Raw genomic sequence first — 66,995 nt, forward strand, 5'->3', positions numbered from 1 at the left:
AACACAGATATTATAGTATTTACCTACTCACTACTCTGTTTATTTGTTGTCGTGCCAGCTTGATACGTTATGAGCTCATGAGAGCTCTTTTAAAAGCGTCTTCAAAAAACCCTGAGAAATGCAAGTGCATGAGAGGACAGCATGCAACGAACTGTGAGAAGGAAATGGGTGCAGGGAGCAGGCAGTGAGCAAACAGCGAGCTAACACCACACGCAACACTCACTTCAACGGGCCTGATGGTGTGAGCGAGCTGCAGTAATATAAAAGCTAATTTAGTGATTGAGAACAGAAGCCGTGTTCACCCCCCCAGTCCTTGGCTACCAGAGAGCACAGCCGTCTGTTGGATGGAGCTCTAAGAGGTTGTTGTGCACATGCATGTTTTTGATGGCAGCATCGGCAAGCAAACCACACTACTTCTGCCGCTGCTGTGCAACAGTTTGTGATTTTTATATTAAAAATACACTTTAGACACTGGAGGGGACAGAAAGCCACTTCTAATATTTGGAAGGAATTTTTACTGGTCATTAGTTTCTTTTATGAAATATTGCAGCAGAACGCCTGGGGAGATGTGGGATCTAAAAAAAACTTCAAAAGAGCGGTTGCGTTTTAAAACAATTAAGCTCGTATCACAATACAAGGCAAACACTCAAAGGACTGCAAAGACCTAAAAATTAAGCGTTATATATTTACTGCCCTGTCCACCCAAAATAAGGACAGAGAAATTTCACAGCTACAGAGAGGATATTTCCACCCATAAGACTCATGTAATGTTCAATAAAGTAGACATCCATCCATCACTCCCACCTATGGGAAACATCTGTTGGAGTGTGTGGAGACAGGGTGAAGGTTAGGTCAATGGTGAGACACAACAGTTGGGATACATGGGTGTGGCAGACAACAGGGCCCACATGCACCCTCAAAACAGGAGCAACAACATAGCAGATATCCCTCCTCTATTTCCATCCATTCAGTGAAGCGATGAGAATCATGGGATCTTGAATGGTGACCAGAAAGGCCAGAATCGGACATAATTGCTGTCCCTGCTGAGGTGTGGGGGCGTAACCTCTCATTTCCCTTGAATAATGTCGCTGTTTTGGACAGCAAGCCAAAGAAAGTGGCAGTTTCTTTCCCACAGGCTTTGTGGCTCAACTAATACACTCTGCTGTGGCTTTATGACTGATGAGGCTGAGGGCCAGGCTCCTGAAACTACTGTGCTCCACAAGGTTCAACATCAAGGCCTTCATTCACAAACCAGCCAACCATCCATCTTCTTTGGCCTATCCAGTTCAAGGACATCAGGGGAAGCCTATTCTAGCTGCTATAGGATGAGTGGCAGGGTACACCCTGGACAGGTTGCCAGTATGTTGCAGGGCTAACACAGAGAGACAGGCAACTTAGGATTGCTAATTAACTGCATGTTTCTGGACTGTGGGAGTCCCCAAAGACATGCCACGGAGAACATGAAAAGTCCACACAAAAACAGGGAAGATGGTTGAATCGAACTCAGGACCTTATTGCCAGAAGGCAACTGGTCCAACCACCACACCACCATTCTGCCGAGCTGTTTGCAAATCTTCAGAGAATTCAGGAAAACTTTCACAGAAAAGAAAGTGTCTGTAACTTCTGTAGTTGGGTTGTGAGGTTCACCGTATTGCTACAGTAGAGAGATTGAATTCAGACAATCCCTGATGTCTGACATATGCCTGTGAGGTATCCTGTGGAATCACTGGTTAATACAGGGAGTGCAGAATTATTAGGCAAATGAGTATTTTGTCCACATCATCCTCTTCATGCATGTTGTCTTACTCCAAGCTGTATAGGCTCGAAAGCCTACTACCAATTAAGCATATTAGGTGATGTGCATCTCTGTAATGAGAAGGGGTGTGGTCTAATGACATCAACACCCTATATCAGGTGTGCATAATTATTAGGCAACTCCTTTCCTTTGGCAAAATGGGTCAAAAGAAGGACTTGACAGGCTCAGAAAAGTCAAAAATAGTGAGATATCTTGCAGAGGGATGCAGCAGTCTCAAAATTGCAAAGCTTCTGAAGCGTGATCATCGAACAATCAAGCGTTTCATTCAAAATAGTCAACAGGGTCGCAAGAAGCGTGTGGAAAAACCAAGGCGCAAAATAACTGCCCATGAACTGAGAAAAGTCAAGCGTGCAGCTGCCAAGATGCCACTTGCCACCAGTTTGGCCATATTTCAGAGCTGCAACATCACTGGAGTGCCCAAAAGCACAAGGTGTGCAATACTCAGAGACATGGCCAAGGTAAGAAAGGCTGAAAGACGACCACCACTGAACAAGACACACAAGCTGAAACGTCAAGACTGGGCCAAGAAATATCTCAAGACTGGTTTTTCTAAGGTTTTATGGACTGATGAAATGAGAGTGAGTCTTGATGGGCCAGATGGATGGGCCCGTGGCTGGATTGGTAAAGGGCAGAGAGCTCCAGTCCGACTCAGACGCCAGCAAGGTGGAGGTGGAGTACTGGTTTGGGCTGGTATCATCAAAGATGAGCTTGTGGGGCCTTTTCGGGTTGAGGATGGAGTCAAGCTCAACTCCCAGTCCTACTGCCAGTTTCTGGAAGACACCTTCTTCAAGCAGTGGTACAGGAAGAAGTCTGCATCCTTCAAGAAAAACATGATTTTCATGCAGGACAATGCTCCATCACACGCGTCCAAGTACTCCACAGCGTGGCTGGCAAGAAAGGGTATAAAAGAAGAAAAACTAATGACATGGCCTCCTTGTTCACCTGATCTGAACCCCATTGAGAACCTGTGGTCCATCATCAAATGTGAGATTTACAAGGAGGGAAAACAGTACACCTCTCTGAACAGTGTCTGGGAGGCTGTGGTTGCTGCTGCACGCAATGTTGATGGTGAACAGATCAAAACACTGACAGAATCCATGGATGGCAGGCTTTTGAGTGTCCTTGCAAAGAAAGGTGGCTATATTGGTCGCTGATTTGTTTTTGTTTTGTTTTTGAATGTCAGAAATGTATATTTGTGAATGTGGAGATGTTATATTGGTTTCACTGGTAAAAATAAATAATTGAAATGGGTATATATTTGTTTTTTGTTAAGTTGCCTAATAATTATGCACAGTAATAGTCACCTGCACACACAGATATCCCCCTAAAATAGCTAAAACTAAAAACAAACTAAAAACTACTTCCACAAACATTCAGCTTTGATATTAATGAGTTTTTTGGGTTCATTGAGAACATGGTTGTTGTTCAATAATAAAATTATTCCTCAAAAATACAACTTGCCTAATAATTCTGCACTCCCTGCAGTAGATTTATACAGCAATGTTTGTGCAAGTGGACCAACTTGTTTTTCTAAAAGAAAGAGCTGATGGAAACTTAATGAAATAAAACATCCATGTGAGCAGAGTTGCCACTAAGTTGCCGCAAAAGAAGAAAACAGATTTTCCTCTTTGCTTAAAAAATTAAATGAGATTCACTTAAACATTTCTTAAGAATGAGTTTTGACATTTGCTCATGTTGCTGAAGCCACATATCTCACTACATGGAATTAAAGATCCATTAATCACTTAGAATTTATTTGCTCTGACTGTTTTAGAGACAGTGGCTGCCTCCAGCTCCTACTTTTTGTGTTTTTGGGAGGAAGTCGCTTCTTCAGCGTAATAAACTCACTCATCCACTCCTCCTTCATCTGTGCTCTTCCAGTGACCCCCACAAACAGCTGGGAGTGCTTAATCTTTAAATGGCAATGACAATTTTCAACCACACATTTTCAGCGTTTTGCTAATTTTTAATTTTTGCACGTGGCTGATATTAATGATGGAAGCCCCGTGAGAACTTGTGGCAGCCCTTTGTGGTTGAGTGCTTTGCATTTAAGCTAACTGGGACCAGGACAGCGGGAGCAGAAGAAACTGAGAAACAAGTGAGAGGCAGCGAGAGGCAGAATAGAAGCCAGCAGTCTTTTACTGCAAGACTGTTGAGCCTGACATGGGCTGTTTATAAGAAACAGGAACAGAAAATAGGAGGATCAGACAAAGGAAGGATCTCACTACTACTGCATTGTGTAGGGGGGGGGCGAGTACTGGATTATTATTATGGAAATAACCTTTAAAATAAACTCAGCAACGAAGGCAGACAAAACAAACAAAAAACTACTTTTGGGAAAAAGCTCAGTGTTTTTCACAAAAATCCTTCATTAGATTGTTTTATAGCTGCTGCTGATTTCAGGCCAATGCAACTGCTTTGGTAAAGAGATGATCCTAACTAGCCAAAAATCTACAACATTCTAGTTTTTACTGAGAAAAATAATGAGCTTGTTTATAAAATGTATTTTACTATTTATAATAAAAGCCCTACAAAATCTGAAAATACTGTAAGTAAACAGTGGAAAATTATGATTTAAATTCTGGTACTCTGCTGGTTGCTGACGTGGAGAAAAAACACTCTATTGTGTTCCTAACTGTTATAAACATTTCTTATCCACTTGTGCTAACAGCACTTGAATTTATGTGTTCAGACTGTTTTAGGGTACTTATCCAGAACATTTCTCAAGATGTCCTGTATTCCACATTGACGCCATACGACCAACAGTGAGTTATTCTGTTTCAGTGCTCTGTTGCAGGTTTTGGTGGTTGGATGTGTTCAGAAGCAAGCAGATGTTGTTTTGACCTCGAGGTCTCTTTTAGTTACTTAGTGGAGAGAAGGTAACTCCAAAGAGCTTTACTCTTGCATACGTATGAATTTGGAGAAAGAACTAATGTGAGAAAGTCTGATTTATTTTTGTGGAGATGGTCAGAGAGCGAGGAGGGCTTCCAAAAATGGTTGCTCGAGCTCCAGATGAGGTGAATGGTGTAAGGTAGGAGTTCAGGATCAAAGTTCCCTGCGACAATAGAAACAAGAAGGCAAACAAATACACCCTGATCGATCGAGATAAAGCATTTTATTTGAAACCCTTCTCAGAAGAACATATTTAAAAAGACTTACGGTATTGATATTTGTAACAATGTATCTTAAGCACTTTAGTCAACAGTTTCAGTGAACCACAAGACAGAAGATTTCCATGAACATAAACAGTATTAGTACAAACGTTATAGCAGGGAACATGTGAAGTAACAGTAGACATTCGTACTTAATGAAAGGCAAACTTGCTTTTTTAAAATATATTCTCTTGTTACAAAACTGGCTGTAAAATAATCTGAACACTTGCAAAAATAGGGGATGTGCCATTTGAATGTGCTGTGGATGAAACTGCATACTGCCTTAAGCAGCTTTCAGAAGCAGTAGATGTGGATCATTAAAGTACCATTAGTAGAGACTGAACATAATGAGCACGTCAGTTCTGTATTATAACAGAACAACAGAACATTTACTTAGTGTTAAACCATAACACAACGTGCCAACAAAGCAGCTTTAATGTGTGTGAAGTGAAAATATTATGAAACAGTAGCAGCCCAAAGGATTTCTTCCTCTAATGATCAAAAACAAAGCTAAAATAGCTAAAAAGTTCACGCTATTTGTCATGTTTACCAATATTTCGCAAATGCTAATTTGACTACTGTCAAACTGTATTTTGGGCTTTTGCAGATATTTTCTTTTGTGGCAATTAAACAATTCAAGCTGAATTTAATAACCCTGCTGCTGTGATCAGTTTCTATAAGCGAATAATTCCTGTTGGCCATGCACAGTAGTCAGACGTTGTGCACACAGTCCTCGTCATCAGAACCAATCATGTTGCTCATGATGGTTGTGGAAGTGTTTGCTTGCTTTAATTGCTGGCCTATCACATAATCCTTCCAGAGGGAAGGAAAAACAAAGAAGATTAACTTTCACACATAATCCCACCATTATCAATTATTTGTCAGTAATGAAATACAAAGGAAACCTATCATATTCACACATACAGAATTTACAAGTAACTCCACACATCACTTAATTAGTTTGATTGGTTGACCATTTCTAGAAATTCAAACTCCTACTCTTACCAACTCACGTCCTATAAAAGATCTCCATTTGAGGCGGGCGTCCACTTTACCTGCAAGACAAGATGTTTGCCACAGAGGTTTGACCTGAGTGGCCTAAACTAAACATTTTGTTTATGCGGTGCTCCACAGAGGTGTGTTTAGCACTCATTTTACAATGTTTGAGAACCACTATAAGGGAGTTAGGGATGAACACAGTGATTCCTAACATTTGTGAAAGGCCAGTTTGAATTGAGAAGGCGGACTTTTGGATGAGGGAGAGATGGGGATGGATGGGTTGACATTTTGGAAGTTACTGCTTGTGTAATGATTAGAAGGCAATAAACTGACAGCATCTGCTGTTAAATCAAGTCAAAGTGATGTCTCCCATTTTCCCCACCACATCTTAATGTGTGATACCCATAAAATCCCATTTCCTAAGCAGAGTTTCTCCAAAGTGAATCAAAACAGTAGAAAAGCATTAAGTCAACCATATCCAGGTGACTATTACATCTTTGGAAAAAATTCCACTGGACTACTACACCTATTTAGTGAACTTATACACCATTGGGAAAACATCTTTGCATCTTTGGAAAAAAAAAACACTAAAACATCCAGTGCCTATATAAATAACTTCCTCCTAATGTTTCCGTGTCAGCAGGAATCACTGCACACCCCCACTGACCAGAGGGGCCTGCAGAGCGGTGGCTGTGCAACGACTGTCTCCAACTGCACTGGCACGTGTCCCCCTGTGTGCATTCAGTGTGCATGCGTGTATATCCCACTTCCAAACCGTGGCTCAGCAAAGGGGTTACAGCTGCATGCGCACATGCTTCTGCAAGTTTGTTCACATGAAAGTCGTGCAGGGTAGGCTCGACATTAAAAACCTGAGCATGAACCACAACACTCGACAGCCTTTCCGCCGCTCCAAAGGTCAGATTATATCCGACTATTAGTGGCTTGTATAATGGATCTCGTTAGGTCTTATTGCAGAACAAAGTTTTGAGCTCTCCAGAAATCTCTAAGTTTGGAAGTTTATTTTTTGCTAATATAAAATTGAACATTTAAAATGTTTTCGTATGTTCAAAGAGGTATTATTATGTGGAGCTAAGCAAAAAGGAACAAACTGGATATATGGAGTACCACAGAGTGGCATTTTTTTTCTTGTATCTGCAGTCAAATCACTACATTATGTTTGTGGGCAGCTGTGGGGCTGAATCAAAATAAAAGTAAATGGATGGATTCAATGGATGAATCTAAATTTGTACAATGTGTGCTGTGTGGTAAAATTACAATGGTGTACCACTGAGGTTTCCAGTGACACACTTCCAGTTCTTCCACATAGGCTTGTTTATATAGATAACGAATCAATGGCAACATTACATCCCTCGGCTAAGCACTTAAACACTGCCAGCTCCTGAACATAATGAAGCCCCAATGAATACATTGCTTAGAAGTCTGATGCACTTTTAAGGTCCACATATAAAAGCTGTGCTCTCTGGTGGACTTTGAAAAAAAATGACTTTAACAAACTGTGTAGCAGCAGGCTTAAGTGGTGTGTTTGTTCCCCTCATTTCGCTGCTGCAATGTCACATCCATGTTGACCGGGAGCAGCACAGGGGACAATATCTAGACTGTCACTGTCCAAAGGACATGATCCAAGAAGCAGTCAGGCTTACTCTACAAGCTTCTGGCTAATCTCCACCTGCTCATTGTCTGCCTCTTATTCAAAATTCAATTGAGCAAGCAAAGCTTCATTTTTACAGCACGTTTAATTCCAGATGGAAGCTCAACTTAAAATCAGTTTTTCTCCCAGGTCAAAGCATGCATTAGAAACACCTTCCAACCTTTCTATGTTTTACATGCAAATTTAAGACCGCTCTACACATCAGTGTGGTTTGCAAAGAAGCAGAGACAAGGCATTTCCAGGATTTTCAGGGCAAAGACAAACCATGAAAGGAAAACACGAAAGATAAAGTGAGTCAGCCTATGGGTATGAGCACGAAAAAGCTGTGAACTTACAGCACATGTCCAGTTAAAATCTGAGAAACTGCTGTTCTTCTTCTACTTATAATCACATTATTTTGTGGAAAAAGTCAAAGAGCAGTCTCATCAGTGTCGAGGAGTGTGTGCAAAACATTTGCCCTCCAGTTTTATGTGATTTTTAAATAGCATCCAAAAGACCTCTAAAAGCAAACATACATCCACATGACGCTCACTAAACAAGTCTGTCCTGTGAGAAGAGAGGATGCCTGAGAGGTGCCAGAGGCAGCGTTTTTGCCAACCTCACGTTATTCAGATTTCACCAAATAAAGTCTCCTGAAGTGCACAGCTAGGATAAGACATCATATCTCTCTTTACTGCCCTTTGTTCTTGCTCGCTCTCTCTCCCAGCTGGGATCTCGAGGAATATAATACTCCACTTGTTAGCTACTCCCTGACTGTGGCAACATGAACACTCGTTCCACATTTGAAAACTGAACCGCGAGCTTTTTGCACTTCAGAGAGCTCCAGTGAGTCCTGACTTCCAAGAAGGGACATGTGGACCATGCTCCCCCTCCTGAGGTGAGGTGTGGGAGGAGCAGGCATGCAGTCTGGGAGGGCTGCACATATTGTTGCACGTGTATGCACATTCTGTCACCAATGGAGGTGTCATGGTGTTAAGCGTGCTCTGCTGGAAGGTGCCTGGCTGTGGGATCTGAGGTTCAAATTCTCCTGTGCCAGGTCTAGCAGACCTTACAGCTTCACCAGCATCCCCCAACAGGCCATTCCTCCATTTCAGTGTTGCAGACTCCACTGAAGAAGCAAAAAGCACAAACAGGCAGCAATGTTTTGCCGAGGGGAAGCGGGTAAGGGAAGGCAAGGTAAATAACATTCCCTGTAGTCTCCAGTGAGCCAGAGACTGTTGAACTGCTTTTTCTGTGTCTCTAAAGAGGAAGAGGAAAAGCAGAGAACCATTCAAATTTTTAACTTTCAGGGCAGATATTTCGAATTCTTAATCTGAAGAACACAACAAGAAGCGTGACGGCTTAAGGCGACATTAGGTTCCGTGGATGCCGAAAACATGTTGAGCAACAGAGTGCCCATCTCATCTGCTCATTGCACCCACGAGAAGCATGTTTGACACAAACCCAGAAGAAACTGCAGAAGTAAACCTGTGATGTGCGACTTGGATTTATTTGAAACCCCCCCCCCCAAACACCCAAGCTGCACACTTCCACAACCACTGAGCAACATGATTTCACTCTGCCGGGTAAGAAGTGTACTCATGGCAACAAAAGTGCAAACGTTTTTCTCATTTAGATTAGTAAAAGCCTTAAAATACTACATACCAGGACCTGGCAAAGGCTGCGCTTTGGAATGCTTTCAGTTGAAAATTACCAATAATTACCAGTCGCATTTTGTAATTTTCATCAATTTACTTCACAAAGCTTTTCTTATGAAAGAGCCTCTTTAGTACAAATAGCTGGCTGAAGCTGTCTACAAGGATTTATGGTTTCAGCAAACAATCCCCAGTCCCAAGGAAGCGATGTAAAGCACAGGGTGAAAGCACACTGATTCTGCGTACAACACAAAATAAAGCACGTCCATATGAAACTGCAAGACACCAAGAGGGGTCGTCAAATACACTCATCTCAGTCTAACTTGCGTCTTATGTTAATTGTGAGAGCACCTGAAATACTTTTCTTAAACAAGATCTGATCTGATCAAGCACATTCACCAAAAATAAAAAAAGCTAAAATTTAAACTCATTTACTTACAATCTTAAATATTTGGAGAGCAAAGTAAATAAATTAGAGAACATTTTTTGTGTGGTTAAGACAGACTCACTAACAGACAAGGACGGGTCACTAATGTGTTTTCCAGTGTGAAATACATTCTTTTCAGTGCCTAATTTCCCTCATGAATCTTAAGGGACTGGGCCATAGCAGAAGAAACTTTTGCTTATTTGAAACTATACACTGCACATGTTTTTAGAGCTTCTCAAATGCACAGAAAAACTCTTTGAAATACAGTTGCAATAATACAAGAGGCAGACCAGAATTTTACACAGGGCTGTAAATTAAAAACAGAGCCCTGCACCAATAAATCGATAAACCCTCTCCAGCTCAGTCAGAACTATTAGAAATATTATTTTAACACATTCTTGCTAGCAGCTGTCTGTATATCATGAACCACAGCATTGCCGTGCACACTTAGTGCTGGAGATTGACAAGCTCCCTCACTGTAATGTTTCCTCGGGGTCACTCAGGTAAGTATCAGCCTTCCCCATCCAGACTGGTTAAGACCGTGGTCACACTGAACAATGAGGCTGCCTGTGTTGTGTTTCCATGTCTGAGATTAAGAACAAATGTAATACTGGTGCAGTTATGTGGCCTTTGGTAATTAAGCTCTTTAAAAGTCCAAAAATACATTATGGAGTAGTGTTGCAACTCTTAACTGGTACATTAATAAGGGCAAACATAGAGACAGATTAAAAAGGGTGGCATTTCTTGAATTTGCACATACATACACCCATTTTCTCACACTAGAATGTCAAATATAGACACACACGCACAGTGAGAGCAGAAAAAAAGAGGGCTTGTCCAGTTTTTGTCGCTGCTTTAACTACAAAAGGCATCCAGCTTAATGACTTTTGCAAATTGGACATAACGTGTTCAGAACACCCACTGCTGAGTCCAGCAAACCACTTTTGGCTAGTGTGGAACCACATACACTGTAACAGCAAATCAAGCAAAAGCAGACCTTTTAATGAACATGGGAAATAATATTTGGCTTGCAATAGCATTACCACTAAATAAATATATTATAATATATATATACTCTATAATAACAATATAATTTATATTTTATATATATATATATATATATAGTTGTTATTTAGGGATGCTCACTCATACTCACAGGGAGACTTCTCATGTGAAAGTTGTATATAAAGTTGTTCTGCGAAACATTATTGAATTAGAGAGGAAGCTAACAATGTTTCCCCAATATACTGAACTATGTGTGTATTATCATCTGTGACAAGACATCAGTTACAGTGTAATCTTAATACAGAATCTCTGCATCACTTGCAGAGACAAACATAAACAGTCTTTGGAGCTGAGCATGGAAACAGCCCGACAGGCTCGAATGTTAAACAAAACAATGCTTGTTCCTTTTTGGAAGAGTGCTACACAACTGCCACGATGAGGAAAGCTGGCGGATGTAGGCTGACAGAGGAGAAAAACTTGACCATAAAAAAAACATTGTTCTCTATTGGTCTTGAACAGCTCTGACCCCACTCTTTGGCCTGAACCGTATTGCTGCTGCATTTTACCCTCATGTCCAGGAACAGTCCTTAGCAACAGTTACCCCCAACTACAGCCCTTTGACTTGCACTGTAATGGCATCTAGGGTCTACCGTAGAAATGGCACTTGGCACACACTGAGCTGTTTGCTTTTCTGAATTCCCATGACGGCTAGAAAGTGGAGTCATGTTTCCGCCGTCGAATAAAAACCCACTTTGTTTCTGCTCCATCGGTCAAAGGCTCTGAAAATAGTCACAGCTTTTCAAAGTTTATTACTCAAGTGTTTTTCACACATCAGTAAAACAAGGGCGGTGGGAGAGCAAAGCACATTTTCCTTGGTGCAATCCTGCTAGATTTAAACTAAAAGACACCATATAAACTACAAGTAATCACTATTTTTGACTCTACCGAAAAAGCATTAATATGGAGGCAGAAATCCAGGTGCAACCGCACTGTAACTGTAACTACTCCTTTCTCATTGATGGTAATGCAGTTATTGGGGTACTTGGACAGTTGACACAGGGACGTGACATACATTAAATGTATGTGTTACATAGCAACGTGTTTACTGTATTTAAATTACATTTTTAGTAATGCAGTAATGTAGCAAGTTACTGTACTGAATTCAGTACTTACATTACAGTTATTACTTCCATCACAAAGGTTCTTCAGTTACCTGCATGGTGGGTGAATAGAAAGAAAGAAAATCATGAAACAAAGTTGTTTTTTATTCCTGCATACTTGCATTACAATTAGCTGATTTCAAGTTCAAATTTTATTTGTCATATACAGGTAACAATGGCATACTGCTACTGGCAATGAAATTCTTAAGCTCAGAGTCCTCTCAATATTGCATCTAAAAGAAAACAAAATTGCACATAATTAAAAATTAAAATAAACTTTATAAATAAAAAAAACTATTTAATTATGTAAAAAAAGAGTAGACTAAATAAATACAGATTACTAAGTGTGCCATAGGAGCAAAGTGGTGGAACAGTCTATAGCACACATGTGGACATTACTTTTATTTTTATTGAAGAAAAGGACAAATGTGCAATGGTAAAGTGCACACTCAGCATTATGCTGCTAATACAACTTCTCAAGCATCTGCACAGACAGCATTCTAACACTAAGCTAGCCAAGAACAGCAGCCAGAGCCTCATCTTAAACAAGCATTGAAGGCAGTGATGAGTATGTTTGTGTTTCACTGTGGCTTTAAAGTGTATTTGAGCCTCCACACAAGTTAATTCTGTTCATCTAAAATTAGGGTTTTCACTCATCCAAGGGACTCATCCAAGTGGCTTCTTCAGTCACAGGCCAAGGGATTTATCTTGATATGTGGGGCTGAAGCCTCAAGTTTATATTGTTGACTGGTAATTGTGAGACAACGCATTTCAGGTCATTTTATGGACGAAACAGCGGTTCATTACTTTTATGAAAAGTAACAAGTAATGTGAAATGGCTTTGCTATGCCACAGCTCCACCTCACCAAATGATGCTAAGTGACTCAAATTCAGGCAGAAACTTCCATCAATCGACTGTTTCTGGCACCTCTTGTGGTTTCTCTCTCCAAAAGTTTGCCGTGATTTGAGTAAAGACTTAAACATGCTCACAGCAGGTCATCGCTGTGAGCATGTTTCAGCAAGATGGTGACAGAACCTGTTATCAGTATCGAGAGAAATAACATTCTATTGAATCCCAGAGAGCAATTTTTACAATTTTGGTGCTGTATAAATGAAATGAAATTGAACTGAATTTCCCCAGCGGTGAGGTGTTCTTACTGTGTTAGTCAGCTTGGCCAGCAATGGGACGACCTTGAAATCATTGAGGATTGCCAGATTCTCCTCGTCTTTGGCTATTTTGCAGAAATAAATACTAATACTTGCACAAATACTTGCCAGCACCTCATTGTTTGTTGAAATCAGCAATTTAATAATCAGTTGGAATCCACCGATTACTGAGCGTGCCGTTTCTCCTGCATCCTAGAGTCAAAAAGTCTGTTATTAGCTGCAAACAAACACAGAAGATGATGAAGAGGGGAGCAGTCCAATGAATGAGGAAAGAAGAGATGAAAACGGCAGGATCCTTTTTAAAATTTAAATAAAAACAGAATGCAAGCATTTACAAATCATTTACACAAAGAGAAATGATCAAATGCTGAAACTTAATTCATGAGTTGAGAAATGGGTAACAAGAGAAAACTGGAAAGGTTGTGTAATGTTAAAAATATCACATCTCAGAAATGATTAGTTAATAAACAATGAGGCCATTGCATGATGATGATTCAGTGTAAAACAAGTATCCCAAAAGAGGCCGAGTCTTGAGTTAGCATGCAGAAGGACTGTCCTTTCTGTTTCAGACCACTTTGGAAAAACGGTTCAACAACAGAATAACATTTCTCAATATAAAACTAAATCAAGTACACGTATTACAACAGCATGGATCCACTGTAAAAGACTAATTTCATGCATTGTTATTATTTACATTTTGAACCATATTCCAGCCTTTTTGGAAGTAGAGCTATATTCAGTGTCATTAATCTCACTCGTGGATGCTATGCAGTGTATTCGTATTCCAGTTTCCTGTCCTGTGTATTGGATTTTGTTGAGCAAGCCAGATTCTCATAACCTTGTCCTTACTCCGGCCATAATTTGTCATAATGAAAAAGAAACATAGAATTAAAAGCTTAGAGGTGACATTTAAAACCTTTCCCTCAGTGTGAAACAATGTACACTTCATGGCTTCATGGTTTGAGTTCACGGTACTCTCTTCGACTTGTGGGGTGATGCCTACCAAACAACCAAAAGCTGGTGGGGAGCGCTGAGCGAACCACAGCGGAAGAGCTGGCAGAGACACCGGCTTCAGTTTGGTTTGGCACATCAGACCGCTGTTTAAAATCACAACTCACCATATCGTAAGCCACGGAAGAATACATCAAGGTGCCCGAGTCTGTAATGTTCAGTACTTTGAAAATAGAACCGAATTTTTCTCCAAAGCATACAATTATGGATCGCTGGATGCAAATCAGAAAGTACGCTTAATTTTGAGTCTGTCTTGACATCAATCTACATATCCAGAGCTGATGATGGGATTCTATCAAATTCAGCAATGAAAAATAGGCAGGAGCTGATTTACAGTTTTAGTGCACAGCTACTTTGGAAGAGCTTAATGTACTGTTGTGCTCTCCTCTCTTACAGAGAGCTCACAGCTGAGATCAAGCCAGGATGCGGTGTATGGGCCCTGTGATGCTGTGCCAGAGGATGAACCATGTGTGCAGTGCAGACCAGTGAGGGGGGTGCCAGAGCCAGGAGCTGACCCCCCGACGCACAGGAAGCTCTTCCTCAGGAATACTGATGATGGCTGGCCAGGAGTACTTGCGACAGAGGAAGCTCTCTCAAGCCACCAGCTGCGACAGACTAGCCAGAATCTCTTTCATGGCCTGGACGGGCCCCCAGATTTGAAACCACAGCATTATGAGGCTGCACACGGAAAGGCCTTTCTTGCTATCCTCTCTCTCCCCTCCTCTTACCCAGGATGAAATGAAATAGAAAACACATTATGTGCTGTGCGTGATCTCAAGCTGAGGGGAGTGAGCCAAGCCCAGAATGGCAGCAGCATGCCCTGACCCCATCTCTAGAGCAATCAGACTTCTGTAGCATACATGGCTACTATGTAAAGGAAAAATAAATCAAGCATCTAAATGTGCCTCAACATCCAAGGCAAATTAATGATACACCCCATTACGTGTGAGTGGGAAGGTTGTATTTCCTTGATTTAAGAACAAAGATAAATGAATGATTCACTTCTAAGTCTTTAGAGTACTTTTATGGTACTAAATCAACTTAAGTTGTAGACCTGTGGACACAGAGCATAGTGTCTGTCTATGTCTGTGTCCTTGGAGGGGCAAAAATACCGTATGGGGCATCCAGCAGATGCATTTATACCATGGCTCTTTCATAAATCTACTATGGAACTGCTAACTCAAACCACATGGAGTTTTTATCTAAATAACAAATGCACCAAAGCAGCAGTATCAGGTTTCCCATGTCAATGGGTAAAGAGCACTATTTAGCTCTTCTCATTGCTCCTGTCCCAGGAAAATCACCCAAAAAGCATGTTCATGAATTTCCCTAAAAACTGGCACACTGACATCCAGACAAACATTGTCAAACTTTGTTAGCACTCAACGGTGGGTCTGCAGTTCCCCCTCACCCTCCACATGGCTGCCATGCGTACACTTCTAGGCCAGAAAAATTCCCACTAGAAAAAGATTTCCCCCCCCCGAAGACACCTGCCTGGGTCCAGTATGTTTAAACTTAACCAGACGGTTCTACTGACAAGCTGTTTACTTTTAATCACTGCTATAATCTAATAAAACAACTTTAGGTGTGGCTGGAAACAATACAGCTGCTCAGGAGATCAAAGACCAGATGATATGTAACCCAAATTAAGGTTGATTGACGACACTGATTTGTAATAGTAAGCTAAAGACCTCAAACAACAGCATAAAGATGCTCATTATAACTTAAAAAAACTAGATTGAATTGGATGGCAGCAACACATCTCAGAAAACTTGGTAAACGGGGCAATGTTTACCGCTATGTAGCATCCTCTCTTTTTTTTTTCTTACGGGGGGGGGGGGCACCCATTACTGACCTTTTCCCATGTCCCATTCTTGTACAATACAGCAGCTCAACAGCCCTGGGTCTTCTTAGTGACACTAATGCACCAAATATTTTCAGTTCGTGAAAGCTCTGGAGAGCCCTGGAGAAGTTATGCTATTGTAATAGGTGCATCACGCAGTGGCTACAGCCATATATTCTATGAGAAACATGTCCTGTTTAAAAATTATTATGTATTCCTATTCTGTGCATGGTTCTATCTAAACATATATGAACAACATTCAAAACCATGTAGTGGATTGTGTGCCTCTGGAGCTAGTAGCATGTTAAGGGAAGATTTTCAGCTGGGAAATCAGAAGCCATGCCACAGGATATTACTCAGTCTTTCTCCCCGCCTGCTTCCTAATTCACCAATCCCTTTGTGCCAAGGAAGCTTCTCTGCTTCATATTAGTCCAAGGTTCATGTAAGCCTCTTCTGACACAGCTCTGCCCCTGCTAACCTCCCAGCAGCAGCAGGTTGAAGGAAGGGCTTAGGAGACAAGCTTGATGATATAAGATGGCTTCTGTTTTGTGAGAAGGATAACCCTTCTGAAATGACACGAACACTGCAGAACTCTTTGATTTACAGGATAAATATGTGCTGGTGATGTGCCTCACTTCGCAGGAACAGGACAGAGGCAGAAGGCCAATTAACTTTAAGTCACGGATAACTATAAGAAATATGCACTTCACTGTACTTCTGCATTCTCAATGCACAAAGAGCCCAAGCAGCACTAGACTGAATATCTGCACTGGGGTTTTATAGCAGCAACCACACCAGACGGATTCCATCAAGCTGGTCAATGATTCTGAAGAAAGAGAAAGACATGAAAGTGTTGTGAGAAAAGAGGGAATGAAAGAAAAGAATGAACAAGCAAATATAGAAAATCTTAAAAAGTGTTACATTGTGATTTCATTTAGATCTTTCACTAAAGCTAATTCTCTGCTTGAAAGATATATGATAATATCTTTTTAATCATGTTTATTTCTCAGAGCCCCTGCTGTATCAGCCCAGCCAGCACCAGGCTCAATCCAAATACAACCAAACAGGATCAAAGCGTCAATCGATTTCAGCAGTGGCTTTTCATCGCAACTTGCCTTCAGTTTATCTAGGTTTCTTTCCAGGGTCTGAAACCCTTCTACTGTGTGCTCACTCAAATCATTCTCCATGGAAAAAGATCAGTGATGCTAGGGCCAGAGGTTAACTCACATACATCTATGTGTAGTGTTTCATACATGGATTTATAAATAGAACCCAAGACAAATTTACACTTTACATTGGTGGCTTGTTTTTAAACCAGAACCAAAAAGAGGAGCACTTTCCAAATCAAACAGAGCCAGAGACAGGTCGTTCTATATTTCATTCAGTCTGAGTGAAGTTTACTTAAGCGTGAGCTGTATTTCATGTAGTATACATGCCTGTTTTCAAAACTGCAGTCAAGGTCTGAGAACTCAAAGAATTACGCCACAGTGCACCCGTTGTCTGGTATAAATAACATGTAACGTGTTCCCCATGTGTGCTTCCACCAACAAGGCCGACATTGAATGCTGTCATAATTACTTAAACACTCCCTAATCACAGTATCTCCGTGACTGGCAACGAGTGAACACTCATCAGGGACGTCCCTTGCGCCATCTGTCTTCCGTTTGCACATAAATCAGTCTAGAGGGATCATAACATCAGATTCGAGTCTGCTGGGCCTCTTAAATCCGGCCCCAAAACAAAAGTGAAGCGTCATATCGACCGCCAAAACTGCTCCGTCTTCCCATGAAGCAGGTATGAAATAGATTAGCAATGAAGTTGCAGCCGACAGTGATGGATTAGAGGAGAAGACCACAAACCTTGGAGGCATTAAAACAACGTGTGTTCGCTCTTGTAGCTACACAAGATTCAGGAAGTGTTATGTCATTAACCACACATTGCCTACTGGTTGAGAATGAAAACAAACATGTGAGTATTTCATGGAAAACTTGAAAGTAATCAATGTTTGTTCTGGGTCTTCTGTAGATATGGATGACCTAAACGACAATGATGATGAGAAAATGATTGTGATGATCAACCAAAGGGGGGTTTAGAGAAAAAGTTTCTTTAGTTATAATGAATTCATGTTAACTGACAGGATTGTTGTAGCTAACTGTGTGGTATCATTCATATATCATCGTAAGTAGCTAGCCAAACACTGTTTATCATTGGTAATCTGAAAAACAGTGCTAGCTGTGTTGGGTTGAAGCAAGAAATGGCCAAATGTGAGTTATGTTAATTGCTCAGCAAACTGCCGTACACATACACACATGTCTCAAAATAAACTATAGCTGCAGAACATAAAAAGGTGGCTGCTGAAATAAAGAAATGTCTGTTTACAGCTAAGTGTGAAGGCAGAAAGGTTCCACGCTTTGGCCTAAATATGATCATCGTGAGAAAACATGGAGAGCGTGATGAACAAATGTAACACATTTTTCCCCATTGTGTGAGACTTACCACAGTAACTGGCTATATTTTATCGTGCTGACAATTTTTTTATTGAGCTCCTTGGTTTTTGACTCCAAACAAATGTAATAGGTTCACACAACAGCATTAACAGCCAAGTAACAATGGGAATTCTGACATTAGGCTGCATTTGTGTCCACTGCTAATTAAGACGGGTATTGTAGTCCTTAACAGCCTCGTAAAAGCAATGAGGCACAGATGGAAGCTCTGCAAAGCTCGGCGGTATTGAGGGTGAGGTTAAATGAGCAGAGAATAAAGAGTGCTCTGGCCTCTGCTTCACTGTGTTTTCTCACTCATGTAGTCTTGGACAGGGCAGGGTTTAGGTATGTTAGTCTGACCAGCTCAGCTCCTAACAGTGACCGCAGGCCTATAGTAAAACACTAGGAATTAAACCACAACCATATTTAACACAGCAGGTACAATAAACAAAGCTTTTAAAATCTGTCATTAAGCCGGGGATAAAAGGGTAACCTACCTGCATAATTACAAATTTTAAAAACAGGAGATTTCTTGAAGCATCAATGCATGACCAGTTAATGATACCATGTTTAGATCCTAGACTTGATGTCATTCTTTTGTAAAACCGTATGACATCAATGCAAGGTTGGGAATATGTATGTTTGGACCTAATTTAGTAATAACAGTGAGTCAGACATATCACATTTTAAGAGACACCTCATATGAGGCTGTTTGTCTTGTCTGTAAATTATACTGCAAACTTTAAAGATCATGTTAGCTAATTGGATGTACAGAGAGAGACATAGCCTTACAACATATTATCCTAACCAATCACAAGCAGTGGCTGGTGAGATTGCCTAAAGTGGATGCATAAATCAGTATGTCATGTTTAAAACATGGCATCACCCTTAAGATAAAAAGGAAGACCAGTTCATGTGATGTTATCGAAGTCACGTATTGGGGACCTTGTTTTCTCTGCCAAGAGCCATGTCTTTTTCTCTTTTTCTCCTTTGTGGTTGACAAGCAGCAGCTGTGGTGAAACAGGTCTGAGTTGGCGCAGCAATGAGCAGATGGTCAGCTGCAGTGACAAAGAGAAACTGTGGTTCTGCAGTGACAGAGCAGCGCTTGACTGTAGGAGGACTTAAATCAGAGTTGCAGTATTGGGTAATGCCAGTAGCCAAGATTTGATGAAATGTAATCATGCAAAAAAGCAAACTTAAATATCTTTTAATATGGGTTTCAGGCTTCCTTCGGACCCAATGAGTATTTCTAAAGCTGGGGTACTCCTTCCTCAGACATCTCAAGAGTAACATTTTAATCTGTGCTTGTGCATGATCCAATTGTGCTTAAGCTTCGGGAATAAAATCATGGCCAGACATTTTCCTTAACGATTTTCTGATAGGGAGCAGAATTCATGGTTTCACTGAGTATAGCAAGTCGCCCAGGTCCTGAAGGAGCAAAGCAGGCCCTGACATTACACTATCATCTTCTCTGTTCTGTTGGTTGTTATGAGTTTCTTTGGATGGTGGCATGATGTGTTGTTGTTGTTTTTTTTTGGTTTTTTTTAGATTTTTTTAGACTACTTCACTTTATTTGACAGGCTTGATTCTTCAATCACCTTCTAATACATTTAATAGTTGCTGAGAAATTTCTAGACCACAGTGTGAAGTGGTTTAACCAACGGGGTGGCTGTAGCTCAGGTGGCAGAGCAGGTCAGCCACTAATCAGAAGATCGGTAGTTCGATCCCACGCTGCCTCCTGGCTGCATGCCAAATATCCTTGGGCAAGATACTAACCCCATGTTTGCCTACTGGTGGTGGTCAGAGGGCCCGGTGGCGCCAGTGCCCGGCAGCCTCGCCTCTGTCAGTGCGCCCCAGGGCAGCTGTGGCTACAACGTAGTTTGCCATTGCCAGTGCGTGAATGTGTGTATGAATGGGTGAATGACTGAATATAGTGTAAAGTGCTTTGGGGTCCTTAAGGACTGAGTAAAGTGCTACCCCACATAAGGCATGCATGCCTAGGCTTAATTGCATCTGCAACCCACCTCATCTTTGCTCCTTTGTAACTGCTGTTTTTGACTAAATCAACATAAAGAGCTCTTAGCCACACTACGTCCTATATCTTACTGTAACTCAGCAGTACAGACAGTTTTCCCACGGTTCCTCACAGTTGTCCCTTGTACATTATTTGCATAACCAAAGCTTTGCTGCGGCTTGGAAACACTTCCTCCCTCTTTTGCTGTGATTTTTCCTATTTGCCACTGCTATAGAGTGGTAAACTATAGTAAACATTTAAAAGGGATATAATGCGGTTGCAAAAACCTCAACAAACCTCTGATGTACAGTTAAGTTCTACGACTGTTTTTATTCACAGTTACGGTTGCTGGCATCGTGGCCTGTAAGCTATTGTAGATGGCCAAGGTCATTTGGTTTTGGTCAGGGTCCACTGACAGACAGCCTATTCTTGCAAGTGAAAACACAGCTAATGAACAGAAGAGCTGCCAAAGATAACTTCAGTGAAATTCACCATAACAAAAAACAATGGTTTTCCTGTGCCATTGCTGAAGTGTCTTCTGCACTTGACTACAGTAGAATTGTCTTGTAATCACAGACATAGCTTTTGATAAGTGAACAGTAGGCTGTGTCTGTTTCTGTTAACCCAATCCCAGCTGAAGTAATTACGTGATGGCAAGAGCAACATTACACAAAACTGCCCGAAGCGGCTTTTACTGCAAGGACTGGAAGTTTATCTGAAGACGCAGGAACCACAGTGGAGCTTCTGTGGAGCAGATTTTCTTTTTTTATGATTGATTGTTTGCCTTTTCCTGTTTTCATTCATCTGTTCTAGTCATAACCAAGTGACCAAGTCTAACCAAGTGGAGAAAGATGAAATTGTGCTTTATAGATGTTTTATAGAGTTTTTAGGCAGGCTGAAGTGAAAGTAAGATATTACAGGAATGATGAACTTAGAAAGAGAAAGTTATCTGCTGAGATTGAAATTAACAGATAAATCAATCTATTTTTTTAAAAAATGTTGTAGAGCATTGAATGACTTAGGTGAGCATAGAGTGTCTGTGAGGTAAGGAGAAGAATCATTTAGCCAGGCAATTATGGTCTGCTCATCACAGGGCTGGAACAGAGGTAAGATGGAGGGGTAGTCAGTAATTGGAAGCGAACCCCACAATCTTGACCCCGAGCATTACTGCTCTGGCAAACACAGTCCGCAACTTGGCAGTTGTGACTTTCCATTGCAAAGTTATTCCCTCACCCTTTTGTTGAGGCTTTTTACAGGATTTTTGTGTGTCCATAACACCTCAGCATACAGACTCAAGGAGCCACATCTGGATGCATCCATAAATCTGCACAAAATAATGTTGCAGTGTTTCCAAGCAGGCTTTCTACTAAGGTTTTCCTCATACATATAGCTTTGACCCAGGCATCGTGGTACTCCTATGAATAACATGAGGTTATGGCAATGTGGCTTTTTTCCAAACGCACTTACATTATGAATTTAATTAGATTTCAGGACATCAATCATCTTTCATTTTGATCCATCATTAATCAAGAAAATGGCTAATAAGTGCTGCTCCTTGTCTTGATTGCAAGTCCTCCCTGCCTCATTCTCTACTGTCCAGAGCATGCAAAGCATCAGTCACAGTGTTGTATCCAGGTGTGTGGCAGACGGCGTGAGAACCCCATCTCAAGACTCTGGAGACAGACGTGCACTGGAGTGTAGCTTTATTGCTGAGTTACATATGCTTAGAATCCTACACTGTCACGGACCGCCGTGGCAGACCGTGTGGAGTGAGTGGAGGACCCAAGAGCAAACAGAGGTGAGGACACAAAACCGGACTTAACAGAAGGCGAGCCTTTATTTAGGGCCGAAAACTTAAGGAACAAGGCAGCAAAGCAACTGAGGGAAAACCTGAACATAGACTGGGAAAACTATGGCTAAACAAAGTACAAACTAGGACTAGTTAAGGCTGGGAAACTATGACAAGGGGTAGGGGAGATAACACAGACGACGCGACGCAGACTACATGAAACACAGAGACTAAATACACATGAGGGATGATCAGGGGAAGTGGCCACACATGGGATCACAGCTGACACACATGAACCTAACGACAGGACAGGAGGGTGCAACTGAATACACTGACAATGAATACAGACTTACAAAGTAAAACAGGAAACATGGAAATTAGACATGACAAGAACTAAACATAACCACGCAGACAGGACTCATGACCCAGGGAAACTTAGTACAGGGGAGATGACATAACTGACAGCATGAACTTGACAGTACAAGACACACAGACATAAACACACGAAGGGCAAGGGAGACTTAATGCAGGGCTAATATATACAAATGGCTGGGCTACCTTAGAGAACCTAAACAAACCATAAACATCAAAATAGGCTAAACATAACACACTGGGTCACACGACCCAGGACCATGACATACACAAACTGGGGCATTACTACGAACAGAACACAGAGAGTGACAGGAAGACCAACAACAATGTGACAAAGGACTAAGTAAACTGAGGACTTAAATAAACACAATGGGCAATCAGGGAGACACAAGGTAACACAGGTGAACCAAATCAGACTAACGAAAAAGGAAAATAGAACTGAACATAATGCACACAGTACAAGAGACTGTCACAATAAACAGGAAGCTTATGGCTCAGGCACAGGAAGATGGGGAAAGAAACACTGAGACGAGACTGACTAAATATCGAGAGCAAGGGACGCAGAGAGCAGAGAGAGAGACAGAGGGTGACATAACACAGACGAGACCAAGACAACCAGGAGGCAAAAGGGAGCTGACTTAATGAAAAAGTAGCTAAGAGTGCTGTTGTTTGCAGTGGGCCACAGGCTCTGTTTCCTCTGACTATGAACTTAATGAAAGAAAAGAGAAGAAAACAGACTCTGCCTCTCATTATTGCTGTAACAAAACATATTCCAAAATGATTTTCATTTCAGTACGCCACTCAGCCTCTGATTGATTCTGAAATGAGCAAATGCCCCTAAAACCCTGTTACCATTAACAGCCTTTCCTTTTTGACAGTAATGGCTCTGTCGCTTCATTCCAAGCTTTTGCCTGACCTAGACATTTTAAGTGATTCAAATAAGCCTGAGAGAGTACGAAAAAACAGATCCACTTACAGATTCAAGTGGGCATTAAAAACATTTGCTGTGCATCACGCTGGTTTCCTCCCGAAGAGGTGGCCAATTTCACCTTCATTCATATCCAACTGTGCATGTCATCCAAAAAACAAAATATAACACAACACACACGGGAACCAAACCACAAAATGAGAGAACTCTATTCATATTACGGCCTGTTGATACTCTTACTAAGATACCTTTGTGACATGTTAAATTTAGAGTGAGGGCAACCAAAGTGTTTTTTAGTGTTTGTAAATGAAGTGTCACTAAATGTGCTTTACATAAGATTAATGGCATCATTATAATTACTTCTATTATTGTTATTATCAGTAGCGGGATAACTGTTTTACATAGTAACAGTGTGACAAGTCATTAAGTATGGCAGAGAGCCTGTACTGGCAGCAAGTGTATTAAGCTGCCACATTACTCATGGCAGTTAGGATGTTTTATCACCATGCCAAGCTGCAGTTAGCCTGGTTCCCAATTTTAGTTGTTTTTTTAAAGCCTTATTTGTTAAGAAATGACTAAGACGTCCGCTGAAAGCCTTATTTTGTTCCATGAAGAGGGAACTTCTCTCTTTAGCAGTTATGCTTCTATCATTAAGTATAAAGTGTGTGTTAAGGAGATACTGATTTGTCCATCTTGTTCTAAAAGGATAATATTCTCGTAGTTTTGCTTCAGGTGAAGGTATTCACGCTAACTCAGTGTGGCAGCAGACACTCCAGTTTCAGTTGGGAGGACTTAACCTAGACTTTAAATGCAGGATATCATTGTGTCAGTTGTGATATATGAAGTGCAGAAAGCCTTGTGAGTGCTACTGAACCCTTTTTCTTGTTATTTTTAGAATTCCACTGAAATCTGAACTACACATAAGAAAAAAGGGATTTTCACATAATCTTACCTCTGGAAAAAGACTTCAACTTCGTATAGTACTTTTTTTTTATCATAGCAATTATTAAAACAGACTAGCTTATCAGCTCCTTTGCTAAACTGAAAGGACTTGATTCTGAATTGATTAATGTGGTAGCAAGGTGTTAAGTCACTGCTTGCTGTATATTATAGTCCCACACTCACAGTGACTAAGAGAATAAATAAAACTAAATTGTTCTTTTAAGAGAGTACTAGTGGAAATGTGTTGAGCTGCCAGGGCATGCTCTGAGGACATTGTTTATTTAAGAGGGAAAATTACTGATTTAAAAATCATCTGACACTAAAGTGCAAGTCCAAAACCATCGCACAAATGTCATTACTATAGGAACCAGGCTAGATGACACTTAAACAAACCCCTGCCTATCAAGACAAATGATTAAAGGCCCTGTCAGCCTGCATCTACTGACATTAGAAAATCAGAGAAAGTCAGTCTGCGGCTGATTCTGTCAGTATGACCATTTTTGGTTCATTTCTAAAAGGCCCTAACCAACACATCACTTATGTCTATAAAATCAGCACGCACGCTTGATCCTTTGTTAGCAGCGGAAAAGACTGAAATCTAAAAGCAAAGACTTACATAAAAGATCAGAGCGGATAGAATCCGTACAAAAACTTTACATTTTATACAAATAATGACTTCAAGGAGAGACAATAGTAAAGGAGAGATATGACAACAGCATGCGAGTGGAAAAAGTGACACAGCTAGTCGTGAATGAGTGAAAGCCCCCATAAAAATAACATGTGGTGATGGTATAACATCCTTGATGCACGCAAGTTGGTGCTCTATATCCATCGCTGCTATTGATGTATTCACAGACTGCTGTTAATAACATCTTCCTGGCAAACATATGATCCAAAAGTAATGGGCACATGTGGATAATGCAATGGTTTACTGCTATCAACCAGCTTTTCCACTGAGGGTCATCAAGTGATTTGTCAAAGTCATACTAATTGTTGTCACTGCTTAGGTTTCCTTGATCATGCCTAAAGTCTGAATGTCAGTCCTGTAGCTCTCCTGTAGTTACACAAAAATAAACAGATCACATAACCATGAATGATACCACCAGTCTGAAGTTTTGAACTTAATCTTGACTTTTATTATCATTATAGCAGCTCAGCTCAAATATATTTGTTAATCTTATATCACTGGTTGTTTTAGTTTCACTGTTAGATGTGTAGCATTTAATAGAAGAAAAGTGTACAAGCATAATGAAATCACAATAGTTTAAACTTTTAAGGTGCCAAAAGGCACCTGATCTGATTGTAATGTGAATACTTGAAACATCCACCACACACTGGGAGCACTTTTCAATTAACCTTACATATGAGCAGAATTAATGAAATAAAAAACAAAACGGGGATTTCTTGTGAAATAACCTGTCAGACAGGAGTTATTATTTAAAGCCGAGTATTTTAATATGTCTCAAAAATGTGTTTAGATGGGGATCAATAAAACTTCATGGAAAGACCGTATCCAACAATCATGGAATCATCGTCTCTTAATACTGCCTGCACTTACTAATTCAAGCAAAGACAGAAATGGAAGATTCCAGATCTGTGCTCTCCTTCCGGGAGTCAGAGCTATTATACACAAACTGCTGACTCGTGCTTCTGATGTACTTGATGTCAGAAGCATGTCCGTCTGACAGACAATTTCACCACTTAATACATACTTAATCTGAACATTGAGTGTGTTTGTATCTTTATCTTTTCCTTTTCTTTCTTATAAAGTGTCTTATTGTGTGCTCTGTTCAATCATCTCAAAGAAAGTCAATGAACAAAACAGCAAACGCAATGTCAGATGAAATTCTGTCAAACTACCACTGGAGAACAGAATTTACAGGAGATGCTCCAAGTTTTGTTTTCAGAGTCGCGCTTGTTGCTGCACCTGCTGCACTACCCCCAAATCAGCTAATACCAGAGTGATGGCCTAGTCTCTACAGCAAGCCAGGACTATGAAGATTCTCAGCATGTCATCATCCAAGTTAGCTGACTGATGCTATAGTAGTGTTTGCTGATGGTAGGTTCAAACAATGCCATGCTCCATACAAGTTAATGATAGGCAGGCAAAGAAGCAAAAGTATTGCTTTTGATGTGGAAATGCTACTGACTGCAAAAGAAAAGCAACCTCTTCTAGAGTAGGTCATGATTACACCTGCACTTTGGTCCAAAGTGAAATTCAGACAGATTTACTTGGGGCACATTGGTTCACATCTAAATTATTGAGCACTTGAGTCGTACAGAGATTCTGTTAAATGTTAAAGTCACACATGCAGCTTAGGTCTTTACATTATTTTTTGATGACACTGCAACTCAGGAATATAAAGGGATTAGGAACATTAAGCTCTGGGCATAGAATCCATGTCAGTAGGATCAGCTCATTGTTGGTTCTGGACTTTCAATAAATGTATGTGCAATAAAAAAATCAAGGGAAATGGTTAGCCTTCTCATTTCCTTTGCAGTATATGTTTTAACACTTTTAATAGATGGTTAATTCAATATAGAATCACACTATTGTGCAGAGTATGACTTGACAAATTGTTGTCAATCATAGGCCCCTCTCACCTCTGATGCATATTCCTGTAGGTTGCCAGTCACTGGAATAAGCATTTTCTGAAGTGGAGACTTGAGCAGGCGTCCCAGCAGAGGGATACCCCCAGCCTTACAAATGGTTCATAATGCTAAAGCCCCACAACAGGCCACCTCTATATCGTCCTCCTGGTTGGGAATCAGGCTGGCTAAATTAGGAAGGCAGTCCAGCAGCTTTACCTGATTGGAGATATAGACGCCCCTAAACTTACATGTAGATAGACAGATAAAGCCGAGTAAAATCTCTACATAGAAACTCAGTGAGACTGATATAAATTCAGGAACTAAACTGAAAAGTTTGTCTGCAAGATTTGGGTAATAATTGATGGTTCCAGATGGAAATAGCAAGTTTTTGGCCCTGATTACAGGTGTAATTAAAGTTCTATTACCACTGGGTCTGAGAGGATGAAAACACCAGAGATGCTAGGAGTGGAAAACTGTCAGGATAGATGTTGATGTTAGGTCTGAAAAGCCCAGTGTGACCATTTATGGCCATCATTCTGTGTTCTAATCCATAGTTCCTGGCCAGCAAGACAGACCAGGCAAAGCTATTATGGACTGCACAGTTCAAAGGTGGTCTTGTAGCATAGCGTGAAATTAATCTGCCTCCGTGAGCAACTTGCGCATGAGAACATCCGATTTGGGGCTGAGGAAAATATACAAGGCATGGTGGCTTTAATCAAAGGTCCCTCCGTCAACAAACATAAATGCAGGTTAGAGGATGTAGGAGACATTCTATCTGGTGCCCAGCACCCACTTTCTAATTTAAAAAAACTGGATGACCACTATCGGGCATTTACTGTGTGAAAAGGGAACATAATTCTTTGATTCAAGGAAGCTAAAACAACAACAAATTTTTTTTACCCTTTGAACTATGTTAATATATAGATTTCATCAGAATAAAACACATATTTTCACAAAAGTGTCCAAGTTTTCTGAAGTTAGTACAAAAAAGTACTACATCATAAACAAGCTGACCTATTTTCAAGGAAAATCTGCCACTGTTGGACATTTTTCATTATTACTAGTACAGAAAGATCAGGTTCAAATCTGCTGCATTCCTCACCATGGGATTGTAGAGCTTGAGCCATGTCACACTCTGAACTTACATTTTACTGTGCTTACACTCACCAGTTTATTGATACCACCATATAACCTGACATTTCTTCTTGCTCTGCGGAACTTGGCCACGTTAACGATGGTCTCGGCAGCTAAGGCCTTCAGTTCCTTGACTGGTGAGTCCAGGATCTTCACTATGCTCTGCACGCCTCTCATGTCAACAATAACCCGACGGATTAGAGATCCAATCTAATCACAAGAACACACATTAATATTAAATATGACTAGTTAAAAATTAAATTTGTTTTATGACAGAGAAACTTTTTAAGCAGCCAAATATTCATTTCCACTAAAAGTAGATAAAATGTTGCAGTACAACTAAGTTGAAAAGCACCAACCCACACATCTCATTAGGAATGCTATAGAATAATTGCTACCCCATTTTTTAAACAGCATGCTTTCTACCTTGCACTCATGTTTCTGAAACTAAAACACAGGCTGGCACACATGGCCAGCTCTGTTCATGCCAGCAGGCCATGCAGGTCCAACTTTGCCATGGCTACTCACTTTGCATTTGTGTTCATCTGTATCCAGCAAGTTAAGGAGGACTTTAAGGCCACCTGTGTCCTGGATAGCCATTTGGCATGACTCCTGCATCAAATTAGTCCATCATGGCACAAAGAGTGTCAACAGTGACTATCTGGTCACCATCCTGAAACAATAATTTCAAACACAAATGGATTAAAAAGTAGGAGAGGAGGAAATAACTGAACATTAAGAAAAGCCTCCCTCCATTCCCTCGGACTTCTCCTTCCTCTTACACTCATTGTGTTGTTTCTCTTTATAATGCTACTCCTGCTGTTTTGTTTATGCCATGGTCTTGTTCTGTATGTGTTTAGCGTTGTCGTGGTTAACACTGATGGAAAGAAATAATTTGCTAACAAAGAGCACGGTGCTCTGGTTTCATGCAAAAAAGGACAGTATTAACACTGAAACCCTGACACTAATTTTAAGTTAGAATTCAAAAGTTGTGTGTTTTGTCAGTTGCTATATACACAAAAATCAATTTAGATCAGTGATTAGCAACTTAGTAAGTACAACACTACTCAGTCAACAAGTGGTTTGAGGGAGGAAAGTCTGGTCTTTGATTTAAATTCAAGCCCCTCGACAAATATGGGAGAGGAAATGGAACTGATTAGATTTTATTGCCACTTAACTTCAATGTGTTCACAAAAAACAGAAAAAAAGAAAAAAGAAGAAAGAAACAATACGGACTTAAAATAGTGCATGTCTGGTCAAATGCTGTCATGCGCCGCAGTTGCAGAACCTTAATTTTATTTTATTGTTTTTTCCTTAAATTTAGAGTCCAAATACTAGTTTTTGTTGGTTTTTTCGTATACTCTTTACATAAATCCACATAATGTCCTAGCTGTGGATGGATGATGACAGCATTACAGCACTTGAAATACCAGCGTTACAGTTCTTGCTTTGTGATGGTTAAATGCAGGCAGTGGTGGTGTTTTTGCTTGTTTATGACTGTGTTTAGTCTGAATCACATGCAGTTATGTAACAAACTTGGTTCACATACAATGTTTTCCATCATGACATTGAGTGTTCACAGCAAAAAATGCAAAAGTTTTATTCAGCTTTGACATTCATTTCAATTCAGCTTTATTTATATATCATCAAATCACATCAACAGTTGCCTCAAGGCGCTTTATATTGTAAGGTAAAGACCCTACAACAATGCAGAGAAAACCCAAGCAGCCAGATGAGCCCGAGTGGGAATAAACAATCCCTTTTAACCAAAAGAAACCTCTGACAGAAGCAGGCTCGGGGAGGCTTAGGGTTGGGGGTCAAGCATGTCACTGAAACGTCCAGTCTAAAATATTCTGGCAAGTGAACCATCAAATATTGCTCCCTTTATTGCACTGATTAAAACATGGCACTGATAGATTCTCCTATAGTAACTTCAAGGCTGCCTCTATGATTCCAAGGCAAACTTTGCACAAACAACTGTGAGACTTCACGAATTATTTCACGCAAAAACAGGACATGAATCTATCATGTTCTGCTAACAGCTACCCATATATGTAGAAAACAGCCAGCGAGTTTTAAGCAGCTGTTGGAGGGGCTGGCTGATCTGGTCAGGCCTATAGCATGGTCTCAAGTAGTGTTTGATCATATCTCGCTCACAAAGCAGTACTCAGCAGGATAACAGGCACATGTGTTCCCCATATCATGACGCGAGCCTAAATGTGAACCATTTGTCCATTAACAGCAGTGGATCTACTGCTTCCTTTGTCTCCTTCACTCTCACTCTTCAAAGGGTTCGGCGGGCGAGTTTCGTACCTTGTAAAAACAACAAAAAAAGCTGTGTTTAGGAGTGATAGCTGGGAGAAAAACAGATCATGTGCTTTCAGTTTTGGTAGCTTTGGTCTTGAAGTTTTGTCGACATTCTTTAAAATACTGACAACATCTGACAATCTTTTATGGTGAAAGATCTTTGACTTTCTCCAAGCGTGACACAGGCAGATGCTCAAGATGGAACAAATTCAACCACCATTCGACCTCAGAACAAGAAATTCAAAGTAGTTCCAGCAAGTTTAATATCTGTTTCATGAGGCCTGGTGAGTGTTTGCATGTTTGGAGGGGGCAAAGACAAGTGAGTCAACAATGTGTAAGAACAGCCAATTCTGCTACATGATTCACCAGTAGGCTGCAAAGGTCTTTAATATCAAAAGGAAAATCAAAGACTAGAAGCCATAGGCGATTTAAGACCCTTTTTTTTTTATCAGAGCACCTCTAAAGATAACTATTAAGAGTATTAACAATAGTTTATTTTAGTATTATTTTCTGTAATTATCTTCAAATGTTAGACTTTCCTAATTTTCCTATTAACGACAGTACAGGATAGATTGATATCATGTTAAAGTCTCTCACACAAAAGGTGTTGGTGTTTTAGCAGCGTCTTTTATCATTAGCCTAATAACTTTCGTTGTTGCTGCAGAAAGAAGATGCTGAGGTAATTTCATGACACACATCAGTGGTGCTTATTTAAAATTATAAAGCTGTAGCTTCCATTTTACCCACATTCATTGATGATGAGGATTTTACAAATGTAAGAAGTGTGTTGTCCTGTGGTCTACTTTCTCTTATAAAAATTATTATAACATATTTTTACTTCTACTAAATATAGCATATTGATATGGATGCTATCATTTTATAGGATTCCTACCACTCTGAACATGGCTCAAAGAAGCTGGCTGCCACTACATTGATGTGTCCGACTACAAATCTGTTTACATGATGCTCTGTGCTGAGTCTGCATAATAATGGGAGAGGTTGTATGAATTCAAAAACAGTTTGTGTTGTGGAAGGGTGATTTTCCAGTGTCTATACTGAATAATGTTACTTTAAGTGCTTAATGATTTGGTGGACTGCCTCTATGTGATTACCAGACTGAAATAGCGTTGTGCATGTTTCTCAGCTGCTTTGCTACAAATAGTTATTTAACTTCTTTAAGGACTGAGCCTTTGAGTAAACACAAAATTGCAGTTTTTAAATGATGATTTCATTTATAAAGAGAAAAAAGCTATCCAAACCTACCTGGCATTATGTAAGTAATCAACCCCTAATACTAACAAGAGGTTGTGCCACCCTTGGCAGTAAGAACTGCAATCAAACATTTGTGATAATGGCAAACTGGCAAGTCTTTCACATCGCTGTGGAGGAATTTTGGTCCACTCTTCTTTGCAGACTAGATTTAATTCAGTCATACTGTAGAGTTTTCAGGCATGAACGACCTGTTTATGGCTATGCCAAAGCATTTCAATTGGATTCAAGTCTGGATTGGACCACTCCAAAACCTTGAATTTGTGTTTTGAGCCATTCAGAGATGGACTTGCGGGTGTATTGTTGGGTCATTGTTCTGCTGCATAACCCAAATTCTCTTGAGCTTTCAGACACAAACCGATGATCCAACGTTTTCCTTCATAATTTTCTGGTAGAGAGGAGAATTCATGGTTCCATCAATAGCGTAAAATTGTACAGGTCCTGAAGCAGCAAAGCAGCCCCAGACTATCATGCTACCACTTCCATGTTTGAATGTTGGTATGATGTAGTTTTTATGAAGTGCTGTTAGTTTTATGCCACATGTCACGGGACATAAACCATTCAAAAAGTTCTGTCTGATCAGACCACAGAATATTTTCCCAGAAGTCTCAAGATGTTTTTGTTAAATGTGAGATGAGCCTTTCAGCTGTTTTGGCTTGGAACATTTTGCCCAGTGTCTTCGTCTTTGCTGAATCATGAATGCTGATCTTGACTGAAACCAGTGAAGCCTGAAGTTTTTCACATGCTGTTCTGTTTTTTTTTTTTTTTATATATATTAGTCATCAATGCACTCTTACAGCAATGTTGTGTGAAATACTTTGTCAGATAGGCCTGGGTCCCTTTAAACTTTTTTTTCCCTTAATAAATTAAATCTTTATTTTAAAAACTGTATTTTGTATTTAGACAGGTTACGTGTTTGTAATTATGCAAATATGCAAAGAAAAAAAACAAACAACCCCCCCCCCCCCCCCCCCCCAAAAAAAAAAAACCCCAAAAAAACAAACAACCAGAGAGCGGCAAACACTTTATCAAGGCACGATATCATGTGAATTACTTCTGATAGTATCATTACTGTGAATCCTTTTAGCTGCATTAATCATGGAAAAGAAAGAAAAAAGTGCCTTTTTTAGTTTGCACAGCTCTTTGGTCAACCTGGCAATGAACTTGCCTTGACATTGAGTTGTTTAAAGCCATACAGTGAGGCTAGGGAAAAATCATTAAAAAAAATCATAATACAAATAAATTCATACTACATATACTGTACAGCTTAGTTAATGTATTAAAATACCAGGGACAGATACATCCCAACCACTTTCCTATTAAGAACACTTTGGATTTGTCACCATGTAATTAATAAGCTTCATTAATAATCATATAGCAATAATTGTAATAATAATAATAATGTCTGATGAATTGCAGTAGAAAATGGGTTAAGAAGGGATTAAGCAGTAGAGGATCCAATTGCATTCACAAGCTCCAATGGTGAACTTGATATCAGCCACATAAAGATGCTTTACACATTTTTTCTCTTCCTTTACTGCAGGTGTCTCGGCCTTGAGCTACTAAATAGCTGCAGCCTCCGCAGTACTGAATGGAGGTCTTATTCTAGTCTGGTTTCCTCTGGAGCAGCAGACTAGATACTGCAGACACAGACTGCCCTGCCTGAGCTTCTCTCAGTCTATAAATCACAGCACTGAGTATGTGGGAGCTGGGATGGGGTTAACAGTGCTGTCAATGATAGCCTGTTGACCTCAGACATTCAGACATTTTGTGTGTGTGTGTGTGTGTGTGTGTGTGTGTGTGTGTGTGTGTGTGTGTGTGTGTGTGTGTGTGTGTGTGGAGGGCTCAGTGGGATATTTCTCTTTTTGTGTGTGTTACCTGAACATCCTTTCAGCAGGGGTTAACATGCATATTAAGCATGGTGCTCAAATACATAGGAATGTTTCAGCAATGCTGGATTGGAGACAGGGGGACTTGGGCCACTCAGAGTGTTTCATACCAATTATTGTAACACAAAATGATTCAGACTTAGCAGTTTTCATACTTCTGTGCAGTCTACAGCAGACATAGAGAGAACAAACCCATCCCTTTCATGGGAAGAGTACTAAAAGGACAGAATGACTGATTACACGTTGTTTCTTGACTCATATTTGATCTCCTGTAATATTAAACCTGATCACTTAATAGGGTTGGCAGTCATAAAATGGGCACAGTACATGTTGGGCAAAGACCCGAGTCTTTGGGTTGCAAAGACTCGGGTCTTTGGGTTGCAAAGACTCGGGTCTTTGACCAGTTGAGCTGAACAGTTGCTTGACTCAGGAACCAATGCAATGTTTTTTGTAAAAATAAATCTCCACATTAGGCATGCTATAAATGCATTACAGGCACGAAAAGCACAATTGTTTTAACTGAGTGCTGCAGTTATTAAAAGCAGCATCAGGAACAGATAATTATTCACAGTACAACATAATTAACTCCAAATTCACTGCTGTTGAGAAAATGACATGACATTGGGATTTTGCACACTGGAGATGAATTTCAGTGCAGCCATTAGCAGGACGGCCGTCATTAGAGGAGCACAGGGCAGTAGTGCTGGTAGTACTGGGACTGCCCAGCAGAGGGGGAGAAACCATAATGAGGGCTGAACATAATGTTGTGTGTGTGTGTGTGTGTGCGTGCGTGCGTGTGTGTGTGCGTGTGTGTGTGTGTGTGTGTGTGTGTGTGTGTGTGATGTGATGTATTTTAAAGCTAAGGAGAAAGTCTGCTCTAGAAACTAAAAATCTGATGACAAAAAACATTTAGTTAAGAAAAAACGAAAAAGCAAATTTTCTTGTTTTAAAATGACAATTATTAAAATCTTTACAGCACAAAGTTTATGTGTGAACTGGTAACATATTTTACATGAGACAAATATTTTGTGAGAGTGTGTTTGTTTTGTTGTTGTTTTGTGTTTAGAAAGCCATATGTCTAACATCACTGATAGCAGCTAGTGTATTTGTATTTGTTTAACATTGCTTAGTCCCGATAAGTAAAGCAGCTCTTCTTTTGACTCCTCTGCATTTTTTCCATAGCCTGTGCGTTTATAATAATTCGCAGAATTCGTGTCCTAGCATGCACAGCCTTTAGAAGCATAAACACATTAGGATACAGGTAGTTTACAACTAATGAATAAGGAGCGTAAATTAAAGTTTTCATCTATACACACTTACAATCATGTTACCATAGCATAGCCACAGGTCACCGTTATGCAGGTACAAAAACAAACACGTCGGCAAATATTCTTACATAAATATCATTAAAACACAAAACAGAACATCCATGTGTCACTTTATGAACGTGTTAAACATCCTAGAGTACAAATGGCTGTCTATAGTGCGAAGGAGAAGGAGAAAAAAGATCTCCTCCTAAAATAAAACAGATATTTAACTTGGCTCATGGTAGCTTTCAGTGTCTGATGGTAATGATATTATAAAATGACGACTAGACAAACCCCATAAATAACTGTGCTGTGTGGCGTCCAGACAGATAGAAAGCTGGGACATGTTGGTTACGGCATTGTTGCATTGTATTGAAACAGGATTGCACACACAACCCTAAAGCTCGTGCCACAATCCCACTGAAAAGCACAAAATCTAAAAACCAGAGAGTTTTTTGTTTTTCTTTTTTTAAATCTGAATTTCGTATCGTTTACATCTTTTTTTTTCTTTTTTCTGGAACGGAGCAACAGCCTGCTTTTAGAGTGGGAATTTCCTTCCATTATATTCTGTTTAGCTAAGCTAAAAATATTCACCAGGGCTTGTACTTTATGGCAGTGTTTTCTATAAAAGTTTTACTTGCACTGTGAATGATCTTATTTAGCACCAAGCTATGGGCTTCGGAAGCCAAATCAGCAACATCAGGAAATCCCACACTGTGTAAAAATATGAAATCTAGACTAATGTTACACACTGAAATAACACTCATTTTCTTTCAACTGAAACAGCATTTGAGGTATTGTTACGGCTAAATACCAAAGGACAGGCATGCAGCAAAATACGTTCCTTGAATATCATCTGTCTGAATGATGCTGTGCACATAAACAGATAACTGGGCCCACTGAGTGAGGCAGGGTAATTGCTCAAGTCAAGCGGTCGGAGGTATTCACAGCCAGTCTGGGCCATTGTCATTCTGTCCTCTTTTTCTTTTCCTTCCATGTTTTGACACATTAATATTCACCATATGCCCCGTCAGACCTATCACGAGTGCATTTCATTTTTATGCTTCTGCGGTGTGGGCAAACGATGCATGCAGCTGCTGCCGTCAGACAGCTCTTTCCCCCTGTGCACTTGGCTCGCATGTGCAACCAAACAGGCCTGTGTCAGAAACCAGGAATCCACGAGCCGAGTCTACCACTTCAATAAACATCTCCCTGCAAAGCACCATTTTAAATGGGAGCGACCTACACTTCATTTCATCTGACATCCCTTTTGTCGCTGAGTGTGCCTTGATGTGATTGAACAAAACAGACAGGTGGAATTATGTGAAAGGAAAATATCCCATTATAAGTTCTGGTGCACATCCATGGCTAAATATTATTTTCCTTGAAATGCAATTGTGGAGAGTTTGTGGAAATTTGTATGCTGATTCAGGTCAACATCAAGATTCTTGTACAGACAGCAGGAAAAGATCTAGTATGTCTGTGGCTCAGTTCAATTCACTGTTTTCGGATGAAATCCATGAGAGGAAGGAAACACTGTTGTGCAGAGTGAACTTCTCATACCTTGAGATACTTGACCAGTTGAATACTGGACTTGCCAGTATTCATAGGGCAGGTCTGTGTTAGTCTCTGGATGGCGATATGCCTGCTCCTCTTCCTCTTCACTCTCAGTGGAGCTCTCACTGGAAAGTTCCAGCTTCGGACTAAAGATTACAACACCAAACGTTTGGGATAGACAATAGAGATAAATAGAGGGATGGACTATAAGATCATAAAATCTCTTGTCTGGTGTTTTAAGCAGGAAATAAAGCTGGTTATCCCACACAAGAAGATCCATTAAAGACCGAAATTCAAGTCTTCACAGAATTTAAGTAGCAGGAAAATAAAATTGGAGTCAATATCATGAGGGGAATGGAGTCGTTATCATACAGAGTCAAAGTTCTTGCTGTATACTGATGCAAACAGAAATGCAGATGGTGTTTTAAAGCTGCATGGGCCACTTGGATAAATGTATCATGAAAATACGGCACTGTAGAGCAATGAAATCTGGTACACATTCAAATGGGCCCACTGAGAGGCAGTTCCCAGGTACATGCAAATAGCATTTCCAGGGGAGCGTATTATCAGACGGGACTGGCTGATAGATGGGGTTTTTTCCACTACACAGTATGATAAACACTGAACAAGACCTTCCTGTGGCTGTCAGGCCTACACTGATGTGAGGTGATGAGTGTGACTGAGTGAACGCACCCCAGAGTCTTTATTGCATGTATAGAAAATGATGATCAGCAAAGATTGATGTCAGTGACTTAATGATTTATTACACTTGCAGTTTGTATACAGACAACATTCAAGTATGGAGATGGCTTATGTGCTGTACCTGCCAAAAGCCAAACAAGGAAAAACCTTTTACTTAGCTTCTTGTTCAGAACAATTTTAGCAGCTGACAGTTTTTAAAGCAGAAGTCACAAATGGTGAAAAACATCCAGGAGAGGGGGGATATGACTATATAACAAACTGTGTCAATATTGAAATAGCAAACCGATGGTTAATAAGTCAAAATTCTTTAACTTAGACCACATGTAATATTAATGCATTTAAGTGTAGAATGAAGTCACAATAAAAATTCAGCCAAGATTTTAGATTTTTAAAAGAATCTCATCTTTACCAATTTGGGCCAAGCTTTAGTGTTTTAACTGACTAGAATGTTTTAATATACAGAGGAGTTCATGACCAACTTAGAGAGAAATGCCCTTCTCTTGCAGCCTGTTATCTAAGAAATGTTATCTAAGACCTGCAGAGCCAGAGATGTAACTCTTGGGTAGTCACCTGCCGTTGTTGTTGCATCAAGGATGGCAGTCTGGTTTCTTACTTGGTAAGTCACGTTGCATTAGACAATTATAAGAGAGCTGTGCTGTTCATGGGTCACTTTATAACTCCATTCGTAATTGTAATTACCCTCAATCAGAAATTACATGTGTTATTCCTTTTTGTTACCATGGCAACGGGTGTACTTACATTTGTTTCATTTTGTTGCCTGTACTTCTGACCTGTTTGGTTTTAATTAGACGTACAATCAGAAGTTCTACGGTTCTAACCTTTACTGAGTTTAATTTGCCCCAGCTGCAGAGCAAAAACGAATCCTTATAGTTTCAGAAAAAAGGAAGTTTCTGGTGTCCAGGTAAAGAAGATGCAGAAAACTCTGCTTTCATTTTGGGCATGGCTTTTCTGTCTCAGAATGTTCTTCTCCTCTCCAGAACTCTTATGGCATTTACTTTCCTGTGTTTTACTGTAATGCTGTGAAATAAGAGACATTATGGCTGCTTCTATTTTAGCAATGGTTAGTTTTCAACATAATCTTTATTTAACAATTCAAAAAAAGACCTCAGCAGATTTTTTTTTTTTAGCCAGTGAGACACGTTTATCTTGGTTGTATTTTCAAACTAATCTCTAAGCTCTTTGTTTTTAATTAGACATACAATCAGATTCCTTGCACTTCTAACCTCTACTGAGTTTAATTTACCACAGCTGCAGTGCAAGAAGGAACCTCTATAGGTTCTGACAAAACAGAACTATCTTACCATGTCTGGGAGGACATGTGTGCAGGTGAAGAAGACACAGAGAATTTTGTTTTCATCTTGTTCTTGGCCCCTTGTCCTAGACTCTTTTATCCTCTTCAGAGCTCTTACGGCCTTTATTTTCCTCTGTTTTACTGTAATGATGTAAAATAAGAGTCATTATGCCTGCTTCTATTTTGAAAATGGTTATTTTTCTAACATAATCATTATTTAACAATTCGAGACAGGGCTCAGCAGACTTTTTTTTTCTTTTTCTTTTTTTTTTTTTTAGCAATTGAGATACTTTTATCTTGAGCCAGTTTCTCCTCAAATGGGTACAGTTATCACAAGGTACAGCTGCAACAGCTCAGCCCTTGCTAGATCTATTTATCAATCAAAGACCATATGTGATAGATCTTTTGGGGATATTTTTTCTCATACTTTTTCCCAAGTTTTGCATCTGTAATTGAGCAGAAAGGGTTTCTATTATATGGAGAATTTATTAACTCTGACTATTGTGTAATGAGGAATATTTGCACTTGCCCTTAAATTTATAAACCATATAACCATCTCTTTATAATGTGTGACTGCTGGCAGATGCACTAAGCACATGTGTTGAAGGCCTGGCATCACAGTCATCTAAAGTTCATCTGCTATTCAAGAAGAATCTCTGCAATGCAACAAAAATTCAGGACACTTCTTACGTGAGGAATTATCACATACCCACATGTAGAAAAGACACTAAGTCCACTCCATCGTGGACATGGTTCATATATCTTCTCGCGGTCTACCCTGTAGAGTGTACGCTGTAGTTTCTCATGCACATTCTTTTCCTGTTGCTCGTAAGACCTCTGGAGTTGGCCTTGTTCCTCTCCATCAACCGATTCCACATGCTGAATCTTTTGTGTTGATAGTTCTTGAACTACAGAATCCTGCTGGTAAGGGGGAAAGCCAGAAGCTGAAGACTGAGTGTAAATACCTCTTCCAATTTGCAACAGAATGAGCAAAATCTGATTGTGAAGTGCTTTGTAATCTGGCAGTAAATTTGTCAAGTTTATGCTTATTAAAACAAAAATAGCTATTCTGATTAATCTGTTTCGCATTTATTTCACTTTTTATCAGTCAATGTGGTGTATTTTCCACTTACGCTTTGCAATGATTTGTCTCATTATTGGAAAGTCATCGCATATCTATGTCAGACAAAGAATTGCTCATGCTACTCAGAAGGCGAATACTGGAAAACCCTACATGTGGCAAATAAAAACATGAAATTCACATAAAAGCCCCTTCTCAATCCTATGCAGACTTGAAAAAATCTTTATTTTTTCAATATTATTCTTTATTGAGGTATTGAAATAAAATAACAAACTCTCATTGCTTTGCACAGAAGAGGTCTCTCTTGGTTAAATGGCTGAACAATGTCAAGAAGTTCATTGTTTCTCGACATTCACCTAAAACCTTACAGCTTGGCTCAGGCTAAGTAACGCCTTTGTGTCACTGTTATTCAGGTAAAGTTTTCAAGGTCTTTATACCAAACTTTACAACCTACACACAAACGCCAGTAAGACACATATGAAAGGTTTGCAGGCATGAGAGTTTTTAATCACAGACACCTGCTTTTGCAGAAGTAGCTCAGTCTGTCATTGGCTGTTAGGAGCTCGAGATTTTTAAGGGCAGGGGAAAAGAATTAAAATGTATTTCTTTGGGTTGTGTTCATGCACAAACTGGAGCCAAGTTGCCTGATCACTTTTCCAAAGACTTGTTTTTCATAAAACACAAAGTGACCTTCTATTGGAAACATAAGTCAATACACCCAACCACAGACCCACATCCTGACTTTATTAGACTAACCAACTTTCTTTAATTCCATTATATGTGAAATGGACAAAGTCCATTTGCTTACACAGAAGGGAACACTCGACATTTCTTAACATGCTGCAGTAAAAAAAAACCTTAAACCAGTACAGGTCCAGAGACAAATGCTAAGCAGGGCTGACGCCTGAAATCTGAAGTTAAAAAAATATTTTTATAGCATGTAACATTACACCATTAGGACTTTTCAAGTTTCTTCATTTGTCGTTTTCATAAAGCAATCGACTACTAAAACCTAAACCCCAAATGTTTACATGTGTTTGGGGCAGATTTGTATCTAATTACTTTATCCATACTGATGGAAAATCAGCAGGGCAACAAATTGTGAAGCCAGTGGCCATAAAACATCTGTCAGTGTGAGAATTCCAGCAGCTGCTGGTGAATGGTTATGGCAGTGAGGCAGTCTGTATTAATTTCAGGATGTGAATAACAAAAACAATTGACAACCCAGGGATTTTGTGTTTTTCAGTAAGCATCTTGTGCATGCATACACACAGCATGTTCCATTTCCAATCACGCTGTGATGTCAAAATGAATCCGCAACACTGAACAGAGAAGGCTAGTCTGCTTCCTCCCTGCGTTGCAGCCACCATCTCCGTTGGCTGCCGCAGCTCATTTGATTGAGGCTGTCCAATCTAATAGAACTGTTAAAAAAGACCTGCTTCCTCAGACTGAAAATGAGCAGATATGTTTGGAGATTAGGTGTTGTTATCTTTGGCTATCGTCTTTTGGGTTTGGGCTCCATTCTGCAATCAGGGAACTGAGGCGGAGCAGTGGAAGACTGTGTTCCTGACTGTTGCTTTCTCAAATTAAAACTGCAATGGGCCAGACTGACAAGAAGGACTACAATTATTCACTATCTTGTATGGATGATATAGATTTGATTGATGTTGTCAGCAATAAGTCAAATGGATTTCAATGTGATGCATTCTAGCCGCATCACATGAAAAGGTTTAGCTGAAGTAGAGGCAGAGAGATCTAGACATAAGTTACAGGACACTGCATGCTGCACATATCAAAGGAGTTAAAGAATCCAAGAGAAAAAAGACCTTGACAGTGATTTGTGCCTCCACACACTTATTCACAGCTATTTATACGGCTGTTGTCCATCATTTTTAGATCGTTCAGACTAAAGGCATCATTCTTCACAGAGCACTCATGAAACATAAAAGTCTGAATATGTGTATATGACTTTCTTTGTTATAAATTTTTTTTCTTTCACACAGGTCAGCCCCATACTTCTTATTGGTTTATTGTAGTCATCATAAACCCTATGATGGGTTTCGTAGAACACTTTAGATCATTACATTGCCTACTGTATGAAAACATACAGACATCACCACTATGTCACAAATATGAAGAAACTACTTTTAAAGGCAAAGCTATGAAGACTAAAACTATCTAAATGATTGATATTTTGAGTCTTACCTAATACGTGTAGAATTTAACTTATATTTTCATTTCAACACAAAAGAAAGTATGACTGTTCAGAAAAGTGACTGGTACACTGAATATATAGTTCTTCTCTTAAAGGCAAAAATGCACTTTAGCCCCCCAAAATATCACACTTTGACAATCAGCTAAAATAGTTGAGGGAACACCACGCTGGTGTAAACTGAGAGTAAGTGCAGATCCTAGACTGATTAGCAAAGTCTGGTTTTGAGACCTCAGAAAGGAGTCAAGCATTGTCACATCACTGTCTTTGTGACTTCAAAAAACAAAAAACTGAATGTGGCAAACCCTGGTGGGATGTGACAAACTAAGGGACACTGCAGGCTCATGCCATAACCACCCAAACACACTAGTCATATCCAAAAGCAGACCCTGCTTTGTCGTTTATTTGGACTCTAACAATAATTGTAATTTACAAAATGAACATCATATTTTATTCAGTAAGAGGTGAAACTACCAGTTAAGACCATAAATACATCAGGAAAGTGTTCGGTGAGGTCATAAATTGAGAAAGCAAAAGAATGTTTACCCATAGATTTCCTGGCTTGTAGAAGAGCTGCCTCCTGCTGGCTGCTAGAAACAATGCAGATCTAAGACACTTCCACATTAGATCACTTTTCAAACTTGTGTTTAAAACTGTGTCCATTTTTTGGGATACTGCGCCGATGTAGCCTAGAAATCTACAAACATGAACAGCTGTTTAATGGTAATGGCAATGCAGTGTATCAGAGTAACCATCTGCTTCCAGTGCTAATATTTACGATAAGAGCAACAGAGTCTGTTGGAAATTTAAAGAATTTGGCAGGTATTTGTTCTTGAAACAAAGTACTGAAAAAGAGAAGAATTTTGACCTGAATGTGATGCAAGATGAAAACCAAAGAGAATGAGAAAGTGAGCTTAGCCTGATGGGACTTTGTTCCAGTCCAACAAATACATCTTTTCACTGGATAAATAAAAGGCTGAAGGTTCTGATACGCATTGCCTTCTTTCACCATAGTTTGTGTTTTTCTTCATCTCCTTGTTCTCCTTATTTCCCCTCAGTTTCACAGTAGATTGTTGCCCTGGGTGTGGTTTTGTCTCTTCCTGTTAAACGGTAGTTCTTTCTCTCCACTATCACCGACTTCTTGTTTATGGGGGATTTTTTGATTGTTGGACTTTTCTCTCTAGCATTGTAGGCTTTTTGTCATAAATATAATGTACCTTGAAAAGCCTGTTGTTAGTTTTATATAAATAATATTGAACAGAATTGTGCTAAAGTCAGTGCAGATATTTGGATTATCCATATGAATACCATTAATGTCTGTAAAGTGTTTTGAGGGAATCTGTAAAACAGTCGTTGGGAAATTTAGAAAGAGGTGGCGGACAACAAACATCCACCACATCCGCAGAGCCATGCTGCCAGTGTGTAGTATTTCTATGAAGCAATACTAATATTAGTATTAATAACTGGTAATGACAGTTCGAAGCATGAGATGTAAAGCAAACATCCAAATAAATCCCGACATTAAAAATTAAAAATTATTCAAAGAAACATTTTGTTTTGTTAAAATGACTTCAGCTTTCATCTGAAATATAGTTTATATGTATCACAGTGCTGCAAAACCACACTATAAATACATTTACATGTCAATTCTGTTTGATCTTTTGTAAATGCTATTACTCATACTGATCTACTTTTGATTCTTGCTTTGAAAAGCTGTGCAAATACTATTGTTCTTAATTACACTCATACTTTATTTGGATAAAAATGACAGCCAACAAACAAAAAACTAGACAGTGATGAAATACCTCAAACAGTCCTGATATCCATGCAAAGCAGACAGTAAGCAGTAAGTGCTTTTCAAAGGACCTGATGAGCTTGTGATGATGCCACATTTTCCAACAAACATCAGCTCAAGCAAGAAAAAAATATGTTTTTAAATGATTAACAGATTTTCGAGAGCAGATGGAGTCCATTATTGAGGCGATTTGTTATGTCGTCAAATTTCTAAAGCAGGAAATAGCACTACTGAATAAATCACACAGATTTCAATGTCTGGAAATGAGCAAGTGTGTGTGTGTGTGTGTGTGAGTGTGTGAGTGTGAAGGGGGTAGGTGGTGGGAGGGATGTGGCTCTGCTGTTTTGATTTTGGAACAGGTAGGAGGTCAATTCAGAAATTTTTCAACACAGTGACAACCAGACACTAGCTCACTAGCGTGGAAGAGCACAGACGCTGATTACACAATCCGAACTCTGTTTACGAATATGAGTCACACAGCATCAGAAATCAAATCGAAGTATTAGAGAGAAGGAGCTTGTTCATAAGACAAAGAGGCGTTTCAGCACCCACACATTTTTGCTTTGAGAGTTATTATTCACAGCTAAAATAAAAAGACAAGCCTTAATGTGTTGATGTTAATTGCTTATATTCCACTCCACCTGGTTGTTTGTGTTCTCAGCAAAGTGTGGAGATCTGCTCTTCAGAAGTGTTACCAGGTCTTTGTAAGTATCACTTGTTCACTCATATCCATGCTCCTGCCCCTGCTGTTTTATGCCCTTTGAAAACAAAGTGAAAAACAGCTTCATTAATTCTAAAAACCACAATTTTAATGTGGCCCACATGTCAGCTGGAATAGCTAAGGCTATCTGAAAGCAGGGGAAGTGTAAAATCATACAAGTTGCTGAATTCGGTTATGACAAAGCTCCTCTTTGAGGTTTCATTTGCATCAATGTCACCCTTTCAGTTTCAGGGTGGACTTGAAAGGGACTTTTTTCAACTTGTGTGAACCATTTTCAGTTGAAGAAACAGTAATAGGAGTCTTAAAGTTTGTCAGCTAAGTCACTGGTGGAGTGAAAGGTGTTGCGGCATGTAAAATCTTCAAATAGAAAAGATTGCAAAGCATGAAAGAAGCTCTCTTTACAAGAACGGGATAAGAGGGAGTTGCATTGTGGGAGGCCAATAAGTCAATATTTTCACCAGACAGGGTACTGTGCAAGACTCCTGTGTGCGAGAGTCTCCAGTTTCTTCATATTTTGCTAGGACATAGGAAATCTATGTAACTTGTGCAAACATACATGGAAGTACATTATTTAAGATGTCTATACACTCACTTTTATACCTCTCTGCCTCCATAATGACATCTCTCACCTTCCTAACTTTTCTTTTTTTTTTTTTTGCCTGTCCCATTTGGTTCTTTAGCCATCAGAATTGTTGTCTGAAGACCAACAAGGATACCCAATGGATTTACTTTGCCAAATGGATCATCGTGGCATTGCCGTATTGGTCCATTTGATCGACCTTTGTTTTTATTATTTATTATATTTTATTTTCAGATGTTACAGACGGGACAGACATGAGTGAGGGATAGGAAAGGGAGAAAGAAAGAGGAAGGAAAAGAAAAACAGAAGGGGAGAGGGACAGTGAGAAAGGGGGAGAAAAAAAATCTCCTGGATCACCTGTTGAGAGAAAGAATAGAAAACAAGCAAAAAAAAAAACAAAGCAACATACTAAACACAACACCATCGCATTAATCTAGCTAAGTGTAAACAGCAGTAAATACTAAATATTCAATGTTGTTGTGCAGCACGCAGGACAGACAGCGCACAATGTGCTTTGAAGTAGCAGCCAAGAAAGGTGTAATTTAAGTCTACGAACAGTGAACACCCGTGTGCACACCTGTGTGGATCAGCGCGCTTGTATTCAAATGGTTTCCACATGTAATGGTCTGCAAGAGGATGTAGCGAGCCATAGCCCCGTCCCCCAGGGCATGAAGCAGGCATGGAGGAGATCCAGGCCCCAGACATCCAGAGGCCCCAGAGTGCGAGAGCCCAAGGAGGACCACCGGAGGGGCATCCGTGCCACCCTCATGGGAAGGGCTGAGGATCCCCAGACGAGGTGTCACCCAGTAGCCACCGAGCAGAAGCTAGAGGGGGCTGCACCGGCGTGCCCGCCGGCGCCAGCTGTGCCAGAGTGAACCGAGCCGCAGGCCCAGAGGCCGGAGGCCCGAGGGCCCCCCGCACCCCGGAGGAGGCCTGACCGAGCAACAGGCGCCAGGCCCCGCCAGGTAGCCACCGGGAGTGAGCTGGTACATACCTGAGTGCCCAGCCCCGGACACCAAGAACCACCAATGCACCGACCCCTGAGGGCATCAGTCACCGGCAGGGAGTGTGGTGAGGGGAGATAGGCCTTGGAGGGCCTGGGAGTTCCCAGAGAGGTGGAGTCTAAGACCCGACCTGACATATAGACACAGACAAACAGGCACACACAGACACAAACATGCATTCCCACCCTCATGCACACATATACAAACACTCAGCACTCACCCAACGTAAGGATTGACATAAATGGACATGTACACACAATCACACTCCCCAAACATACTCTATACCCCGGGTCCAGGTACCCTCGCCCCCAGAGGGGGAAACAGAACCCAGACCCAAGAGATGTTACCCTTCCCCCCGGGGTGGAGGCAAGCAGACCGTCCCAGGCTCCGCAGCAGCAGGGAGGCCAATCGGACAGCTAACATCTCCTCCCAGCCCCCCCGCCCCAATGGCTAGCAGAGAACGGGGGTGTGTGAAGACCCCATACCTCCCTCCTCCCGCTCATGTGTAGTGTTGCTGCGTGTTGTTCTAAAGTGCATTTAAAACAAGGGAGAGCATGGTGCTGCTGCCAGAGAGCAGCAGGTGTTAGCACGGCCCCTCCCGAGAACCTTCAATGTCTACATGGATTTAAAATTGAGAGGTGGGCACCAGTGCCAGAGGTAGGTTTGAGTACACAGACCGTCCACTAACTTTTCTGAATGTGGTGTGTCGAGCTGCCTACCAATACACAAAACAAAACACAATTACTCAAAAATGGCCAGGTATAAGAACTGGACTAAAAATGACCAAAGAAGCAGCCAATGTCCAAAGAAAAACTTTAAAAGGGCTGGAGAAGTACTCCTCAAGGCCACTCTAAACAAACACAAGTCTGACTTCTTGGTAATAATAATGAAAATTTTAAAAAGTCAGGGATGGAGCAAGACTTTGCACATTGATCTGTTTATAACAGATATAGTTCCAGCATCCAAATACAGTGATAAGTTTTTTTGTTGTCTTGAGCAATTCAATATATTTTAAAATGTCTTAATTCTGTCTTAATCAGTTCTTACAGAATAGCCTTGTCTGAAGATACAGCATAGCACAGTGCTTCATATCTGATTATAGTTTTGCACTGTGCTTTATTGCAATATGCTGCCTCTTCCAGCTGGAACAATGTACAGAGGGACTTAAAAATGTCAGAAGAGATTACTGGTGGTGTCAGTTTTTAATGGTGTGGAAAATAGCACTTGTGTTGAATGCATCTGCTTCTTTATTGTCTTTGCTTTGTTCTGGTAGTTTTAGAAACTGCTTATACATCCCAACTTAATATTGTCTAAGCTCTTTTGCTATGTGTCACACACATTGTTTGTCTGTTGCTATAATAATGTACTTTCTGCAGTCTTGTCTTAAACTCACTAAAATATTTCTGCTTAGATCAAAGGAAAATCTAATAATAATAGAGCGTTAAAGTTTGTGGACAATTTCTGTTTAAATGCAACCCAATCACAGAATTTTTACTTGACTTTTAAAAAGAGTTAAATAGAAGACAACTGAAGAACTGAGACAAAGATTTTATAAATTACATTTTTTTAAATCCAGGAAAACAATCCAGTGTTTGCAGAAGGAAAATTAGCAACAAATTTAAAGATAAAATTTGAATTATCAATTGCAATAAATGGGATGACAAACAGGTGTCAGTGATCACCCTGTTTTGATGATGACAGTCTGTGTATGAATGGAAGAAACTGAAGCCCATCTTCTATTGCACAGAAGTGGTTAACAGACCAAGGTTATTTAAACAGTGGGGGTTTTGGTAGACTGGGAGGTAAAAATGGAAGCCAGAGTAACTTCTAAATGGCTAAAGATCTCTTTAACTCTGGCCAGTGTCCATGTGTCCATAATCAGGAGAACACTAAACAACAATGGTTTGTATTTCATGACCACAAGAAGAAAGCGACTTCACCCCAATGAGAAACGGTAGTTTCTGAAAGGTCACATGGACAAGCCAGAAGACATCTGGAACAATGCAAAGCCAAAATAGATCTTGCTGGTTTAAATGAAAATCATTCTGTTCCATGAAAGGAAAACACTGCACTGCAATGAATGACTTTCACTGTAACTGTGAAATATGGTGGAAGTATCAAAGTTTGGATCTTCTGAATTGCATCAGTGATTTCTAATGGAAAATTTTAAGACAGTTCTCCTTGAATTACACATAAAGAGAAAGTGGGTCAAGCATCTAGGCACTAATCCCATCTTGCCAGAGAATAATCAAAGAAGGATGAAGAAAATGTTTTGTATTTTGTCAAAGTATTGATCTTTAACCAACAGAAATGATGTGGAAACACTTCAAGAAGTTGATATAACACCCCCCACCCCGCACCACCCCCCAATCAACATCCTGGAGTTACAGCTGCACTTTCATTCCTCCAAGCTGATGTGAAAGACTGACCAACAGTCACTGAAGGCAAATAATTTAAAGGTTTTGTGTTATTTGTGTAATTGGTTTCCTTGCTTTCTGGCTTTGTGTGAAAATGTGACTATGTTGTAGGTTTGGATAGAAATATAAAAGATCAAAATGTGGATCACAATGCCTTTAAACATAGTTTTAGCACATTGTGCCAGCTGTGCTGCACTGTCACAGGGCTCAATCAGAAGGTAGCAAATCTCACCCTGCACCTGTCAAGATGGTGCACCACAGCCCCACCCCCACCAAAAATAAATAAATAAATAAATAGATGAATAAAAATCAACAGGAAAATAACTCCTACTACTCCTACTAAATTGTTTAAGGTATGAAGGGCAGCATGATATCATTTCACAACAGATTTGTCCCCAAGGAAGGAAGGAAAAGGAAAAGGTGAAATCATCACGTGTTTGGTCTGCTAAAGAGGAGAAGGAGAACAGCATGAGCCCAAGGCTGAGCCATGGTTTTACTTGTAATATAAATCATTCACTAAAAAACTAAGCCACGTAGTGACAACATCATCTTTCAAAGCTGATTTGGAGAGTACCTTTTTTTTGGAAGTAGAGGGTGTCACTTTAACCAGAGAACACAGGACATAGACTGCATTTATCACTTGGTGTGTGATAAATGCTGCTGAATGCTTTTATGAGCATGATAAATCCGCTGCAATGAAGCAAATAGCGTGACTGAAAAATGAATTGCAAAACTGGAATCTAACAGATACACCTATATTGCCCATATTCACTTGTTTGCCTTCACATGCATATGAAGTTGAGTGACCCCCTATTCTTAATCCATATGGTTTAATATATCTGTCCACTCTTTGGAACAACACAGATTCAGTTCTTCTGAGAAGGCCTTCCACAAAGCTTAGGAGTTTTTATGAGAATTTTTGGCCATTCTTCCAGAAGTGTATTTGTGAGATCAGACATTGATGACCTGACTGAGAGTTTATGCTCTAATTTCTTCCAAAGGTGTTCTGTCAGATTGAGGTCAGCACTCTGTGCAGGCCAGTCAAGTTCTTCCACACCAAACTCACTCATCCATGTCTTTATGGAGCTTGCTTTGTGCACAGGTAGCCATGTTGGAACAGGAATGGGCCAACCCCAAACTGTACCCACAAAATTGGGAGCATGAAATTGTCCAAAATGTTTTGGTATACTGAAGCATAAGAGTTCCTTTTATAAATCCTCCCTTCCCCCAAACTGTACACTTGGCATAATTCAGTAAGACAAGTACTGATCTCCCAGTGACCACTGAACCCAGACTTATCTATCAAATTGCCAGTCACTTGATTTGTGCCAGATATTGCATCTTCACTGTTCTAGAGTCCAGCGGGGAAGTTCTTTACACCACTGCATCAACATGTGCTTGGATGCATCTGTTCAGCCATAGAAACCCATTCCATGTCGCTCTCTACGCACTGTTCTTGAAGTAAATGGAAGACCACATATGGTTTTGGAGGTCTTTAGTGACTGACTCTGCAGAAAGTTGGTGACCTGTGCGCATTATGTGCCTCAGCATTCTCTGACCATACTCTGGGATTTTACATGCCCTGCAACTTCATGGGTGAGTTGTTGTCATTCCCAATCGCTTCCAGTTTGTTATAATACCAATCACAGTTGACTATGCACATATAGCATCCAGTAGCATGCTGGAAAAGACTGAGCAACACATTCTTTCATAGACTGCTTTGCAGAAGCAGTCTGCATGCCTAGGTGCTTTATTCTTACCCTTTGTAAAACGCAGATGGGAAAAAAAAATCTGAGGTATCGTCATCACCCCATCAGACCAGTGGTTGGGCTAAGCGGACACCCAATTTTGTGGATGTGATAACTCAAGAACGAAGCCATGTAGGTGTTTGAAATTGATACCACAAATGTATCTATTAAAAATCTTGGATGAGTTTGAATCTCAATGATGATGCTAATAGAAGTATAAAAATGTAATGACTTAATATAATGAAAAACTGAATGAATTAGAGGAAGTGGCTGACATCCAGAAATCCTACCAGTGGCTGGACAAAGCTGGACTGAAAGATAGCACAGAGGCAAAGCTTGGGAAGTGGCTCCAGCAGATCCCAGGAACAACATCTGAGATCTCTCTCCAGAAGAGCGCAGTCCTAGGAACAGCAAAGATACTGCATGGGAACCTCAAGCTCCCAGGCTGCTGGTAGAAGACCCAAGCTTGAAGCATAAAAGACTGCACGCAGGGGTGAGAGGGTAATTTATATATTTAAATATGTTTTTACATAGTCTGTGTAATAACTGATTACTGAATACAAATAAATATCAAATATTTCAAATATTTCTGTTTGTCCACATTTTGGAACAACAGAAACAGTTTGACCTTGACCCCCAAGTCGTTGGCTAGGCCTTCCTCCTTTCTGTCTACCACACTTACTGCATCAGCACGGGCTTCTCTCTCCAGGCCAAAGGCAAAGCTCCTACCAAGAATCCTAACCACGAGCTCTCTGTTTTCTGACAACACAAGAGGTGAGTTGGATTCATTTTAATCTATCAAAACAGCTGGTCTTGAATGTACTCTGTTTTTTCTTACAAGCTAAGCTAATATTATCTCTCCATAACAAATCCACTGGCAGTATGAAATAAGTATTACTATATTCATCATGTATCCATCTGTCAAAGAAATATATATTACTTTATCTCTTCTTGGCAGTGGCCCTAAAGTAAATGCATATCTGTAAAGAATTACCAATGGCGGCATAATTGGATGGCTGTACAGAGTAACAAGGAGGACAAACAAATTAAGTCTGTGGGTTATGGAGGAATGCTGGTGGTTGGACTGCTTAGGATGCAAATTGGACTCAAATTTACCTTCTAGACATGCCCAAACCTCCGCCAACTTCTTATCATCTGCCAGATGAAGCAGTTTAGAGAGCTGGCTGAAGCTGCGTACATAAACAGTCGGTGGAGAGAGCTGCAGCAGTGGATGGCCCTCACTATCTCTTTCGTGGGACTGAACATCTGAATCACTGAGTAGGAAATAAAACAAAAAAGAAACTTTAATTGCCTGAAATGCTTAATGGAGATCTGAGTCTTTGTTTTTGTACTTTTCCAGGTTCATACTATGAGACACAAAGGAAACCACACACTTAAAGTAGAGCAGACATTCTGATGAAATACAGTGGAACATTCTCAATCTTACTGAAGCTGAAAAACAATTAATTACAGTCCACATGCAGCTTTGAGTATGTCTAAGGTAAAAACATTTGGACACCATGGTGACAGCAAATCCTGCACAGACACATAATACTGAGAGCCAGCCAACTGCCCGCTTCATGATTAGACCAACCTGATGTCGTAGTCTGTTTTGAAATCAGACGCCACTAAAGTGGTACTCCACTGGAGTGGCTCCTCAAGCACATGTTCAGCTTCCTGTGGGTGTTGGGAACTAAAGTGCTCCACAAAGTGCAGGATTTCTTTCAACAAGGACTCATTCATTGGTGTGGATGCCAGTTTGCCAGTACTAGAGCTGGCCATGGTCCACTGGGCAGCCCTGGTCAATGATATCCCCATCGCTGTGTCTGGGATACTCTAAAACTTAACATTAACAGCATGTGGTTCTTTAAGATTCAGCATGACTCTTCGTTTCCGAGTTTGGAGCCCCATGTGGACCTTCATTAAAAAAAAACATAAAGGTCAGCTGTTTCATATTCAAACCTTTACTGTCAATCGGTGTTCTTGGACTTTTAATACACACTTTAATTTTCTCCTGCCTCACTTTTCATGAGCATCTCAAAGTCCTCCATAGCTTGTTAGTTCAGGGCAAAGCAGCAAGACTGCTAACGGAAATATCCGGCGGTCACATATTAAACCTTGCTTCCCTTCACTGTGAAATTCAGAATCTACTTTAAAATTCTACTATCAGCATAAAAACATAGAGCTCTACATGGACAGGCTTATATAGCAGAGCTTTTAAGACCTCGTGGATGCAGGCAGCCTCGCCAACCAGGGTCTTCTCGCTCTAAACAATTAATCTGATTAGAAATATATCATGTGAACTATATCACTGTCATATTGGGGGCGATTGTGGCTCAAGAGTTGGGAGTTCGCCCTGTAATCGGAAGGTTGCCGGTTCGAGCCCCGGCTTGGACAGTCTCGGTCGTTGTGTCCTTGGGCAAGACACTTCACCTGTTGCCTACTGGTGGTGGTCAGAGGGCCCGGTGGCGCCAGTGTCCAGCAGCCTCGCCTCTGTCAGTGTGCCCCAGGGTGGCTGTGGCTACAATGTAGCTTGCCATCACCTGTGTGTGAATGGGTGGATGACTGGTTGTGTAAAGCACTTTGGGGTCCTTAGGGACTAGTAAAGCACTATACAAATACAGGCCATTTACCATATTTAAAAGGGAACTGAAGTCTTTACATGTTCAGACTGTGTGGATTTTGGCTCCTTTCAAGCCATCTTTCTCCTGATTGACGTTCCCCTATAAAGGTTTGAGCTTTATGTGCATAGTCAACTGTGATTGGTATCATAACAGCTTCATTTAGATGTCCATATTAGGAATGTGGCCTTTGATATTTAGAAAGCCAAGAGTAGAAAAATGTCCTAACCTGGGTATTTAGTGCAGTTTGAAGTCTGAGTTTTTGCCTTACATACATTGACGTCGTTATTTGAAACTTTGCTGGTGATAATAGACTGGCCATGAGGGCTCATTCAAAACAAATAAAGGCATGTTTTTGTTTTGACACAGTTTACTCTGCCTCTTTTTTTTCTTTTTTTTTGCACTATACTGGTAAACACGATGGCAAACGAGCTAAGTCAAAACTTACCAAATCCAAACTAAGGACAGCTTTGCATATGTGTGTGTGTGTGTGTGTGTGTGTGTGTGTGTGTGTGTGTGTGTGTGTGTGTGTGCGTGCGTGTGCGTGTGTGTGAGCATGTGTGTACACTATCAGCAGTGGTACTTTACCTGTGTCAAGTCTAACTTTACAGTTAGACTTGCAATTATGAGAGACTCTAAAATGTCAAGTCAAATGTTGTCACAATAATAAAAAAAAAAACCCTGTATGCTTTCCTTTTTAGAGTGTCCACATGACCGCATATTTGAGAGCCTATTTCCTCTCTCAGTACTGGTTTGGCACTGTACTGCAGGCAAACACTGGGTAGTGAAAACATTCTATTTGAGAGGATATGCTGTATTTAGGCACAGCAAATAAGTTCACGCAATTCACTCAAAGTTATTAATATGCCTGTCAATGCAGGTATGTGAAGTCTGATAAAATACTACCTTTGTATGTGTAGACTGACAGTGCCTCTGCTGTTCTTGTCAAATTTTAAAGCACCCCAGGCATTTTTTTCCATTGCCTGGGGTGCTTTATTTGTGATTCATAGGTGGGCAATTATCTATCTTTGGGAACAAATTGTGTCTTCATTGTCAGACAGGTAGCCAACCAGCATGTCTACAGCCTTGGTGCAATGCCTACCTAAATAAAGTGGAATTATTTTTACACCATTGGGGTGAGTTGAATTGAACAAATCACTCTGAGTCTCTCAGGAGAAGAGAGCCTCAGAGTGCATCAAGAGAGAGGATTCTCACTGTTGTTGTTGTTGTTGTTGTTGTGGATTTATGATTTGCTGCCCTCCAGGTATCACATTTGGAAGTGTTTTTAATTTAGACAGCTTGTACATTAAAAACACTTCCAATGTTGCTTGAGTTAGAGAGTTGGTTCAGGCAATGAAGCTCAGACACCAACTCTGACATTAACCACATGCAACTGTGTGTAAGGCAGTAAGAAGAAAAAAATCTAGTGAAGACGGATGGAAGACTAAAAGAAAACAGTGAAGGAAAAAGAAGGATAAATGAGGGTCTTAATACTCACGGTCTCATTAACTTGCCTAATTGCTGTTCCTTAAAGGGGATTAAATGAAATGTTCCCCACAGCCTGGGTCTTTTACAAAGTAAAACAAATATACACTGTGCTCAGAAGCACCTGCTCACTCTTAGATCTTCTCAGACTAAAACCTAATACAGCATAATAAACACAACTGCTCTCTGTGCTTTTTCTTTGCAGAGTGAGTTGAGTTACTGATTGGACTGCATGGAAACACACTGACGACACACTAAGAAAGTCAAAGTTGTGTCTGTACACACTGACATCGTGATTGCATCCGCTCACTGTTCGTCCAGCCACAACAACACTCCATTAACACCCAGATTAAACATACACTAAGGTTGTGCATGCGTAACAAGAGTGATGATGTGGAGGTGCGCAGACTCCTTCCTGCTCCTGCTCCTGGTTTGAAAAGAGCTGGAAAAGCGTGTCTCCTGTATTTCTTTCTTTCTTTGTTTTTCAGGCAAGAGCTCTGATGTTTTTACAGGCATCTTGTCAAATCCAGTTGAGCGCAGCTTATAGCTGTGCGGTTAAAGCAGGAAAGGAAAAGGGTGACACTGGTCATTGTAATGAGCACCTGCGAGATGTGTCTCACTAATTCATGTGAGTTTCTGAAATAGAAAACAGTTTAAGGGACTCTAAGAAGAGGCTGTGACCACATCCCCAACTTGTAAAAAGCTCCAGAAGCCTGTCTGTTTTTTCCCATAATCCTCTGTGTTTTTAGGCATGGAGAACAGGGGGCAAGTGCTTTTAAATTGGATTCAGCATGGGTGACTTATGATTGATAGGAAGTTTGAAGACATGTCATATAATTTTTTTCCCCCAAGGAACATATGTAGTACTCTATTGAGCAGCCTTGCTCTGGTTATCTTGTTTGAATATGACAGACAATGGTGAGGTCATTTGGTGGCTATAAGAACTGCCTGACTTATTGACTGTTTAAATAGGCACTAGTGCAAGAGGCCAATGGAAAGATGCATTAGCCCCCCATTACATTGTAAAGAACAGTAATAGAAGCAAACAGAGCACTGCCAAAGAAAATTGAACATAATTATGCCTCAGCACACACAGAGATTTTACCCGCATTAAACAATCATATTGTGATGTTACAATAGACTGAAATAAAGGTAATTCAGACAAAACTAACCAACACAGGCCTGCGATGGGAAGGACTTTAGTTGCCTTCCCATGTGCCCCCTATGCCTCCTAAAATGGTGTCGTCAAGTCCATGCAACCTTGGCAAATTATGGGTCAAACAGAGGTATCTTATCAACTTTTTTTCTGGGAAAAACAGTGTTAGAATCCTTAGTGTACAACTTTTAAAAAATTAAATAATATAATAACATGCACAGACAGTGCATATTTATCTTGTGCTATTTATAGATGAGAAACAATGCATTTTAGAAGTTTTGAAAAACCAACTCCTGTTATATTTTTCACAGTGGTTCTCTCAACTGCCTATATTATAGTAATAGTATAGTTATAATCTGCTTTTTTCCCTTTACTTTCCAAGCTCCATTACTTCCATATTAATTTTGTTTTTTATTGTGGCAGTGCAGCCATATTGCCCAATGAATAAATGGAACCAGTATATTTGCTGAAACATCAAATAATTGTAACTCACCAAATATTCAAATAGATTTAATAGGCCCCCTTTGACTGCCCCCTATCCCTGTGAATTCCCATTTTCAGAAATCCTGGAAACGCCCCTAAACCATGTGAGGTAAGCGTTGGAGTCATAACAATCACTACATGAAAATGATCAAAAATCTGTTCCAAACGAATCTCAGCAAACATAATCCGATACTGCTGAGAAATTGTATTTTTTTGAAACTATGTCATTGCTTGAGCTTCTTATGGACATAAACCTGCAATTGTGGCTTCCAAATACTGTGTACAGTATGTATTTCAAGTGGCTATCGCTTAGTGCCAGTGCTTTCTTTGGAATGAACAGACTCTTGTCAAATATAGAAGTAATACAAGATTTATGACCATAGGCTTTATGGGGAAAACCAATGACAAAGTCTACATCTACATGACTTAAAGCATATATTGTATATTTAGGTTGCAATTCTGCAAGGCGACATTTGGCTCCTCTAGGAATTCATTGAGGGACTTTACTCAAACTTTTATGTATTTCCAAAGAGGCTGAATGAGCGTATGCAACCACAAAACATATCTTTGAGAAAATCATATCACCCTGAACTAGAATATTCTCAGACCCACTGACTGGCTCATGGGTATGTAGTGTTTGCTTTAAATGTGCACGTTGTCATTTAATGTAAAAATAGTAGGACAAATATGAGGCCATGTTAACATCATGGATGTCATGAGCATAGTTTTGTGCTGTGCAAAACAGATCACGAGTACTGTTTGGATTTCAATTTTATAATTATAGAATTTCATACCAATCATTTTCTTATATATATGACCTATATTAAACAGTACTGGACATACTTAACATTTAGTCTTGCACGTTGTAAGCTTGTAAGCATGTTGTAAAATACATATCCATGGTATTTTCTGTGAACTAGCCATATATGAAGTGTTTCATGCCAAGTAGCTAGGTGAAGTTCCAAGCAAACTCCCTGCAGCAGATTTTGGGTATCCTGGGTGAATACTGCAACCTTATCTGCTCTCACATTTCTCTCATGTTCCTGAAAAGTGAGTCAATTTACAATGCATCTGAAAAATATTCACATTTTCCACATTTTGTCATGTTACAGCCTCATTCGAAACGGGATTAAATTCATTTTCACATCGAAATTCTGCACACAACACCCCATAAGAATAATTAAAAATAATAATGTTTTCCAGAAATAAACTGTATTTTAACTGCAGTTAGTACAATCCACATAACCGGCCAACGCAAAACACTTTCACCTTCTAGCTGGAAAACTGGCTGTGTTTCTCAAAGGTCCAGCGTTGCCGTAGCTCAGCTACTCTGTTAAGTAGCACACTATTGGTTAATCAGCAACAGGTGAGCGTGATTGCTCTACAGGTGTATGGCTCCAAGATGGGAAACACTCTCTGGCTTGATGTTGCAGAGAAACGCGAATGCCGCCACAGACACATACAAACATGTACAGTAGGAAACAAGATGCCAAGAGAGAAGGACATCAAGCACAACATAGACATGGCAGGTCGACCGCCGAGGACTAGCGGACTTGGTCTTCTGCTACTGTAGTTCATCTGCTTTAAGTTCCAGTGTTTCTGAGCAACTGGACATATAGCCATTCTCTTCTGACATCAGACAACAGCATTTTATTCAACTGATATTAAATTAAGTTATAATAAATTATAATCCCAAAACCCTATTCCAGTAAACTAAAACAATTGACATTGAATTATGAGCCTCTCTGCCAGAGTACCACTAATTAGTTTATGTTGTAATTAAGTTGTATAAATTCACAGAAAAAAATGCAGTTAATCAAATGTCCAAATCAATGGGCTAATTGCAGCTATCTGATTCAGCCAATTATTAATCTGGTCTCGGCAGTGGTGGCTATGTGTGCTATATACTAATCACTTGGAGATTAAGCTGTCCCAGTCCAAGTTTGTCTGGTTATCTTTGTTGCATGCCTTTTTTCCTCTACTTTGTTTCTGTCTGTCTGCTAAGGTAATAGCCAAAATGCTCCAAAAAAGACCTTTTTTAAATTAAGTTAAAAAAAACAAAAAAACAAAAAAACAACTGAAAAACGAACAAAAAAACTAATATAATGGTTTTCTTTTGTGTAGTTCATGTGAGGTTATGTTGCCCCCACCTTGACCTGTTCATAAAGTCCTATGAGTAACCTTGAGCTGCCAAAATCCATTTTGTTGGACTGATTGCCTCTTTTTGCCTGCAGATAGCAGCTGCTTCTACTCTTTTAAAATGTTCAGAACACTTAAATAGAAACACAGATCTTCACTCTTCCTTTCCTACTCCCTTTGCCTCCTTGCTCCTCTGTTCCCCTCACTTCATCTTTTATACTATAATTATCATTTTGAGACAGCAGTCTAAGAGACCATCATTGTTTGGCATTGCCACACTTGTTAATGCTTGGGGATCTAATCATTATACAATTTGACTTTTGCATTATAGACATCAGAGGACATTTGTTCTGTCCCTCTGCTGTGTTTGAAAGATGGGAAGTTTGAGGTGTTGAAAAAGAGAAAATAGGCTAGGCAAGAGGTAATAAAAATGACCGAAGGGTAGAGTGAAGGAGTGGTCGGCTTGTTTTTGGGAAGAAGAACATGTTGAGGAAAACTTAGACGTGAACTGAGATGAAGATAGATGTTGAATGGAAAATGTAAACGGAAAAGGTGAGGAGAGGAATAAAAGGAGCGACAACAGACAAAGAGGGCAACTTATTTAACATTGGTCTCCTGTCCTCCCATCATTAGAGGAGGTGCTGCTTGAGACCTTTATGTTGGTGCGCTTCCAGTGTTGGCACCGTCAGGCCACGAAAAGAAAAATATGAACTTCTTGTGAACAGATAGAATTTAAAGAAGACTTTGCCTGGAGACAACTCTGTTGTTCATCACATCATTTATTCTGAGCCCAGAATAAATGTTGGCCTTTGTAATTTTCCTTTTAGCTTTTATTTAATTTTTCTGAAACTATCCATCTGATCTAACTTAAAACTTTCAATTCTGACCCCTTAGTACAAATCAGCATTGACTTCCGTACAGTCTCATCAAAGGGGTTTTTTTGTTTGAATACAATTATTTTTAGATGGTGAGCCACTTCTGGATTGTGTGGACTGTATGCTTTGGTTACATTAAAAAGTGAACCAGTGCACTAATTTCGGGTGGGTGCACTTTGATTTAGGTTTTCTTCAATGAAATTGCTGTTTTTGTCCATCTAGATCAGTAGTGACTAGTAAGCATGACTAGTCGGATCATAAGCATCGACTGTCGTTCCACAGAGATAGTGTTTGGATTTCTGCCCTAATTGTTACGGTTTCAACTTCTCAGATCAAAGAATCCACTTTCATGGCTGCAGCTGCAATGTTAAGCCAGAAAAACCACGCTCAGGGAGGGGCAGGCATTCGCCATGACCAGTTGAGGGAGAGGGGAAAGAGAAAAGAGCAGAGAGCGAGAGAGAGAATAAAAGACACACTATGGGAGGAAAAGCCTGAATTTGATAATTACTATTGATAAAATACAGTGATCTACAGTGCACTAACGTTTGTGAAGAAGAACAGCTCAGTGCATCACGGGAGGCCCAAGGCAGTCCAAGCCTATTCCAAAATAACAAAGGTGTCCCTTTGCTGTAGTAACATGGACAAAGCAGCAGGTCAGCCTGGGAATGGGGAGAGTCTCAGTGAGCTGACTCTTATCTCTGCGGACGGTGGAGGGAAAGCCGAGGCGGTGGATATGAAGTCCCTTACCAGGGGGTGTACCGACTCCATCAACCAGGGAAAACCTAAGATACATCCATGCAACTGGCAATTCACTTCCTTCCGGTTGTGAAGGGTAGCTCCAACCACTCACTGCATAGTGATTCCACAGTCTGGATTATTTCCTCTAGGAGCTCATCGGAGGGATTGAGTGTCACTGGGTCACTCAACCCCATGGTCAGACTGACACACTGAAGACACAACACTAACCTACATAGTAGGGAAGACACCGACATGGGAGGAACCTAAATAGGGAAACATAGACTTAAACAGAACTAACTGAAGTCTTTCAACATAATAATAACCCAAAACATACGTCACTCCTGGCAAAGAACTATCTCCAGACTGAGATGCACAAAGCCCTGAGTTAAATTTCATTGAAACTCTGTGGGGTGAACTGAAGACCAATTTCCATCAAATCAGGAGGAGCTTGACATTTTGTCAAAGAAGAATGGATTGGGAATGCTCAGGAGGCATGTGTGACTCTTGTTGAAAACTGCAACAAATGACTGCAGGCTATCATTTAGCAAAAGGGATACACAGTTGGCTATTTCCATCAGGGTGATTGAGTCTGGTTGTTTTTATCTTTTATGATTTTTCTAATACTCTATTGCTATTATACTACAGGGTGGGCCATTTATATGGATACACCGTAATAACATGGGAAGGGATTAAATTCATTTTCACATCGAAATTCTGCACACAACACCCCATAAGAATAATTAAAAATAATAATGTTTTCCAGAAATAAACTGTATTTTAACTGCAGTTAGTACAATCCACATAACCGGCCAACGCAAAACACTTTCACCTTCTAGCTGGAAAACTGGCTGTGTTTCTCAAAGGTCCAGCGTTGCCGTAGCTCAGCTACTCTGTTAAGTAGCACACTATTGGTTAATCAGCAACAGGTGAGCGTGATTGCTCTACAGGTGTATGGCTCCAAGATGGGAAACACTCTCTGGCTTGATGTTGCAGAGAAACGCGAATGCCGCCACAGACACATACAAACATGTACAGTAGGAAACAAGATGCCAAGAGAGAAGGACATCAAGCACAACATAGACATGGCAGGTCGACCGCCGAGGACTAGCGGACTTGGTCTTCTGCTACTGTAGTTCATCTGCTTTAAGTTCCAGTGTTTCTGAGCAACTGGACATATAGCCATTCTCTTCTGACATCAGACAACAGCATTTTATTCAACTGATATTAAATTAAGTTATAATAAATTATAATCCCAAAACCCTATTCCAGTAAACTAAAACAATTGACATTGAATTATGAGCCTCTCTGCCAGAGTACCACTAATTAGTTTATGTTGTAATTAAGTTGTATAAATTCACAGAAAAAAATGCAGTTAATCAAATGTCCAAATCAATGGGCTAATTGCAGCTATCTGATTCAGCCAATTATTAATCTGGTCTCGGCAGTGGTGGCTATGTGTGCTATATACTAATCACTTGGAGATTAAGCTGTCCCAGTCCAAGTTTGTCTGGTTATCTTTGTTGCATGCCTTTTTTCCTCTACTTTGTTTCTGTCTGTCTGCTAAGGTAATAGCCAAAATGCTCCAAAAAAGACCTTTTTTAAATTAAGTTAAAAAAAACAAAAAAACAAAAAAACAACTGAAAAACGAACAAAAAAACTAATATAATGGTTTTCTTTTGTGTAGTTCATGTGAGGTTATGTTGCCCCCACCTTGACCTGTTCATAAAGTCCTATGAGTAACTTTGAGCTGCCAAAATCCATTTTGTTGGACTGATTGCCTCTTTTTGCCTGCAGATAGCAGCTGCTTCTACTCTTTTAAAATGTTCAGAACACTTAAATAGAAACACAGATCTTCACTCTTCCTTTCCTACTCCCTTTGCCTCCTTGCTCCTCTGTTCCCCTCACTTCATCTTTTATACTATAATTATCATTTTGAGACAGCAGTCTAAGAGACCATCATTGTTTGGCATTGCCACACTTGTTAATGCTTGGGGATCTAATCATTATACAATTTGACTTTTGCATTATAGACATCAGAGGACATTTGTTCTGTCCCTCTGCTGTGTTTGAAAGATGGGAAGTTTGAGGTGTTGAAAAAGAGAAAATAGGCTAGGCAAGAGGTAATAAAAATGACCGAAGGGTAGAGTGAAGGAGTGGTCGGCTTGTTTTTGGGAAGAAGAACATGTTGAGGAAAACTTAGACGTGAACTGAGATGAAGATAGATGTTGAATGGAAAATGTAAACGGAAAAGGTGAGGAGAGGAATAAAAGGAGCGACAACAGACAAAGAGGGCAACTTATTTAACATTGGTCTCCTGTCCTCCCATCATTAGAGGAGGTGCTGCTTGAGACCTTTATGTTGGTGCGCTTCCAGTGTTGGCACCGTCAGGCCACGAAAAGAAAAATATGAACTTCTTGTGAACAGATAGAATTTAAAGAAGACTTTGCCTGGAGACAACTCTGTTGTTCATCACATCATTTATTCTGAGCCCAGAATAAATGTTGGCCTTTGTAATTTTCCTTTTAGCTTTTATTTAATTTTTCTGAAACTATCCATCTGATCTAACTTAAAACTTTCAATTCTGACCCCTTAGTACAAATCAGCATTGACTTCCGTACAGTCTCATCAAAGGGTTTTTTTTGTTTGAATACAATTATTTTTAGATGGTGAGCCACTTCTGGATTGTGTGGACTGTATGCTTTGGTTACATTAAAAAGTGAACCAGTGCACTAATTTCGGGTGGGTGCACTTTGATTTAGGTTTTCTTCAATGAAATTGCTGTTTTTGTCCATCTAGATCAGTAGTGACTAGTAAGCATGACTAGTCGGATCATAAGCATCGACTGTCGTTCCACAGAGATAGTGTTTGGATTTCTGCCCTAATTGTTACGGTTTCAACTTCTCAGATCAAAGAATCCACTTTCATGGCTGCAGCTGCAATGTTAAGCCAGAAAAACCACGCTCAGGGAGGGGCAGGCATTCGCCATGACCAGTTGAGGGAGAGGGGAAAGAGAAAAGAGCAGAGAGCGAGAGAGAGAATAAAAGACACACTATGGGAGGAAAAGCCTGAATTTGATAATTACTATTGATAAAATACAGTGATCTACAGTATGTCTGTGAAGGTTCTCAGTCATCCAGGTCATCGTAGTCAAAGGAGCTTGCAAAGAAAAGCGTCTGGACTTCTTTAAGTTGCTTGAAGACGTTTCACCTCTCATCCGAGAAGCTTCTTCAGTTCTAAGGTCAAATGGTGGAGAGTCCCAGATATAAACCTAGTGGGAGTTTCCCCCCACAGAGGGACAAAAGGACCCCCTGATGATCCTCTAATCACCTGAGCCAAGGTGTGAAATTGGGTGCGGGCCCCAATCAGCCAGAGTTTCAGGTGGGTTCATTGTGAAACCTGGCCTCACCTTGTCATGCGAATTCCTGAGGTCAGATGGCCCAGGATGTGAGTGGGCGTTAAGGCGTCTGGGAAGGGATCTCAAAACTGGATTATAGATGGCAGAGAGTTGGTGTCGTAAACCCCCGCCTCTGTTCAAAGATGGTCGCTCACAGTGGACATAGATGGCTTCTTTCACTCCTCTTTCAAACCATCTGTCCTCTCTGTCCAAAATGTGAACATTGGCATCCTCGAAAGAGTGTCCTTTATCCTTAAGATGCAGATGGACTGCTGAGTCTTGTCCTGTGGAGGTGGCTCTTCTGTGTTGTGCCATGCGCTTGTGTACATGGAGGAAGTGGAAAGAAAGGCCCTTGGCTCTTTCAAAGGAAGAGTACCCAGCCACTGGTACAGATATGTGGATGACACCTGGGTCAAAATCAAGACACAAGAAGTGGAATCCTTCACTGCGCACATTAACGCTGTGGATAAAAACATCAAGTTCACCAGGGAAGACACAAAGGACAACTGTCTGCCTTTCCTGGACTGCGCTGTGCACATTGAAGAGAACGGCAAACTCAACATCGAAATTTACCGGAAGCCCACACACACGGACCAGTACCTCCTTTTTGACTCCCATCACCCTCTGGAACACAAACTTGGAGTAATTAGGACCCTACACCACCGGGCAGAACATGTTCCCTCTCAACCTGAAGGAAAAAAGAAGGAACATACACATGTAAAGGAAGCACTCAAAACGTGCGGCTATCCTAAATGGGCGTTTTTAAAGTCAGCAAAGAGGCACAGAAAAGAAGACCAGACACCAGCGAGGGAGGATAAGAAGGACAGACGCAACAACATTGTCATCCCCTATGTAGCCGGTGTATCAGAGAAACTCAGGAGAGTTTTCTCCAAGCATGACATCCCGGTGTATTTCAGACCCAGCAACACACTCAGACAGAAACTGGTTCACCCGAAAGACAAAACGCCAAAACACAAACTTAACAACGTGGTGTATGCTGTACAGTGCAGCGAGGAATGCCCAGACCTCTACATCGGAGAGACCAAACAGCCACTTCACAAGCGCATGGCACAACACAGAAGAGCCACCTCCACAGGACAAGACTCAGCAGTCCATCTGCATCTTAAGGATAAAGGACACTCTTTCGAGGATGCCAATGTTCACATTTTGGACAGAGAGGACAGATGGTTTGAAAGAGGAGTGAAAGAAGCATCTATGTCCACTGTGAGCGACCATCTTTGAACAGAGGCGGGGTTTACGACACCAACTCTCTGCCATCTATAATCCAGTTTTGAGATCCCTTCCCAGACGCCTTAACGCCCACTCACATCCTGGGCCATCTGACCTCAGGAATTCGCATGACAAGGTGAGGCCAGGTTTCACAATGAACCCACCTGAAACTCTGGCTGATTGGGGCCCGCACCCAATTTCACACCTTGGCTCAGGTGATTAGAGGATCATCAGGGGGTCCTTTTGTCCCTCTGTGGGGGGAAACTCCCACTAGGTTTATATCTGGGACTCTCCACCATTTGACCTTAGAACTGAAGAAGCTTCTCGGATGAGAGGTGAAACGTCTTCAAGCAACTTAAAGAAGTCCAGACGCTTTTCTTTGCAAGCTCCTTTGACTACGATGACCTGGATGACTGAGAACCTCAGTGCATCACGGGAGGCCCAAGGCAGTCCAAGCCTATTCCAAAATAACAAAGGTGTCCCTTTGCTGTAGTAACATGGACAAAGCAGCAGGTCAGCCTGGGAATGGGGAGAGTCTCAGTGAGCTGACTCTTATCTCTGCGGACGGTGGAGGGAAAGCCGAGGCGGTGGATATGAAGTCCCTTACCAGGGGGTGTACCGACTCCATCAACCAGGGAAAACCTAAGATACATCCATGCAACTGGCAATTCACTTCCTTCCGGTTGTGAAGGGTAGCTCCAACCACTCACTGCATAGTGATTCCACAGTCTGGATTATTTCCTCTAGGAGCTCATCGGAGGGATTGAGTGTCACTGGGTCACTCAACCCCATGGTCAGACTGACACACTGAAGACACAACACTAACCTACATAGTAGGGAAGACACCGACATGGGAGGAACCTAAATAGGGAAACATAGACTTAAACAGAACTAACTGAAGTCTTTCAACATAATAATAACCCAAAACATACGTCACTCCTGGCAAAGAACTATCTCCAGACTGAGATGCACAAAGCCCTGAGTTAAATTTCATTGAAACTCTGTGGGGTGAACTGAAGACCAAGGTCCATCAAATCAGGAGGAGCTTGACATTTTGTCAAAGAAGAATGGATTGGGAATGCTCAGGAGGCATGTGTGACTCTTGTTGAAAACTGCAACAAATGACTGCAGGCTATCATTTAGCAAAAGGGATACACAGTTGGCTATTTCCATCAGGGTGATTGAGTCTGGTTGTTTTTATCTTTTATGATTTTTCTAATACTCTATTCTTATTATCTACAGGGTGGGCCATTTATATGGATACACCGTAATAACATGGGAATGGTTGGTGATATTAAAGTCCTGTTTGTGGCACATTAGTATATGTGAGGGGGCAAACTCCTCAAGATGGGTGGTGACCATGGTGGCCATTTAGAAGTCGGCCATCTTGGATACAACTTTTGTTTTTTCAATAGGAAGAGGGCCATGTGACACATCAAACTTATTGGTAATGTCACAAGAAAAACAATGGTGTGCTTGGTTTCAACGTAACTTTATTCTTTCATGAGTTATTTACAAGTTTCTCTTTGTTCACAGCCATTGACATGTCGAAGAGGTTAACACGTGAGGAGCGGATCGAAATTGTGTTGATATCTGGTGAACGCAGTAACCGGGTCATTGCAGCAGATTTCAATGCAAGACACCCTACGAGACCACCCATCTCCCATGCTACAGTTAGCAAACTGCTTGCTAAGTTTCGTGAAACTGGTTCAGTGTTGGATTTGCCAAAATGTGGACGCAAGAAAACTGTCACTAATGAAGAAACATCAGTGGCTGTCCTAGCTTCATTCAGCAAGAGCCCACAGCGTAGCACTCGCCGCATGTCACTGGAGAGTGGCATTAGTCGAACATCCCTTCGGCGGATATTAGCTACTCACAAATGGCACCCTTACAAACTCCAGCTACTGCAGCATCTCAACGAGGATGACCCAGATCATTTGCAGAATGGGCAAAACAAAAATTGGAACAGGACCCTCAGTTCACGCAGAAGATTTTGTTCAGTGATGAGGCAAACTTTTATGTGAATGGTGAAGTTAACAAACAAAACCACCGCTATTGGTCTGACACTAACCCACATTGGATGGATCCCTCCAAGACTGTTGGAACAACAAAAGTGATGGTTTGGTGTGGTATATGGGGTACAACGATAGTGGGTCCATTCTTCATCAATGGAAACCTCAAGGCCACTGGATATTTGAAATTGCTACATGATGATGTGTTTCCCTCTTTATGCACTGAAGCTGGCACGTTCCCTGAGTTTTTCCAGCAAGATGGTGCACCACCACATTATGGGTGCCAGGTCCGAGCATTCCTAGATGAACAGTTTCCTGGAAAGTGGATTGGTCGTCGTGGGCCAGTTGAATGGCCCCCAAGGTCTCCCGATCTGACCCCCTTAGACTTTTATCTTTGGGGTCATCTGAAGGCAATTGTCTATGGTGTGAAGATACGAGATGTGCAGCACCTGAAACTACGGATACTGGATGCCTGTGCTGGCATTTCTCCTGCGGTGTTGCTATCAGTGTGTGAAGAGTGGGAGAAGAGGGTTGCATTGACAATCCAACACAATGGGCAGCACATTGAACACATTTTATAAGTGGTCAGAAACTTGTAAATAACTCATGAAAGAATAAAGTTACGTTGAAACCAAGCACACCATTGTTTTTCTTGTGACATTACCAATAAGTTTGATGTGTCACATGGTCCCTCTTCCTATTGAAAAAACAAAAGTTGTATCCAAGATGGCCGACTTCTAAATGGCCACCATGGTCACCACCCATCTTGAGGAGTTTGCCCCCTCACATATACTAATGTGCCACAAACAGGACTTTAATATCAC

General features: G+C 40.5%; 1 pseudogene; it reads right to left on the bottom strand.

The window, feature by feature from the left end:
* Positions 1–25,397: 25,397 nt before the first annotated feature.
* On the bottom strand, positions 25,398–51,856 carry LOC102314629 (annotated as a pseudogene).
* Between the last annotated feature and the right edge of the window lie 15,139 nt (positions 51,857–66,995).

Source organism: Haplochromis burtoni, unplaced genomic scaffold (genome assembly GCF_018398535.1).
Source record: "Haplochromis burtoni strain Fernald_Lab_line unplaced genomic scaffold, NCSU_Asbu1 Contig_30, whole genome shotgun sequence".
Lineage (NCBI taxonomy): Eukaryota > Metazoa > Chordata > Actinopteri > Cichliformes > Cichlidae > Haplochromis > Haplochromis burtoni.